The sequence below is a fragment of the Antechinus flavipes genome, chromosome X (assembly GCF_016432865.1).
Source record: "Antechinus flavipes isolate AdamAnt ecotype Samford, QLD, Australia chromosome X, AdamAnt_v2, whole genome shotgun sequence".
Lineage (NCBI taxonomy): Eukaryota > Metazoa > Chordata > Mammalia > Dasyuromorphia > Dasyuridae > Antechinus > Antechinus flavipes.
In genome coordinates this window covers 54,580,220-54,652,308 of record NC_067404.1, presented here as the reverse complement: position 1 = coordinate 54,652,308, position 72,089 = coordinate 54,580,220, and the positions used below count along the sequence as shown (strand labels likewise).

Sequence of the window (72,089 nt, the reverse complement as noted above, 5' to 3'; positions counted from 1 at the left end):
TTGCCCACCTGCATTTTTTATTTCTTTCACAGGCTAATTTTACACTACTTCAGAATCCAATTCTTTTTGTACAGCAAAATAACTGTTTGGACATATATACCTATATTGTATTTAATATATACTTTAACATATATAACATGTATTGGTCAACCTGCCATCTGGGGGAGGGAGTAGGGGAAAGGAGGGGAAAAATTGGAACAAAAGGTTTTTCAATTGTCAGTGCTAAAAAATTACCCATGCACATATCTTGTAAATAAAAAGCTATAATTTAAAAAAAAAAAGGGAAAGGGACCCACATGTGCAAAAATGTTTGTGGCAGCCCTTTTTGTAGTGGCAAGAAAGTGGAAACTGAGTGGATGCCCATCACTTGGAGACTGGCTGAATGAATTGTGATATATGAATGTTATGGAACATTATTGTTCTGTAAGAAATGATCCGCAGGATGATTTCAGAGAAGCCTGGAGAAACTTACATTAACTGATACTAAGTGAAATGAGCAGAACCAGGAGATCATTATACACTTCAACAACAATACTATATAATGATCAGTTCTGATGGATGTGGCCCTTTTCAATAATGAGATGAAGCAAATCAGTTCCATTTGTTCAATAATGAATAGAACCAGCTATACCCAAAGAGAGAACTATGGGAAATGAGTGTGGACCACAATATAGCATTTCCACTCTTTCTGTTATTGTTTGATTGCATTTTTGTTTTCCTTCTCAGGTTTTTTTTAACCTTCTTTATAGATCTGATTTTTCTTGTGTAGCAAGATAAATGCATAAATATGTATACATATATTGTATTTAACATATACTTTAACATACTTAACATGTATTAGACTCCCTGCCATCTAGGGCAGAGGGTGGGGGGAAGGAGGGGAAAAGTTGGAACAAAAGGTTTTGCAAAGGTTAATGTTGAAAAATAACCTATGCTTATGTTTTATAAATAAAAAGCTATAATAAAAAAGAAAAAGAAAACACTATATATACTGTACAAACAAATATTATTCCCTCATTAGTAACAAACTTAAATAAAAATGACTTTCCCATTGATGTAACAAAGTATTCCATAAGTTACATCCCTCTAAGAAAACTTGAGTACACTAAAGTCCTCTTCTCGAAACTATAAAAGAGATATTTCAGCTTTAGTTTCAATAATCAATAAAATAACAGGTCCCAAGACAGTTTTATCAATTGTTTTTTTTTTACATTTACATAAGAACCTTTAAGTTCCTTATTTCATACCGATATATCCATCTAGCAACTAGATGACTAAGCCAAATTACTCATTTACGTAATTATAAGATATAATGACTACATATTTTCACATCAAAAATAGCAAGGTATTACATACTTGAACTGTACTTATGGGTTCTACTGATCACTTACTCTGATTGTAGAAATTTTCTATAAGAGGAAAAAGCAGGTAACTGATTATAATAGTTAACAATCTCTCTCTCCTTATAGCCAATTCAGGAATCCATTTGAGTATCTTAATGATGTTTCTCTTAAATGATGAGTTATAACTTAATTCAAATAATCATTCCCAAATTCAAAATTCAAAACAGTATCAGTTATAATCTGAGAGATTTCATCTCAAAAGCAAATTTCACCAGAGGTTTTAGATTCTAATCCCATGTGCCTATTGAGCACATCCAAAACTAGATGCTTAGACCGTCAGGTTGAAATCCTGCTCTAGGTACTTCAAGAAAGGACATTTGCTGCCATATTCTTTAAATAATGAGATGCACTTAATAAATTAGATAATTTGTTAAGTGGATTTTGAAATAATCATTTTCAAAGAATTTGCAGTTGACCAAAAATCTAACAAATGTTCCTTAGAAGTTCCTTGCATTGCTAAGTAGTAGAATTTTTGGTATAGCATCACAAATGACTTTGCCTTAAAACAACTACAGACTTGAAAAATAAAAATAAACAATCAGTTTAAATTACTGTAAATGTAAGCTATTCCTTTAAACAATAGAAGCAATTAATATTGCTTCTTACAGTAAGCATTGCTTCTTATAAAAAGCGATAATATAATAATAAAGCAATAAAAAAACATTAATTTCATTTAACCAGCTTGGGTGGAAGGGGCAAAGAAGGGCAGGAGGTGAGCTTTAAGGAGTGGGAAGGGTGGACTAAGCCTTCACCTTCCCAAGGGAACAGATATACAAATAACTAGTATGCAATTTTCAATCCTAAATTTCAGTTTATCAAAAATCCCAATCTAAAACCTTCAGAAATATAAAGATGAAAAAACTGGAACTCTACACCCAGAACCAAGCTTTTTTCAAACCCAGAAAGTTCACAAACCAGGGAAATAGATCCCATACCAGGGGCTGAGTCTACCTCCCCTGCCTATCCAATCCCACCTGTCCCTGAAGCAATCCCAGAAGGTACAAATAGAGATCAGTTCAAGTCCATGGTCCCACCCTTTGGGGAGGTGGTCCAATCTGAAATCCAAGTTATGTCAGACTCCTGAGACCCACTGTCTGTAGAGATCTCCAGCAGTCTCATCTTGCCTTGTTCTGTCAACTTAATTCAAATAATCCCAAGTAAAGAATCCCAGTCATTTCCCTGAAGTTAAATTTTCCCTAAAAAATGTATTTACAGGCTCCCCTCCTTTGGGTCAGTTCCCCTCATGGTGTCTTTCCCCTTCCCCTGTGCCATGTGATCTCTCTCCTAACTCCACTCTGCTTCCCAACCCCACTTCTCCTTACAGCTAACTCTTTTAGAGAGCTAAATCCGGGTCAGGATTTAGCCTGCCCCAAGGGCATTCCCCAACCTCAGGGGAATTTCCTTTCTCTAAGTTCCACTCAGGAACTTGCCCTTTCCATCATTAATTATTAAAACCTCTTTCTTTGCTCACCCACTCTATTTCATATTTACCACTCCTGGTATCTACTGAATCCCTCCAGTTTGCCTGCAACTTCTTCCCTAAATAAATCTACATTTTGCCAAACAGAACAGCCGTTGTGAATCCCACCTTTTGGTGTCTGATATCATCTGATGTATACAAAATATTTTTGGGTCCTGGAACCATATCAATTGGTGCCAACCCAACAGCTTCTTTTCTGTACCCAAAATCTTATTCCTCTCTGAAACATTCCATCTCTCTGTCTCTGTCTCTGTCTGTCTGGCTTTCTCTCTCTCTCCCCCACCTCTGTCCCTCTCTCTATTTCTCTCTCTCTCCAACATCCCATCTCTCTGTGCCCAACATTAAAATCTACATCAATAATACTTAACAATTTTAGGTTTCAATATTACAACAATAACCCCAAATAATTAAAGGATCAATCCCACAATTTTCATAAGTGATAGCCAAATAGACTATGTTAATAGCCTATCACAAAAAAAAAATGGATAGGAATCTCATATAATTTATAGTCAAGTTTCCAATTTTAACATACACATCAATTCAAAAAATATTTTAAAAATCAATATGTTAGCTCCATTCTAACTGGATGTTCCATTCAGGCTATCAATTGCTTTTACAAATCAATCTTTCTTGTCCCTTGTTTTTAAAACCATCTTTTTTAAACTTTAAGATTCACAATGTAGGTACTATCTAAATAACTTTAGACCAAATTTCATAGTTTATACATATGTCCAGCAGAGCTGACAAAATTTTAAAAGCATAGCTCATAATTTTACAAATTGCTCAATAAACAATTTAGAAAGTAACATATTTCATCTAATGAGCAGATACAAACATGTGAGCTCTTTTTACCAGAGAACTTTGGTTATTAAAACAAAAAAGTTCTTTAAACTTAAAATCAAATCAAATACAGATTTAAACTTCTAGTGGCAATACTTGAATATTAATGCACACATAATTCTAAAATCTTATTCCCAAGTGCATCAATTGAAAGTAATTCTATCATATACCATTTAAATTTAAGTCCACGGTAATTTTGGCTACATTTTTGAGAGAAAACTCCTCTTCCCCCTCAAAAATTCCACTTTTCTAGACTACCCAAAATCTTTGAAATGGTAGTAACCTATTTGAGACCTGAGATGGAGACTCAAGCCCCTGGGAGAAAAATGGCAATGGCTCCTATCTTCCCTCCTAAATTTTGTACGTATTGGGAAGGGGGAAATTTTTAGTGTAAAATCAATTTCCCTAAGCTACATAGAGATAGATCACACCTTTTTCAGAATCCAGAGTCTACTGAGAAGAGTTTTGGAACTCTGGGGGAGGGGCAGGGGAACATAGAGAAACTGAGGCTGGTTTGGGGGCAATCTATCATACTTTGGAGATGCTTCACTAGACATGGAGTGGCCCTGCTCATTCCCAGTCCCCTCTAGGGAGAGAAGCTTGAAAGTTTAAGGAAAATTCAGGTTAGTTTTCATTCAGATGCCTTACAAGCACTTTTAAATCCTAAAATGGCCACATTGCGAGAAATAGAGAAGCCAAAACACACTCCCATACACCAACACAAACTGCTTTTAAACTCTTTTTTTTCTGCCTAGTTCAGAATTTTTCTTTCTCTACTCCCTGGAAAAGAACCTCTTCTCTTCTGGAACCTCTCTTCTTTTTTAGAGTTTCTTGTAAATTTCTCTTATGCAGATCCTTCCTGCATCCCAGTGTGAAGATTTGCATACTCTGGTGATTCCAGATCATTATTTAATCAACTCTAGATTTCCTGACATTCCCTCTCTTCCAGGACTATATGAGAGGTATGTCCCAGGAGTTCCCACTCCTTGGTGCCATTAAATTCCCCATCTTACTAACCTATCTGACACTTCAGAACCCATAAGATGGCCCCAGACACTGAAGGCAATACTAGACAGTCCCTGTTCTTATCTTTGATCTGTGCACAGATTGCTTGGCTGCTGCAGAACCTACTCTAGTTCTCTTCCTGATTCCTGGATTCATCAGCAACCTTACTTACCAACATGGTCCTGGGATCTTGGACAGTCTATGAGGGGGGAAAGCCTGAACTGAGCCACGAGGCTGTAGAAATAGATGGGGAGTGTCTCTTTGTGCTTCCACAGAACCACTCCAACTCATAAATTCTGGATCCCGGGCAAGCCCCTATTTGTAAGAAACAAAATACCTTACCAAGACCAAGACTACTGACTCACTGATGAATGCAGGACTTAGAAGATGGAGTGGGAGGGGTGAGGTGCAGGGATTTGAACTTTCTGGTCACTCACCTTCCTCAGTGTATCTCTTTCCATCCATTCGTCTTCTTCATGGATCCCTTCCTTCCTCAATGCTTAGTATATCCTGCACACTGCTCTTTTTGATTCTTAAGGGACACACTTCTATTGCTCCATGCTTAAATCAATGATGGCGTATAAGTTGTATATTATTGTCCATAACTAATGGTGAAATGGCAAGTTTCAGAGGCAGTTGGTGTAACCTACCTGCCAACTAAGCTGAGAGGTGAAAGGATCCTCTGTACTCTCTGAAGTCTGGCTTCTGATCAGTTTCAACTGAACTGCTCTGCTCTCTTTAGTTCCCTTAATGGCCTTTTCTCAATCCTCATTCTTCTTGACCTCTCTGCAGCTTTGGACACTGTTGAACACCCTTTTCTCCTGGATCCCCTCTTCTCTCTTGATTTTCATGGCACCATCCTCTCCTGGTTTTCCTCCTATCTATACAACTACTTCTTCTCTAACTCATTTGCTAAATCTTTATCCAAGTCATACCTGCTAATGGTGGACAAACCCCAAGATTCTAGCCTGTGTCCTCTTCTTTGTCTACATATTTTTTCTTGGTGATCTCATCAGTTCCCGTGTATTTCTCTCTAAGCAGATGATTCTCAGATCTACTTATCCATTTTTAACCTGTCTGCCGACCTCCAGTTTCACATCTCCGGCAGCCTACTGAATATGTGGAACTGGATGTTCTGTAGACATCTTTAACTTAACATAATCAAATCTAAGCTCATTTTCCCCCCTAAAATCTCTCCTTCTTTCTAATTTCCCTATTAATATTAGTTAAGTTTAAAATTAAGTTAAATTTAATTAGTTAATTAATTAATATTAATATCAGTGGTACCACTGTCTTCCCAGTTGCCCAGGCTCACAAGACATCATCCCTAACTCCTAACACTCCCTCACCTCCAATATCCAATCTCTTATCAAGCCCTATAGAGTCTATCCTGAAAACATCTCTCCTATATCCATCCTTCTGTCTGACACCACCACCATGCTGGTTAAAGCCTTCAGCACCTCCCACCTGGAACATCTCAGGAGCCCTCTGGCTTTTCTCCCGACATTATTTCTTCCTACTCCATCTTTCCTCCATTCAGTTATCAAATTCATCTTCCTAAAGCACAGATCCAACCGTGTCAACCCTAAATTCACTAAACTCCAGTGGTTCCCTATCACCTCCAGGTTCAAATCCTGTTTGGTTTTTAAAACTTCACCACCTTATATGAATGTTATGGAATATTATTGTTCTGTAAGAAATGACCAGCAGGATGAATACAGAGAGGACTGGCGAGACTTACATGAACTGATGCTAACTGAAATGAGCAGAACCAGGAGATCATTATACACTTCGACAACGATATTGTATGAGGACATATTTTGATGGAAGTGGATATCTTTGACAAAGAGACCTGAGTTTCAATTGATAAATGACGGACAAAAGCAGCTACACCCAAAGAAAGAACACTGGGAAACGAATGTGAACTATCTGCATTTTTGTTTTTCTTCCCGGGTTATTTATACCTACTGAATCCAATTCTCCCTATGCAACAAGAGAACTGTTCGGTTCTGCAAACATATATTGTATCTAGGATATACTGCAACATATCCAACATATAAAAGGACTGCTTGCCATCTAGGGGAGGGGGTGGAGGGAGGGAGGGAAAAAAATCGGAACAGAAACGAGTGTCAATATAAAGTAATTATTAAATAAAAATTTAAAAAAATAAATAAAATAAAAAATAAAATAAAATAATAAAATAAAATAAAATAAATTTCTTATTAAAAAAAATAAAACTTCACCACCTGACATCTTTCAGCCTTTCCAATTTCTTAGACCTTACTTCCCTCCTCCTTCCTTTTAGATCCAGGGACATTAACCACCATGTCCCAATTCCAAGCATTTTCACTAGATTTTCACTTGATTTTCTTCACATCTCAACTAAAATTCCACCATCTTCAAAAAGTCTTTCCCAGCTCCCCATAATGTCACTGTCTTCCCTCTACTATTATTTGCAATTTATCTTCTAGAACTTGTTTGTACATATTTTTGCCCATTGTCTTCCTTACTAGACTCCCCAAAAACAGAAATAGTGTTTTGATCTTTGCATCCCTAATACTCAGCATAGTGCTTGGACTATAGTAAGTGCTTATTGACTACACTTGAACTTAGGGGTCATTATATCACTCCTAGGCTGAAAATGAATGAATTACTATAAAAGGGTGATAATGCTGCTTATAGACAAGAAGCTACTATACACAGTCATGCTACAGGTAGGGACCTATGACTCCTATGACTCCACTTACATATAAAAGGAATGGGAAAAGCCAACAAAGGGAGACATGGGTGAATGCCCTTTTGAACTGGATCTCATAGGCACATCAAACTCAACATGTTCAAAATAGAACTTATCTTTTCCCAAAACCCTACCATTCTACTGAAATTCAAGAACACCCCCATCTTTCCAGTCATCCATGGTTGAAACCTCAAAGTTATCCTCTGATTGGTGTCCTGGAGCAAAATTTCCACCTCTCTTCCTGGTCACCAGTTCTAAGTCATCTCTAGCCCCTTTTCTATGTTCTCTTCCCCCAGGAGAATATAAGCTCATTGAAGGCAGCAGTTGTCTGGCTTATATTTGTATCTTTAAAACATTACACAGTATCTGGGACATAGTAATCTCTTAAGAAATGTTCTGTCTCTGATTCCAGCCAGTTCCAATAGTCTTGTGATGGAGAGAGCATCTACACCCAGAGAGAGGACTGTGGGCACTGAGTGTGGTTCACAACATAGCATTTTCACGCTTTTTGGTTTTTGCTTGCATTTTGTTTTCTTTCTCACTTTCTTTTTGATCTGATTTTTCTTGTGCATGATAATTATAGAAATAGGTATAGAAGAATTGCACATGTTTACCATATATTGAATTACTTGCCATTTAGGGGTGGGGGAAAGAAGGGGAAATTTGGAACACAAGGTTTTGTGTGGGTCACACTGAAAAATTATCCATGCATGTTTTGAAAATAAAAAAGTTTAATAAAAAATATCCTATCTCTATATCTCAGTATGTATGTATGTATACCCATGCTCCTCACTCTCCCTCAGCCTTCATATCCAGTCAGTTCCCAACTCTCATCATTTGCACTTCAAGTCTCTTATTTCCTCCAATCCAGCTTCCATTCGGCTGCCCAAAGGATAATCCTAAAGCATAGCTCTGACTGGTCAATAAACTCTCTGGTCAACCAACTCTGGTGGGTCCCTACTATAGCTAGCATCAGACACAGATTCCACTATTTGACATGCAAGGGTATCTTCCACAACCTGGCTAAATACATGCATTTTTCCCCTTCACATATTCTAAGGTAGACCCAGATTGGCTTTTTTGCTGTTCTTCACTCATGAAACTTCATTTCCCATCTACATGTCTTTGCCCAGGCTCTGCCTCATGTCACGAATATGTTCCATTCTCACCTCTGTCCTTAAGAATCCCTGGTTTCTTAACACTTCCTAGTTGTGTGACCCTGGGCAATTAACTCCAATTAACTCAGGAAAAGGAAAAAAAGGAATCCCTGGTTTCCTTTAAAGCCCCAATCAAATGTCACCTCCTACCCAAAGCCTTTCTGAGCCCACTCTTCCATTGTTTATTGGTGCTTCTTTCCCTCCTCCATTATCTTCCCTACTTACACACATTTTGTATATACATACGTGTTTATACATACAGAGAGAGAGAGAGAGTCTCAACCAATGACATGAAAGCTCTGTAAGAGCAGAAGCTATTCCATTTTTTGTCTTTGTATTCCCAGAACTTAGAAAAAGGTCTGGCACATAGTAGGAGCTTATTCAGTTTGACCATTTTAGTCAATGCTTTGAATGACATCTAGTGTGTAGATGAGCTATTGCCACAAGCTGAGAAGTAAGAGTGCTACTTCTAAATGAGGAGATTAAGCCTTTGGATAGATTGAAAACAGTGTTCATAGGATCCAACATCACTATTGACCTAGAGGATGGGGTGGGAGGGGTGAGGGCAGGGATTTGAACTTTCTGATTACTCACCTTCCTCAGTGGATCTCTTTCCATCCATTGGTCTTCTTCATGGATCTCTTCCTTCCTCAGTGTTTAGTATATACTCCACACCACTCTTTTTGATTCTTGGATTCTTTTGTTTCATGCTTAAATCAATGATGACGTGTAAATTTACATTTGTTATAACAAATGGTGAAATGGCAACTTTTCAGAGCCAACTGGTGTAACTCACCTGCAACTAAGCTGGGAGGTGAAAGGCTGGCCCTATGTGGCTCAGTGACAGTGATTCCGGACCGATGGAGCACAATTGCTTCAGATTGGATTGATGCCCGACAATGGTGTCTGGATGCCTTAAGCCTGTATCGACTGTCTTTGGAACTTGAGAGATCAAGTATCAAGACAGGGAAATCAGGGTGCCAAAGGCCTAATGATGAAGTCTGCTACCCATCTCTTGCCAGACAGTGAACTCAGGAGGCAGAAGGAAATGTCCATTTGGGGTCATAGTCAAGGTCACTGAAGATTCATTTTACTACACTTGGCATACTTTTATAAGTGTTACGTTTTTGTTGTTGTTGTTTTTAACAGTTTAATGGGAATAAGAGGAATTGAAGGGGAATAAGGGAAGGGGAGTAAATGGCTTTTTAAAATAAAATATAAAGATATTTTATTAATATAATATTATTGTATATTATATATAATATAATTAATATAATAAAAATTTTATTAATTGCTTTTCCCCAATGAGTCAACATGACACAGTGGATAATGTTGTAAACTTGAGTCAGGAAGCCCTGAGTTCAAGGATCTTGCCCCTGACCCTTCCTAACTACAATCATTGGCAAATCATACAACCTCTCTGAGCTTCAGTTTCAATTTCTAAATTTTATATTATATATATTTACATATATTCATATATATATTTATGTATATTATATATATATATCAATTTATAAATTGAAAGCAACAATACCTCTAGTACAGAAGTTTTTTTTTGTGTGCTGAACTTCTTTGGCAGTCTGATGTAGCCTAAGATTCCTTTCTCAGAATAAGGTTTTTACATGCGTAAGACACATAGAACCATAAAGGAACCAATCATATATTAGAGAAAATCAAGTTGTAGTTTCTCTTGGACTCAAAGAAAAAAAAAGTACTCTCACCACTCTAGTGATTCAGAACTCCTATCATTATACAAACCCCATTCTCCATCCCTCACTGCCTGCTCTTTTATTAACATTCCCTGGAGCCTCCCTCTTCCCCCAGTGTCCCACTTCAGACCCAACTGCTTTTTCCACTGGGCCCTCTGCAATGCTGCTCCATAATTAACAAATCTCCTCTCATCTGACCATATTCCCCATTCCCTTCTCTTGTTTAATTCCTTCAATCTCTCAAATCTCTCCTCCTCTTCCCCATTAAAAAAAAAAAAACTAAACTGTGATTTCCTTTGTAGAGGGAACTCTAGTTGAGAAAACTGCCTCTGCCAATGCAAGTCTACACCTGTTCAGCAATTCAGTCTTAAAGAGATGGCTGGGACATAAGAGAAGTTAAGTGCCTCCCCTCCACCAGGATCACAATCAACATGTATCAGAGGCAAGATCTGAACTCAAGTTTTCCTGACTCTCAGACCAACTCTTTATTTGAGCCCAAGTTTTCTTATCTCCAGTTGGTGCTCTACTGCACAGCTACCTCTTAGTTTGGCCTTCTGCCACTTACAAATCATGTGATCTCTGTCAAATCACATCCCTCTTTGTGTCTTCATTTTCTCATCTGCAAAATAGGCATCCCAAGCCTGGAGCTACCTGACTTTCAGGAGTGTAAAGAGAAGAGTGCTTTGTAAACCTTAAGGTAACACAGAAATGTTTATAGGGACACGTGGTTCAAAGGGGTAGCTGCCGATCTCTCTTCATCAGCTTTTCCCTAACTTTATGATGGGAAGTATATGGTACCCTGCCCCTCCCCTTACCCCTGCTCAGCAGTGTAACACCTTTGATAATAGTTTTCAGTGTAAGAAGCATATAATGTGTCCTACCTTTACATCAATAAGCATTTATTAGATACCTACTATGTCCCAGGTGCTGCATTAGGCACTTAGGATGTAAAAAAGGTAAAAGCAAGGTCTCTGTCTTGCAGGGGCTTCCATTCTAATTGGAGGGACAGGATGCAAACAACTGTGTACGAAGAAGACACTGAGTGAATGAATGGTGATCATGGAAGGAACAATGGGGGTGGAAAAGGTAGGATTTGAGCTGAATCTTGAAGGAGGCTGGGAAGTGGGAAGACATTCCAGGGATGGGAGATGGCCAGGGCAAAGGTCCTGAGTTGGGAGCTCGGGTATCCCCTGTAAGGAACAGTAAGAAGGCCAGAATTCTGAGATAGAGATAATATGAAAGGGAGTATAATATAAAAAGATGAGGAAAGCAGAAATAGGCAGTGTTGAGAAGGGTTTTAAGAGGCCTGAAATCAACAGGAAGGCACTGGAGTTTGTGGAGTGATCTGGCAAGATCTGCACTTTAGGGAAGCTCACTTTGGTCACTGAGTGCAGAATGGGCTCCGGTGGAGAGAGACGAGGCAGGATATTGTAGACGACTGCAATAGAAGAGTGTGAGGTGATAGGACTCATGTAAGATAGCAGCTTTTTGTGGAGGGAGAGGCAGAAATTGAGACAGAGGAAGAGCGAGAGCAGGAGAAAGGGAGGCAAAGGAAGAAATTAGAGGGATGATGATGAAGAAGGAGGAGAAGGAGGAAAAGAAGGAAGAGAAGGAGGAGGAGAAGGACAAAGACAAGGAGATGGAGAAGAGGAGGAGGAGAAGGAGAAAAAAGAGAAGAAGGAGAAGAAGAAAGAAGAAGAACAAGAAGAACAAGAAGAAAAAGAACAAGAACAAGAGAGAAGGAAGAGGAGGAACAAAAGGAACAGCAGGAGGAGGAAAAGGAAGAGGAGGAGGAGGAGGAGGAGGAGAAAGAGAAGAAAAAGGAGGAGGAGGAGAAGGAGAAAAAGGAGAAGAAGAAGAACAACAAGAACAACAAGAAGAAGAACAAGAACAAGAAGAAAAAAAACAAGAACACGAGAGAAGGAGGAAGTGGAGGAACAAAAGGAACAGCATGAGGAGGAAGAGGAGGAACTTCAATTTCCTCATCAAAAAGTGAGGTTAATCTCTCTGGTACTACAGGAGGTCTTAACATTTTTGTATGATTCAAATTCTTTTGACAGTCTGGAGAAAACTAGGGCTCCCTTCTCAAAGTAATATTTTTAAATGTATAAAACACATGCAATTAAAAAGGAAACAAACAAAAGTTAAAGAAAATAAAGATCTGACCCATCCTTCCCACTACAAATGGACAGAGACAGGGCTAAGGAGAAATAATGTGTTTATTTGGTTGAGTTTACAGAGTTTGGAGCAAAGATGCATCAAAGGCTTAATAAACTGGTCTTTGTGATTAAAGAACTTGTTAGAAAGTTAATATTAATGATTCATTCCCCAAAACCTAGTAATATAGCGCTAAAAGAAAATGGAGAGGGATTAAAGGGATATTTGATTAGTAATCTACCCCTTCCAGGCCTGTGACAGTCTTCAGTACCCAAGACAGGTGGGCACTTACACTATAGTGCTTTAGGAAGGTGACTTGGCCCAAGGCACACAGCTACGATAGAGCAGAAGCAGGTCTTAATCCAGTCATGTCTGCTACTCTGGCTAGTGCTAGCTTCACTGAAATGAAATCCAGCCAGTGAAATTTGGGGGGGGGGGTAAGCTTGGCCTCCAAGAAGATATAAGAAAGCACCTGTCCCCATACTTCCTTTGTAGAAGTAGGAATGTGGATATGGAGCACTGCATATCACGTCAGCCTTTTAGGAAGGGTCGATTTATTTTACTGGACAAATGTCCAGTATCTTTTCCGATTTTTTTTTCTTCATAAGAAAAGGAACTCTGAACCAGGAGATCATTGTACACGGCAACATCAATATTATAGGTCAATCAATTGTGATGCACGTGACTCTTTCCAACAATAATATGATTGATGCCAGTTTCAATGGTCTCGTGATGAAGAGAGTCATATATAGGAGGGGTGTGGGGGAAAGGGCAAAAATTGGAACACAAGGTTTTGCAAAGGTCAATGTTGGATAATCATCTATGCATATGTTTTGTAAATAAAAAGAATTGATTTTAAGATAAAAGAAAAGGAACTCTGAAAGGGGCAGGTATATTGGCAAATGTGGATGATGCAAGAACAAAAAGTATCAATAAAGTTGCAATCAATACATCAATAACAAATGCAATCAATGAAAACAAAATCAAGAAAAATAATTCTACAGGATTACTCAACTGTAATGAGTTTCAAAAGAGAATGGAAATATTGGGTGAGTAGGGAAATGGAAAGGATGTCTTACTTTTTTCTCAGCTGCACTATACTAGGATATAGATGATGAGAGATGGGTAGAATTTCTTATTCACTTTCTTGTTGGTTATATGCCTGGAATTCTCTCTCCCTTTCAACTCTTTCAAAGTGGCTCAAGGGCCACATCCTACTTGAAGTCTTTCCTGATCTGCTCTCCTCCATTAGTTGTATTAATTCAATCTGTTCATATGCTGAATTCATCAAGTAGCCTATAATCTCCTTGAGGTCAGGGACGATTTGGCATTTATCTTTGTATTCCTCACATTCACAGAGCAGTGCTTGGCATGCATAAGGCATTTAATAATTGATTAATTGACTGTTGGCTAAAATGAAGAGGAAAGGGGAGTTCTGATGGTGCAGACTTCCTTCTTAGAATCGGCAAGGTTCCCCTCACAACTCTAGACAGGATGAGCTAAGAGAGGAGAAAGGAAGGAAGAGAAACTTGCCAGAGATGGCTTTTGGCATCTATTGTCAATCAAAGCATAAATGCTCAAAGCAACAAGCTGATAAATAGGTGGCACATTTGGGGGGCACTTTGGGGCAAGAGGCCAAATGGTGATACTAACTACTCTAAGAAATAAGATAATAGCCCAAAAATTAACTGCCATGTTTCACTGCTACCAAGATTGGACTTGGGGAAGAGGGGTGCAAAGTAGGAAGAAAAAGCTCAGACTCATGCAACCGCTGTGAAACTTGGGGGCCTACAATGGGAGAGGAGGGCAGAGTGAGCAGGATTGTGAGAAGGCTTATGGAGGTAGTTTTCTCCATTTTGTTATAGGCCCCAACGTATCCTTTCTCAGAGCCTCTGAACTGGGCTTGCAGGCTAGGATCACTGAGCAGAGCCAAAATTAAAAGGCAATTCAAGAAGGAAAGGGATGCTTTCATATCTTTCCCCAAGGAAATTCTAGAACATGGCTGACTGGGAGGGAAATATATATTGAGTCTGCATTAGTCCAAATAGTCTATTTTTTCTTGAGATTATGCTTGCTAACTTGATGAGTGGCTATGCTGAGGGTTAAGCAGCGCTTGGCGTGCTTGAGTTTCAAATACCTACAAAGCGAGTTCTCATTTCTAAGGCTTTTGGTTTCAATGTATCACAGATCAATGACTTCCCTAAGGTGGGCATGCCCTTCACCAGTGGAGATCAAGGCTCTTCCCTGATGGTCTTTGAGAGATGCTGTTGTTGACTGGTGATACGACTGTGAGCCTCGGAATTTAGCAATAGGCTAGTCTTTGGACAACAGAAACGTAATTCATCATGAGGCTTTTTTACTTTACATACTACTACTATTACTACAATTACTACTATTATTACTACTATTAACAATCCCAAGAATAAGAATAATAAATGGCAAAAAATAAAGAAATCGCTACATGAAATAACTATCAATCTATTGATAATTCCTGCCTCAAAAGGCTTGGCTATGGAATTACTGAACTGTCTACGGTCTCTCACTCTTTGCTTTGGTTTTCTTCTTGGTCAGGGAGAACCAGGGTGGCTGTCTGGGGATTTAACTGAGTAAGTTCAAGAGACTCTTCTTTTTCAGCTTCAGACACCTGAGATGTCTCTTGATCTCCAGCTGGAATCACTGCAAACAACACATGAGTATAAATTAGAAGCTACAGGTGTGATGGGCTCACAGAGCACAACTTTTCCCCCTCCTCGGGTCCCTTTGGATCTCCACGCCTTCTTAGTGTCATCCAAGTTTTTCCCATTGCAGTGGAAGCTCAGTCACTGATGATTTGTTAGGTCTGAGTCTCACTTTCCCCATTTGTAGAATAGGAATAAGAGGAATATCGATCACACTGGCTTCTTGGGAGTTACTAATGAAATATCATATAGAAAGAACTTTTCAAACTTTCAAACACTAGATAAATACTAGGTATTATTATCATTGAGACAGTACATAGTATATAAGAAATCTGATCTCAGAGCCAGAAAGACTTGGCTTCAAGGCCCACCTCTAACATATACTATCTACGTGATTCCAGAATAGTCCATTAAGCTCTCAGTTCTCTCTAGACAACTCCCTAAGGCTCTAAGTTGCAAAAAAAAAAAGAGGCCAAACAGCACCGGTAGAAGGTCTTTCCTTACCTGGGACTTCGCCATTGTAGCAGTTCTCAAAGTGTTATCTGAGGGTCTCCTATGACCCCTTTTGGGTGAGGGAGTCTGCAAGGTCAAGACTATTTTCATAATTACACTAAGATGTTGTTTGTCTATTAAAATATCCCTCCCTTTTCCAACTACATATCTGTGAGGACAGATTTTCTCCATATACTTCAACCAAAACAACATATTGCAGAAGGCAGAAGCAGATAGGAGACTCCAGCTGTCTTCAATTAAGCCAGAAAAAATGAGATTTACATAAATATGTAAAAACAGTACCACTCTTCACTCTCAATGTTTTTATTTTGGAAAATATAGCTATTTCCCCAAAATATGCTATTTATGTTAACATATAATGAATTTATTTGGGGCATTTTAAATGAATTAATAAGCATCATAAAAACTTTTTAGATATAATTTCTAATATGGTAAATATCAATAGTCTAACCCACATAGACAAAAGCTCTTTTGGATCCTCGCTCCTTGTTAAGAGTGAGGAGGAAAAAAAAGGTTGAGAATCACAGCTGCCATATCTCAGGGAAATCAAAGGTCCAGGGGCAGCTAGGTGCCACAGTGATTAGAGCACTGGCCCTGGAATCAGGAGGACCTGAGTTCAAATCCAGCCTCCATCACTATGACCCTGGGCAAGTCACTTAATCCTGATTGTCTCAAAAGAAAAAAAAAATCAAAGGTCCAGTAGCTATCCCCTATTATAATGATGGTAGAGAAAACTTCTAGGGAAAGTTAGCCCAAGGCATGGCACGATGGTGATAACCAACTGAATCAGACTTCCAAGAGCAACGCTTGGGACACAGGAAGTCCAGGAAAGTCATAAGCTCATAGACGGAGCTGGATGGGACCTCAGAGGCCAACTAGTCTAGAGAGTATCAAAATCTGAGTTTGGGCAAAGCCAAATTAAAATGTAATTGGGAAATGTTTAACAAAATAAATAAAAACACAACACCCACATAGAAATATTAGCTTGGGGTTTTCTAAGTCAATATGCTAAAAGCAAGAATGTGTTTCTATTTAAGTTTGACACTACTGCTCTAATCTAACCTTCTCATTTTATTATATTTATTTGATATTTATCATGTATTATGATATTTTCTATTATGTTATATTTATGAGGGCCAGAGAGGTGAAATAATTTGCTGCAGAGCCACACAGGACGGCAGGCCCTCCTCACTCTTTTGCAGCAGTAAATCAGTATTTATTGAAATTTAAATCCCCACTTACTGGCAGTTTTGAACATAGCTTGGGGTGCAAGTAGCAACTTGCCATCTTTATAAGTTCAAATAAAGGAAAATTATTTTTTCTTTTAAGAATTTTACAACTCCTCTAAAGGGAAACACGGGAAGGAAATCCAGAAACAAGTCTGTGCTAGCTAAGGAATACTGGGCCAAGTTGCTCCTTCTCCACTTGAATCTGTGTTTCTTAGCCCCATGGACTCAGAAAAAGAGCTGGCCTTCACTTTCCAGGTTTTTGATTCGGTTCATCATCCATTCTGTGCCTGGCTGGCTCAGTGGTGTTAATGAGATCAGTAACAGATGTTAGTGTGCAGCTGGTTAACTCTGCTGATTCATATGCACAGACAATCCCAAACTCCCCTAGGTTGCTGAATCATATACTTAACCTACGCTGAGGCACAAGGGGATTGGGCAAGAGGATATAGCTCCTGCAGATCCGTTCCTACTATTGGATGAACCATTCCCAGAACATTCCCAGTGCTGCCGGTGAGTACGTCATAGTTACAAAAGACCTTTTTATATAATTTTTTCGGTTTCTCAGACCACTACTCAAGAGACACCAAACACCTTAGATAAACCTCTCAAAAAGTTCATCAAACAAGTAAACTTAGCTCAACTTCAGAAGCCTTTGCAGATGCTCTCTCTCTCAATGGTGAGAGAACAGTGGAGAAGTTACAGCTCGGTACTGATGGAAAAAGTGGGTGCTGTGCATATGTGTAGGCTCAAGAGAGGATGTTATAAGAGTGGTATCAGCAGTTAGGCACAAGCTCTATCAGCCACCAGCAAATAGTCATATTTGCCAAGTCGTTACTTAAGAAAGAGATGCATGAAAATATGGGCGACATATTGGTCTTATCCAAATCTGCAAAGGGTAAATTAGCAATTTCCTATTGTACATCTCAGCCAGCTGAGCCTATATTCCCTTAGTCAGGAGCTCTTACCTGTAGTCTGTTGGTTGGGGATGGAAAGAGTAGGAAGGTCTCACCAAAGTAACAAGGAGGCTTGGATTGGGCCTCTTTATTAGTATATTATAAATATTATATACTAGTATTAGTATATAGGACAAGCTATATACTGTGCATGTAAAGTTCACATTTGGTATCAAAATATAGGACTTGAAATTTATTACTACTTAAGTCCATTTTCTTTGATTTATAAGATTTTTTTGATTTTTGACTTTCTAATCCAATGGGTTAACTATCTTCCTCAGTTATCAAACTGTGTTTGATAAGCCTCCAGATACATAAAGATGGTCCCAGAGATCAGAACAAATAGAACCAATAAGAGTAAGTAAGAGATACAGAGGCAGATCTAGCTCAATATAAGAGGAACTCTTTGATAATCAGAACTGGCCCAAAATGAAATGAATGGGCTGCTTCAGGAATTAAGGCACTCCCCAGAACTGGGGCCATTCAAGAAGAAACCGAACTTCGGACAACTTGTAGGACTTGTGTTCCTTCAAATAAAGGATTGTAATAAATGACTTCTGAGCTCCTTAAAGCTAATTTAGGTGGTAGGGAATATACAACATGTCCTCAAAGTCTTAGTGCAAGTTGAAGCTTGTAAAGCTACACTTAGCTTCAACTTGCACTAAGGCTGTTGGGACACTCCATACGTAGAGATTTTAGTCATGTTTTGCCAAGGATATTTTTTTACCTGTTACGGCAGAAACGACAACCTCCACATGAGGTGCCTCTTCTGGCTTATGGGTGCTAGAAATGTAATTCTTTCTTGGTTGGTTTTCCACTTCGGAATCAGCTTTCTTGAATATACAATGAGGACAGAGAGCATGTCAGTTATTAAAAGCATGAAGCTAGCAAAGATTATCAGGCAATAAATACATATCCAGTGCCCAGAAAGTAGGAAAAATTCTGTTCTAGGCATTGTGAATCCTGTAGTGATAAGAAAGCAAATACATCATTCATTTATACTCAACTCATTTGGAATTAACAATAACTACATGGACCTGGGATGAATTTTGTCATTATCTGATCCTAATGTCTAGCAAAAAATGAAAAATGAATGAAGAGCATTGACAAATGTACAAAAGAACCATCGGACCTAGAGAAAAGAAGACTGGTTTCCAAGTCTTTGACAACATCTAGTTTCATGAAGCCTAAAGGTGGTACAGTGGAGAGAGTGCTGCACTTAGACGCTGGAAGACCTGAGTTTAAATCCTACCCCAGCCATATGACTCTGGGCAAGTTGTATCATCCCTCTAAGCCTCAGTTTCCTTCTCTAAAAAATGAAACCTCTTTGAGAGTAAGGATTGTTTTTATTTTTGTTGTTAATATTAATTACAACAGAATCTCACCTAGGTTTCCAGTTGTCAGGGGAGATGCCTAGAAGGATCCCTATATAACAAATGCTTTTTTTAACAAGCATTTAACATCTAGTCTAAATCACCCTTTGTATTAAAAACTATTCAAAAGGCATTTATTTTTTTAAGTACTCTATTATTCAAAATGTTCCCTGGTTCAAATAGCTTTTGAGAAAGGTCACTGGTGTCATGGAAATATCGAGAAGAGAACTTGAGTGGAAGCTTGACTACTCACTAGCTATGGGACACTGGACATGTCCCTTCCCCTCTCAAACCCGATTCTTTCCTCTATAAAATAAGAGAGTGGGACTGAATAGGCTCTAAGACCCCTTGCAGTTCTATCAGTGGGTGGATTTGATTAGTCCCCCCATTTTGTGAGATCCTGTCCCTCTCCATATTCTGATGAAAAAGAAAACTTGGAAATAAAGGGCTTTTCCTATCCTATCTGCAAACCATGGCTCCTTGATAAAAGGAGTAAGATTATGGTAAACAGATAAATTCAAATAAGTCTCTTAATTAACTGTTCAATTCTGTCTTGGATTGTTGTTGTTCAGTAGTTTCCAACCCTTTCTGACTCCCATTTGAGGTTTTCTTGGCAGATACTGGAGTGGTTTGCCATTTCCCTAGAACACCAGTATGTCTACATTTTAAAGATGAGGAACTCGGGCAAATAGGGTGAAGTGACTTGCCCAGAGTCATACAGATAGGAAGTGTCTGAGGTCAGATCTGAACTCAGGAAGATGAGTGTTCCTAACTCGAGGTCCGGTGTTCTATCCACCACAGTACCACCTAGCTTCCTCCCTGTTAGGGATGAAGACTAATATATAGTGAGATGGGGACCAGGACCAGAGAGCCACACTCTTTACCCATCGTGTTATCAACAAACTCATATCCTCTGTCTCAGTTTCTATAGCTACCAACAGGTGAGTCACTCTTTAAACACATATGATATTTTTAAAAATCTCAACCTACTAAATCACTAATTATGCAGGTGATATACATTTTATATCATAAGTGGTTCAATTGTCCATCTTATGGGATGGATCTTTGGTTTACACATAAGTCAATACAGAGATCAGCAGAATAGGGCAATAGTTAAAGGAGGGGAGGAGGGTCAAGAAACCTGAGTTCAAGGTCTACCCTGACACATATTTGCCTTGAGATCCTAAGCACATTGGGTAACTTCTCAGGGTCCCTCTAACACTACAAGTCACAGAACTGTATTGGTGAAAGGAGTTCCTTTCCAGAAGTCCTCTATACCGGTTAAATTACAAATCTGGACTTTTTTTTAATAAAAAGAATGAATTTAAGGTTCTTTAAAAAACCCTCCTTTCCCAAGTTTGAGGGGAACATGTTTTGTGTGGCAGTGAAACTTATATATATGGTTTGAAATCTACAGAACACATAGAAAATCAATTAGAATGAAATAAAGATTATTTTTTCCCTATAAACCCTGACTTAAGAATCTTTATCCCAGATAGTTGAAGACAGGAGTAGATTTGCCCCAAAAATCCAATATACATACACACTTGGGTAAAATACTTTTCAAGGATGCATTGACTGCACAAAGTAGAGCATTTGCATATTCATGGCAAAAGACAAGCAGCCAGTTCATGGGTCTAGTCCTGTAAATGTCCATGGCCTTTTAGGTATCAACAAGGTGCTTTTATTAAGCACCTACTGAGAGCTGGGGACTGTGCTGGACACACAAAGACATACACATAGGGAAAAATGAAACAATCTCTACTCTAAAAGAGGTTCCATGAATGAGGAAATGAATGAATGAATGAATGAACAAAGAAATGAATGAATAAATTAAATTAATAAATACATAAATGAATGAATTAATAAATAAGTCGATAGATAAACAAATAGATAGATAAATAGATGGGGAAACACTTAAGGGCTGATGATGTGCCAAACTTGTGCTGAAGATAAGAAGATATAAGTTAACTGTCTGTGTATCTTCTAATAGAGGAGAAAGCTATGAACTGAAACATATAAGTCTAGAGCAGATGGAAAACCACTTTTGAGGAAATGGTAGGCAGCGATTTCTTATCCCTGATTTCCAGACCATGTCACCTCTCTCCCCACCAGAATGTTTCCATACCTCCTCAGTATTGATGTCAGCTGCTTCATCTCCATCTTTATTCTCAGAGAAAAGTCCTTTGGCAAGAAGATGCCCCTGGAAGCCCTTCTGCTTCTGCTTGGCCAGCATCACCCATGCAGGTTCTGAGTCGCTTTGGGCAGCGGCAGCCTTTTCTGAGGAAAAAGAATTGAAGGAGCTTAGAAAGAAGATGAGAGATAAAGGCTTCCATCCTCAGAACCTGGTCCTTTGTTAAAAAGCTAACCCTCCAGAGAATGAGTTTAATGCTCCTTTAATGTTCACTCCAACAGAGAGGCTTCTGGGGGGGGGGCGGTAATTATGCCCCTGCATCTGGACAATGTTAGAACTTGGCTAAAAAAAAATTCTTTCAAGTGGCACCATTTCTACAACTCATACATCCCGTCACCAAATCAAGTTGGGGCAACTTGGTCTCCCTAGTGTAAGTTGAAGGCCCTAGACTAGCTGAACTCCCGGGCTCCTTCCAGTCCTAACATTATATGGCTGCTGCCAAGGTGTCAGATCAGTGCCTGGATGTTTCCACTCCCTCCTTCTCTCCTCAGTGGAAAAGGGGACATGACATGATTCTGTCCTAGGCCAGTGGGTTCAAGTGGGGCAGAGACTGAGCAAGAGAGTGCCTGACAGAAGCGAGAACCTAAAAGGCCCCAAACAGCTTTGGTTCCTTCTACTGAAAGGATAAGGATCCACCTGTGGGAGTCTTGGCAGTCAGACCCCACTCAGAAGCAAGGCCAAGCAATGTAAATTGGCAAGTGGAAAGTATAGCTCTTCTATCTCTCTTCTCTACCTGACTATTGCCTTTCATGGCTGATAAATGATGATAATCCTAAGAAATGATGCTACAGTTACACAGTCCTTTACCTATATTGATGGATGTAACCTGTGGTGTAAGACTCTGATGAGGAAGTTTAATGGCCATAAAAGCATTTTAGAAAAAGCACTTTGGGGTTGGGAGAACCAGTTTGATAAAGCAAGCATCCCAAATATTATTGTTCTGTGGGAAATGATGAGCAGGATGTTCTCAGAAAAAACCTGGAAAGTCCCCCATGAACTCAAGCAAAGTGAAATGTACTGTGTACAAAATAGCAATGTTGTGGGGTGACCAGCTGTAAATGACCTTGCTATTCTCAGTCATACAATGATCTAAGACTATTTTGAAGGACTTAGAAAAAATGCTATCCATACAGAGAAAGAACTGATAGTTTCTGAAAACAGATTGAAGAATTCTTTTTTTCACTTTTTTTTTCCTTGTGGATTTTTTTTCGGCGGGGAAGGAAGATCTATGTTTTCTTTCACAACATGACTTTTACAGAAGTGTTTTGCCTAACTTCACGTGTATATTCTTAAAGGAGGGTGGGGCAGGGAAGAAGGAATTGACTCTAGGGAGTCAGAGTTTCCAAAACACATATACTTTTTTTACATGTAACTGAAAAAATTAAATAATAAATATTTTTAAAAATTAAGATAGCAGCAGCTAGATGGCACAGCAGATAAGAGTGTAGGCTGAAGTCAGAAGGACTTGAGTTCAAATCCAACCTCAGACACTTAATACTTCTAGCCGTGGGACCCTGGGCAAGTGACTTACCCCCAATTGCCTCAGCAAAAACAATTAATAATTAATTAACTTAAAAATAAATAAAGCAAGCATCTCATGGCAATGACAAAATGTGGGAATGTTCTGAAAGATAATAGTAGTTAGCATTTATAAAGTTTGCAATGTTATTTACATATATTATCTCATTTGATCAGTGATGTGAAGGTAATGATGAGGGAATTAGGGTGGGAGAAAAAGAGCACTGGATTACAAACAGGAACACCTATATTCTAATCTGAGTTTTGCCACTAGCTTGCTATGTAACCTTGGGCAAGTCCCTTCATATCTCTGAGCCTCAGTCTTGCCACCTGTAAAATGGAAGGGAGCATGTTAAAGCCAGTAGTCTTCCAAAGTCTTTTCCAGGTGTGATCTTTTTGAGAGTTCCTGGGCTATGATTTTCTTTGGATGTCTTTTTCTGACATAGGAAAAAGCTTTGGAGGCAGATGACCTGGATTCAACTTCCACCTCCTGAACACCTGTAAAAGTCCTTAAACCTCAGTCTCTCACCTGTAAAAGGAAGGAGTTGGATGGGATAGCCTCTGAAGTCCTTTCTACCTTTGCAACAATGAGTATAAGAATCACTGAATGACTGATCTCAGTCTCCAACCCTATCACTGAACTCATGCTTCCAAATCCCCTTACCCGGCTCCTAGGTCTACAAAATGGCTCCGCCAAAATAGCAAGTAGAGGGGAGGGATGCTAGAAATGGGTGACTAAGTATGTACGTCTCACTCAGGTTTTTCCAGGTGATTGGCTAAGTCAAGATAAGGTCTCACCTAAAGGCTTGGCAGCACGGGGCTTTCTGTCTTCACTTTCCAACTTGAGCTTGAAAGGAAACTCTTTCAGAGGGATCGCGTTCTTGTCGAAGTCTGAGGGCTCCTGTCCGGGATTCTTGGCCCCTTCGGCTTTGGGATCCTCCTTCGTTATGGAAGACATCTGAAGAGATTCTTGTTTCTTCCGAGTCAACTTCAGGGAAGAGTTGATCCTTTTTAGTCGGACCCCAAATGGGTTCTCGAAGTTGGTAGATTCTTGGAAGCTCGGGTCGCTACCGTTGCTCTCAACAGCGGAGGGTTTCTCTTTGGATGTCTTGTCGGATGCTTCTTGTTTCAGTGGAAGTGAAGAACTGCTACCCAAGGGCTCCTTCTTAGAACCCGAGGCTTCTGCCTTCGACTTTGGCCAGACAGGATTCATAGTGAACCTCACAGACTTGGTGGCTGAAGGGTTTGGGAGATCTGGGCCAGGCTTTGGGGGCAGGTCAGCTTCGGTACCTTCTGATGGTGAGGGGTCAGATATCTGGGCTTCTGAATCACTGTGGGACTGAGATGGGTCCATTTCATCAAAAAACTCGTCATTTAATATATTCTGCCAAGCTGCAAAATGCCCTTTTGGCACCTCATCCTCTTGGACAGAAGGGATCTTCGCAGCTTCTTTAACAACTGGTTTCTTTTTGGGCGCTTGGCCAAACGAAGACTCGATCTTTGACTGCTCCGTTTTGAAGATTCTTTCTGTGCCGAATTGCCTGGTACTGGAAGGCTCAAAAGTGTTGGAGGCAGAGGAGCCCTTGTGGGCGGAAGATTCTCTCTCGCTGCCTTTGCCGCCCAGGGAACCTTTCTTGACATCAGGAAAGAATTTCAGTAATGGTGTCCACTTGCAATCTACAGGCATGGTGTCGCTCCTTCTTCCCAGGCCAAGCAAATAAGAAGGGAAATCCCAAGATGATCTTCGTTCTACGAGCGCAGGTTTGGGCAGCCCGATGATTTTACATCTGGGGTAGCACGATGGGAAGATGGGTTCCCTGGAAAGGTCTTGGAAAGGCCTTGATCCTTTATTTTCTTTGATGAACAAAGAACCAATTTGTTTAGGTGGGACTTTGGGTCTGAAGGCTGCCTTGAGATTAGCATAGGAGGCTTCTGAAGAGTCTTCCTTCTTTTGCCCATCAGTGGGACCAGTTGCTGCAGCAGGCTGGGTATCCTGTCTCTTGGTGCCCCCGAAGCTTGGAACCAGGTCTGGCATGCTCTTATCCCTGTCATCATTGCGCTCTACCACAGAAGGACCTGGACATTTGCAAAGGTGAGAAAGACATGAAGAGTTTGGGTTTTAGCTTCCAGTTAATGAGGCTGCTTTAGACAAAATCCTGGTTCCCTCTGTAGCCGTCTACCATTGAATTCACTAATGTTAAGAGGCTGTTCTTCGGGAGACACAGAACATTGAACTCTATCTCTAGAACTAGAAACCGAGGGTAGTCCAAGTAGAGCTGGCATCAGGATCTAGCCACCCAACCTCCTTGCCAACGTGCACGCTGCCAGGCAGAGCGGTACAGTCGGGAGAAAGCTAAAAACTTCTTCCTGTAGGACAACATGTGGTACAAGTTCAAGGTCTTGGACTAACCCGAACCACTGACCAGATGGAAAACATCTTTTCTCTTTCCTCTTCCCTCTCTAGTCTTTTTTATTGAGATGAGCTGGTTAACACACAGCTCTCAACGCCAAGGACCGATACCACCAAGAGTAGGAATGCTTTGATTGCAGGTTCCAATCCTAATCTTAACCAACCATCTCACAAATGAACATTCACGAGTTACACGTCATAAAGAATGGGGGAAGAAGAGAAAGGAAGGGCAAAATCTAATTGATGCAGCCCAAACTCACTCCTCCCAATTAGAGCACGGTCACGTGTCCTGATAGCAACAAATCAGCCATCTGATCTGCAATATGACAAAGATGTCTCAGGTGAGGGGGAGGATGGACGGGTTCCTGATCATTTCCTTTAAAGGGATTTTGTTCTTAAGGAGTTAAAAGTTGGAGTGCAGAGGTCAAATCCACCACGACATACTCCAAGGAAGTGTCTGGATTCACTGGCTCTGCTTGGATTTTACACGAAATACTGTCCAAAGTAAGAAGGTCACGGGACTTGGAGACCTCCCCCTCACCTTCTTTTACAGTGATTTTTCACTGTGTTTGTATTTCCTATCCTGAGTTCTGCTCTTCATGCCTCCCTGAGATGTCCATCTGCAGCTATACCCAATCCTTCTTTCTTGCCCGGAAGTATCGGAATCAGTCTCACCACTATCAAGGCTATTTCTCTTCTTGGAAAAAGAATTCATCTTACTAGAATACAGTTCTGACTTCTGAGTGTTCTTCTCAACCTTCAGTGGCTCCCTATTGCTTCTAGGATAAAATATAAACTCTTCAAGCCCTGCGTGATGTAGCTGTCACTTACCTTTTCAATCTTACTTCTTACAACCTTATTAGCATTGTCTGTTCCAGTCAAACTAACCTGCTAAGCCTCATATTCCCTATTCCATCCCCAGTCTCCATGCCCTTGCCTCTCCCGATGCCAAAAGCCGCAACTAACATGGGACAAACAGAGGTACGCTTCCTCTCCCCTGCTGTTCCTGCACCTTAACACAAAGGACTATGGAGACACAGGATGCCCCTTTGGCCCTTTCTGAAGAACGGGGCTACCCTCACCGAGAACACATTATCATCTAGTCCAAACTCTCTCATATTACAGAGGAGAAAACTCATTTACAGAGTTAAGTAACTTTGGGAGCCACCTCACGATCAACAACTCCTGAAGAGCCAGCGTGCTATAGGAAGGATGCTAGATTTGCAGTCATTTCACCTGAGTTTAAACCCTGTACCTGCTACCTAATACTTACGTGATCTTCCAGTCCCTTCACCGGCTCCCTGTGCCTTGGTTTCTTCACCTGTAAAATGACAGGAATGAATCGGATGATTTCTTGAGTTCCCGTCCAATTCTCTATCTCTGAACCTGCGAATTTTTCCCAGGTGTCATTTCAGCTAGTGATGGCTTGGCCCATGTACGAAATATATTCCTCTTAGGCCTCTGAATATATGTAGCTCATTTCCTTACATGAATCTATTATGACTTCAATGATTAGTATCTTCTACAGCCCTAGAAATCCCTTCGCATCTGTATTGTACTTACTTTTCTACGTAGGGGAATGGAAACTCCACAAGGGCGGGCACTGCTTAGCGTCTGGCTTACTATACTTAACTACACTTATGGTAACTGTTTGCTACATTGGAATAATCCATCGACAATGGTAGCCAATCGGGTGTTTTTCTGGCCTATGCAAGAGGGCCCGCCGTCTAAGGCAATCACCAGCACAGCTCAGTTCTGAGGCTACCTGCACGGCAGACATTTTGTATCCTGAACTTTAGGCAAGGGATTGGAAACCATCACACTGAAAATTCACATTCAGCAAGACCTGCATCAGTAATCACACCTGAGCTGCATCACACATGTGTGCCCCATCCAATGGGTCTATTTGAATAATAGTAGTAGTGGTGGTGGTGGTGGTGGTGGTGGTGGTAGCAGTGGTAGCACTAGTAGCAGTAGCAGTAGTAGTAGTAGGAGGAGGAGGAGGAGGAGTAAGAATGGTACTGTCTAGCATTTATACATAGCAATTTTAGGTTTATAAAACACTCTAAAGATCTTCTCTCATTTGATCCTTAGAGCAATCCTGGGAAATAGGTAAGTACTATTATTATCTCCACTTCTCAGATGAGGTAAAGTGACTTGCCCAGGGTCATACAGCTAGGAAGTATCTGAAGTCGGATTTGAATGTGAGTCTTCCTGACCCCGGGATGCTGGCAGTGCTACCTAGCAGCCTTGGACTTTGATTGTAAGCTCTTGGGGGAAAGGAATTGAGTCTGAGTGACGCTTTCTTCAAGGCATTTATCACATTCCACGTACAGTCATATACTTAGCAAATGCTTTGGGGCATGAAGAGGAGAAGGTGCAGGGGGTGGAGGAGGAAGAGGAAGGGAAGAAGGAAGAGGAAGGGGAGGAAGAAGAAGAAGGGAAGCAGGAAGAGGAAGGGGAGGAGGAAGAGAAGAATAATAAGAACAAAGATGAGGAAAATGACTACCTTTAGCCTTTTTGTCATCCTGGTTGTCCTTTTCTTGATGGTCATTATTATTCTCTTCTTCAGCCTTTGGCTCACTTGGTTTTGCCTCTTTTTCCACCTGAAACAGAAGAAGAGATTAGATGGGATTGAGTGTTACTCACTCTGCTGTGCCCAAGTGAGAATGAAGATGCAAGTTCAGAGACGTGTCCTTGACAGCCCGCTGTCCTTCTTATACTTCTCACTGATAGCGCGACAGCTTTCTGATATACTTTTAAAACAGATTACCTGGGGCCTGCTCTCTGGGGATCACGGGGCATACCTGTAGCCCCTGAGGCTCCGCCGAAAGGCACGGGGCCGGTGACAGCGTGGACAAGTCTGATAAAAGGCACTTCCCTAGTAAGCAGGAGCTTCTCACATCTAAACATCTGCCAGCTTTAAATCCCACTTGGCTTCATTTAGTGAAAACAAAAGGCATCCCAAAAGGCTTCCTGCAGCCTAAGCTTTAATAGCTATCATAAACAGTAACTTTCCAAGAGAAAACTGATGAGAAAAGAGGATTGGGGCGGGGGGGGGGGGCCGGAGGGGGTTTAGTGGGGAGAGGACATGAAAGGTCCGTCTTGTAGAGAGAGAAGACGGTGAAATTGCTTTGATCCCGGAGATCCAAGCAACGCTGCATGGGAGAATCTCGGTACCTGTTACCCTTAGAAGCCCTTGGCAGCGTGGATGTGAAGATAAATTGGCACCCCCACCAGAATAAATGTACTCACAGAGAAAGCCGGTTATAAAAGAATGCATTAGTATTGAAGGGGAAATGTGCTTCACTACTTCCCTTGGATACTCATGCAGCAAGATTAAAAAAAAAAAAAAAAAAAGTACTTTCATACCCCTAACTTCATTTGGATAGAAATTGTGCTTTTTTCTTACCATTTTTTTTATTCTAGACTTAAGCTTCCCCCAAAAGGGGCACTTCCATACACACAGCAGAACGCACAAAAAAAAGAGCTCTTCATGAAATTGTGAATCAACATTTCACACTTGCTTTTGCTTTAAAAAAAAAAAAAAACAATAACATATAATCAATTCTATCCGGCACTTTCCAAACCACACTGCTTATCTATGCTAAACAGAAATCTTTTTAAAATGGGTTACACAAAACTACTATCTCCTTGAAGGAGAAAAATGGAGGACTAAGGGTAGAAGACTATGAACGAATGCATAAATGAATGAAAAGGCATTTATGAAGTGCTTTCTACGTGCAAAGCACTATGGATCTAAAGAGAACCGTTAGAGATCTGATTCTCAAGGTGCTTTCATTCTAATGGAGAACAACACATAAGAAAAGTTTGGGCTACGAGTCAGATGGAAAAGTCTCTTGGCCATTAAGCCACAACAACAAAGCAGATGGTGATATATATCATATTAGTATGGGTGTGTATGTGTATATCTGGGTATATATATTCACAAACATACAAGGTGTCCCAAAAGTCTTGGTGAAGTTTTATTATTACAAGTTTTTGTTATTATTATTATTTTATTATTACAAGTTTTTGTTATTATTATTATTTTATTATTAAGTTTTTGTTAGCGGTTGAAACTTCATGAAGACTTTGGGGGTAGCTAGTATCTAGTCAAGTGTGATATTTTTACTTGTTTTTCTTTGTCACAAGGAAAACTTCGAGGTGGGAGTGGAGGTAAGGAGGAACTAGTATTTCCAGAAATGAGATAAACATAAAAGGCATCGATAAAACATTTTAATAAATAGATATCTTTCACTATAGACTACATAAACATAATTCATCTTTTCCTTGATACAAGGCAGCTGGGTGTCTCAGTGGCTAGAGAGAGCTCTGGGGCATGGAGTCAGGAAGACCTGAGTTCAAATTCAGTCTCATACACTGTCTGTGTGACCCTGGGTAAGTCACTCTACTTCTGTCAGCTCAATTTCCTCATCTGCAAAATGGGATAACAAAAGCATCGACTTCCCAGGGTTGTGATGAGGATCAAAGGAGATAAGATTTGTAAAAGCACTTAGCACAGTGCCTGCACATGGTAGGTGCTTGATAAACGCATATTCCCTTCCCCTTCCCTTGATACAGGGTTATCATCATGAACATCTGTTATTGTGTTGCTCTCAGAGACTGTAAAAGGAAAACTGGTTGCTTCTAAGATGAATGACTCCCACCACTCTCCTTTCTCACGAGTATTTGCCCTATCTTTACTTTTGTTTCTTCTGGATGGGATCAGTAGGTACTTTGACTTTGCCTTGAAGCCTTATTTCACCCAAGTTAACCAGGCGTGTAAAGTGTATCAGATTTGTGCCAGCCGTTCTCCATGCTAGAAGCCCTCCCCAATTTCTCACAACTTCCCTTTGGGTATCACTTCTGGACTCTCAGTGGTGGCGGTTGCCCCCCATTTGTCCAGTGGCTAAGTGGGGATAAGAAAGGCTCTGCTGCATTTCGTGACGGATGGGATGTACTTTGACAACATAAGCCGAGACATCCTCCACAACAAAGAACGGGCACGTTGCCAGGTGCCGAGCCTGGCCTTTCGAAGGTCAAAAGTATCCAACATGTTTCTAGGGCCTCACAGAAATTCCACTTCCTGTCCTGATCCTAGCTGTAAAAGTCTCCAAGTCCAAGCTACCCCAGCCTAATGAATCAATGCCTTGGGGAGTAGCCGGGTCAAGGCTAAGGCCAGCTCTATCCTCTCATTCCCTGTCCTGCTCACTGGCCCATTTCCTGGGCAATTCCTACCAACCCTACCGGCCTACTCAACGGTGCTTTCTAGAACTCCAGATCTGTTTTTCCTTGTGCATGGCTGTCAACCCCCCTCACCCCCCACAACTCAGTCATGGAGGTTTGCACAACTGAGCACTTACTTTTGCTGCTCTCTGGTTCCGGTTGATTTTTTGCTTCCTTGGATTCAGTGCCATCTTGTGTCGAGCAGCCGAGGTGTCTAAGCACCCCATGGGGCTGGCTGCGGTATCAAAATCAATGGGGAGCTCGGAGATGGCCCGAGAGGCAGTCGTGGATGAGTCCGGTGTCTTAGCAGGTTGGGAGGAGGCAGATGAAGAACTCTAAAGGAGAACAAAACAGAAGCCATGATGTGCTCACCATGTACCATGACTGTTCCCTCAGGATTTCATTTTGTCACGGGCCTGGCCCATTTTAGGCACTTAATAAACACTTGCTTGACTGGTTCTGAACCTGTACAGGACTCATTATGAGATAAAAGACTAGTCTTTCGTCCCCAGACCTGTATATTCTAACATCATTACGAGCATAATCTAGAAAATAATCAGAACTCGGAGGGCCTTCGTCGTCAGCTGATCAATCAACCGACAAGCATTTATTAAGCACTCAGTATGTTCCAGGCACTATATTTATTAGGACTGGTGGTTGTCCTTTGTTCTCAAAGTCCTTTGTTCTTGAATTGGACCGAAATAACGTCACAACGTTGGGGTGAAGGTACAGTGTGTCCGACTGTGGATGATCAGATCAATCTGAGCTTAGAAGGGTCAGGTCCAAATGGTCCAAATGAGCATTTGAGGTGGAACTGGCTCAAATTGAGCATCTCATGTTTCTTTTAAGCTACTGCAATTCTGCTTTGCTCATAGATTACAGTGACTCCTTTGATGTGGGAACATTGGGCTAGATGTTCCCGTGGCCGGCATCTCCCGTGTCTCATAATTGATTCCAAAGTTCTTCGGAGGAGAGGTATGGGTAAATATCAAAGGAGATGGCATTTGGGCAAACTGATGCAAAGGTGACTATCGGTTCCTGTGTTAAGTACAAAACCAGTGGGGCAAATGTCTAATATTCAATCAATAAGCATGTATTAAACACCTACTATAAACCAGACAGCAATAAATAGGTGGGACAGACTGCAGTGTTTTAGAACACTGGACTTGAAATAAAAAAGACTCATCTTCCTGAGTTCAAATCTGACTTCACACACTTACTGGCTAGCTGTGACTCCGGGGAAGTGACTTCACCATGTTTGCCTCTGTTTTCTCATCTGTAAAATGAGCTGGCAAAGGAAAGGTCAAACCATTCCAGAATTGCCAAAAAAAAAAAATACCAGAATTGTGTCCCTAGCATGAAGGGACCTCAATACTTTAGGGAAAATAATGGGGCCTGGCACATAATAGGCACTTAATAAATGCTTGCTGATTGTTTGGTTCTGTAGCAACATACACACAGAAGCACATACAAAATAAACACAAGGTCATTGGAGGGGGGGAGTGGAAAGGCACCAGCAGCTGGGAGTGGGGCAAGATCAGGAAAAGTCTCAAGGAGAAGTTGGCATTTGAGCTGGGGGAGTTTCAGGCACAGGCTACAGTCAATATAAAGGTACGGGGGCAGGAGATGGAATGTCATATGGGAAGAACAAAGAGAAGGCCAGTTTGATTGGACTACTTGTGGGAACACTGTAAACACTTCCAGACTGGCTGATGCTGGGCAAATGGGAGAAACTCTCTAAACCCGTTTTCTTGGCTCTAAAGCGGCCACAATAATAACTGTATTTCTTACCTCGGGGGTTGTTATGAGATTCAAGCGAGATAACATCTGCGTCGTTTTGCAGATCTTAAATCCTGTATCAATATCAGCTGTCATTAGGGTGTTATTTTTAATTGGGCTTGTGATTTCCTTGATATAAAAAGTCCCAGATGGGGAAATTCTTTCTGCTGATAGACATCTTCCTGGCAACTTCTAATCTTAAAAGGCTGCATAGGACATGAGGGAAAACTACCTAGAAGTAGTCACACAGTATGTATCCCAAGTGGGATCTGAACCTGTGTTTTCCTGACTCTGAGGCCAGCTCTCTGTCCACTATACCGCACTGCCTTATTATTGTTATTTGTAATTACCATCTGTAATTATTCATAAGAGCTGTAATAATAATCATTTTAAATAATATTATATTGTTCTATTTAGAATTTATATTATATGGAATAATACATAACAATATAACTTATAATAAATGAATGTAGTAGTTGTTATTCTATAATAACATATTATGAATAAAAGTATATTATTCTATTTAATGATAAGTAATTATTATTAATAATAGAACCATTGGTTCAGGATTATTTCTGAAGTCCTTTCCAATTCTGAAATTCTCTGATTCTAGGAAATTCAGCTAAAGCTCAGATTGCTTATCCCTGAGCAGGGAGTAGAAATGCCTAGTGGTTATTTATGCCCTAACTTCATCCGATACCTGTCCAGAAAGCCTTAGGGCAGTGCTTCTCCAACTTTTGTTTTCAGTATCTTTATCTTATTCAAAATGATTGAGGATCTCTCCAAAGCGTTTTTGTTTATCTGGATTATATTTATAGACATTGACCATATTGGAAATAAAAACTATCTTTGAATTTGTAGACCCTCTAAAAGGGTTTCAGAGATCCCCAGGATTCTCTAGACCATACTTTGAGAACCTTAGGGGATGCCCAGGAGAGTTGACAAAGGGGCAGCCGTGCCCCCAAGCCGAGTCTTCATGCAAACCATGGGACCAAAGCCATTCGCACTCTTCCCAGCTCTCTCCAATTTCCAGGTTCTTCCCCTGCCCCCAGCCACTATGCCTCCCCATTGATATCTCCATGCTCCCTCTCCCCCACTGAGACTCATTCTGAGCTGACAGAGCACAGAAAGGCGGGGTTGCCGGGATCAGCTGAGAATGACCAGCCTCTGTGGTTCTCAATGGACCAGCAAGATTACTCTTATTAAAGATGGAGACACTGGTGTCAGAGTTGACCCAACCAATCCACCTAGAACTGCTGGAAGACTCCACACCCCAGTCCCCACCCCCACCCCTGTCCCTGGTTATCATGTTCCCAGAGCCTCTGCTTTAGCTGGGGAATCAACTGAGCCCCTTTCTGCCTGCCGGTGCCCTCCTTGCCAGTAGGTCATCTCCCAGAAATACCACCAAGAGAAATGGGACCCTGTCAGACATTATTGATCATTTCCAAAAGGCTTCTCTGAGTGGGTCCAACTCTCCCAAAGAGAGACACAGCATAACAGGGCACATCTAGTGAGCAAATCTCAGGCCACAGGAAGTGGGAAAGAGCTGAATAATCTACGGGACATCCTATTGGGGGCTCTTTTTTTTAAATTCCCCACCCAAATAAGAATCACTTCACCAGCCACCAGTTGTATGAACATACCTTTAAGGTCTCAAGTACCTGCAGTATGGGAAAGAAAAAGTGACCGGGTACAATGTGGCTGATGACCAAGTGATCTGTGCTTTACACAAGCTGCTAGAGTATAATGGAGACCCTCAAGGGGGTCTTTCTTAGTGACCAATTTGAAAAACTCACACATATCCTGGAGGTGAATCTGACTACTCTTCAATCCCATGACACTGGCATCTCGGTTGTTCCCTGGACAAAACTGCATCTCTCAGCTCCCATTCTCTCTGGCTGTCCCCCTTATCTGGAACACGTCCCATTCTCTGCTCCAGCTACTGACCAATCTGGTTTCCTTTAAGTCCCAACTAAAATCCCCCCTTCCCCAACCACTCTGAATTCTGGTGCTTTCCCCTCCTCATTATTTTCTATTATTTCTACTGCATCTATTTTATTTATATATTGTCTCCCCCATTACATCGTGAGCTCCTTGAGGGTAAAGGACGATCTTTTACCTTTTTAGGTATGCTTCGAGCTTAGCACAGTGCCTGGCACATAGTAGGCACTTACTAGATATTTCCTGTTTGTTTGATTTATTGGATAAGTGAAACAGTGGACCAGAAAATCCAATAGCCCACCTGATTGCAGATCTGTGAGTAGGCTGAGGAAAATACTGCAATGCGTGAAACTAAGCTCATGGAAGTGCATGATAAGCTCAAGGAGACCATCCACCAGAGGAAACAAGTAATTGGGGTCAAAATTAAAAAGTCCAAGGTGATGAAGCTGAGGAATTTAGCCCAGCAGGCTGTCAATTGCCACCAATCTCTAGAACAGTCAACAGACGTCACCGTCTCTGCGTCAAGCAGAGCACATCCTGCAGGAAAAAACGATCGGGGCACGATTCCTATAATCTGCAAAGAACGTCATGGAGACGGCTGCCATGGCAACCGCATCCTCTCAAGCTCTATTCCCAGACATCAATTTTAACCATGCTTTTGAAAAATTTCCTTTCGATTTTTTTTTCAGAGAAAAGAAAATGTAGGAGGGGGTGTATTACTAAACAACCCCAAACCCACCATCTTTTTCACAAAAAACCTTGCACTGCCTTACATTAAGGAAAGAATGGATAAGTGAATAAGCATTTATTAAGCATTTACTATCTACACAACACTGTGCTAAAGCTCTGGGGATACAAAAAGGAAGAAAGAAAGAAAGAAAATTATTGATTTCAAGAAGCTTACAGTTCAATATGGAAGACAATACATAGAGAAGGATTCACCCTCCCATGGAAGGAGACTTGCTTAACATATCTGAATCTGTAGGTTATCAACCAGAACCCCACTGCCCCCAGCCTAGCAAAGGACCATGTTTTTATTCTATCTGGGAGTGGTCAGGGTCTTTGTTAACCGATGTAACCAGAGAAGAGTTCAGCAGTTAGGATGGTACTATATCCCCTCAAAAGTCAAATGTCTTTTGGCTGTGATTCTAATTCCCTCACCCCCAAAAAAGCGAGCCTGGCTGAGAAATCTGAGCCAACAAGGCTGTGCGGAGGTGTCCTGATGGCTGAGCCAGGCTGGTCTGGAATACACAAGGGTCTTGAGTCTGGGCAGAGAGCCCACTGAGCACACACTTACCGCTTCCTCCACATCTGTCCCAGATAAACTCTTGAAGGTCTGGTCCTGATCAACAGTGGGAACCTGGGGGATTGAAAAAGAAAAAAAAAAGATTAGGCAAAGGAAAAGCAATCAAGCATGGTTTAATTTGAATTAAAAATAAAAACCAACAGCAGCACCAAAACTAAATACAGTCAACACATTGAGGAGCTCAGGGATGTTATGCTGCAATCCGGCAATCTGGAAAATCCACCTAAAATTTTGTGGCCCTCCCTACCAGAGAAGGAGTCTGAATTTTGTCTTTCTTTCATGGGGTGTCGAGAGTACCTCGTTGTGAAATTTGGATTGATGTCACACAACACTATCCCTGTATTTTAGTGTTTTTAAAACTTTTTTTGTGTGTCAGTTGCTGGCTTTAGTGGATCATCTGCAACTTCTGCAAAGATTTCCCCCAAATTCCCAGGAAATTTATTACAAGGATGGGGAATGTCATGATGAGGAAGGGGTAACTGTAGTCTTCCCCTAAGGGGGTGCAGAGGAATCCATTGGGGTGTCAAAGGAAGGCGGGGCTCTCATCGGTAGCCAACCCGCAGATGGGGCTATCATTTGTCACTTGGTAGCAGATTGGGGTAGATGTACATGGTGACCCATAACAAAATACAGAACCGCCTCCAGGGCTGGGTACTGCCCTCCATCCCCCTGGGGGGGGGAGATGACAGAGGGCGGGGGAGACAACTCCTATCTGCCAATAGTCCAAGTGATCCCCCCACCCCTGACAAGGCTCCCAAAGAAGGAAAGGGCGTGGGAATCACAGCCAAAGAAACCGAAACAGGAGGAACCTGTGAGTTTCCTTTGCTTTGTTCCAACCAGGCAATTTGCCCTCTGCTGCCTCCTGGGTCTGAAGTGGAACTCTGCCCCCTACGAGCTCTGTAACCTCCCTAAGTCTTTTCTTCTCCCCAGCCCGTTTCCTCATCTGCAAGATGGTGGAGACAAAGCTAAACAAAAGCCTGCGACATCCCTTCCAGCTCTAAACCTGAGACCGGGCGATCCTTATGCAGGCTAATTAATTCAGGCTGGAGCCTTGCCCACAGACCACTGGTGCACCCCATCAGGTGGTGCATCCCATTCTCCTGGGAACCCAGAAGCAGGAGAGTCATCTTCCTAGGGCCAAACTCATCTGTATTGTAAAATGAAGGGTTTGTCTAGATTTCTAAGGTCTCTTTCAGCTCAAAAACTCTGTGATCTCCTAATCCCTCTGGGCCGCAGCCAGGGAAATCATATAAGCTGGCATCGGGAACAATAAGGAATAAGGAGGATTCAAAAAACTCCAACCTTGATCTCGTGCCTCCTACACGTGAGGCCCCGTGCCTGCAATCCCTGCAGGTCCGAAGCTACCCAGGGCCCCTGTCTGGCACGCATTTTAGCAAACCCCCTCGCCCAGCCTTCCGGCAGCAGCGTTTGCCTGGGTAACAACACTAAATAATGTGGTCAGATAGAGATCAGCTCAACAGCACTGAAGCCCGACTCTGCCCCCCTTCCCGTTCTGCTCGGCTACCTCCCTTCACGGGGGAGGGCCAAACTACAGCCGATCCCAGCCGTGGGAGCTCCGTGCCCACCTTTGGGACCCAGAGATAGGACCCACCCCCGAGAGCCGGATTGCCTGGAGAGAGCAATCAGTTGCTAGATGCTTATAAGCCTCGGGCCCTGCTCCCACTGGATGGCTGACACATCCCCTACTTCTGTGCAGAGGCGAGGGCCTACGGGTATCAATCACTGTAAACACTGTCAGACTTTTTGGATATATTGATTAGCTTTGCTGGGTTTTGTATTTCCACTCTTTATTCTTTGTCATAAGGGCTGACTCTGGAAGGGGAAGAGAAATGTAGCTGATAGAAAAACAAAATCTAGAAATGAAAATGGCTTTTTACAAGTCTGAACGTCTGAAAAAGGAACTGGGCTGGGGGTACTACTGTGCTTACCCCCACTTTGAACCCAGATAGCTTTTTTTTTTTTTTTTTTTTTCCTGAGGCAATTGGGGTTAAGTGAGTTGCCAAGATCACACAGCCAGGAAGTGTTAAGTGTCTGACATCACATTTGAACTCAGGTCCTCCTGACCTCCTGACCTCAGGGCTGGTGCTCTATCCACTGCCCAGGCCAGATAACTTTTAATCTTTCCTGCTGATGAACACACACACACACACACACACACACACACACACACACACACACCTCTTTATTCTGCTAGGCCAGCACCCAAATGGTTAGTGCATCCTAAGTTTAGAACTGGAAGGGCTCTCCCATGGAGTCCAAGTGCCACATTTTACAGAGAAGGCACTGAGGCAGAGATTAAGTGATTTGCTCAAGATCACAGATAGAATCCGAAAGGAACCTCAGAAACCGTCTGATCCAATTCTTGCATTTACAGAGGAGGAAACTGAGGCTCAAGGAAATAAAATCACTTGACTAGCATCAAACAACTAGTGTCTGAAGCTGGATTTGAAAGCCAGCCTTGCTAACGCCACACCCAGTCTTCTACCCACTGAATTACCCAGTGGCTCCCTGCTTTAAAATCACTGACTTGGGATTTGGAAGACCCCTGGGAGGGCTTGGTTTGAAGTCTGCCTTTGCATAATCAGGGAAGAAAAGGGGGTACATATTAAGCATCTGAATCTATTGCAATAGGTTAGGAAGGAGAATATTTTCCTGGGTAAAATCACCTCTTTTCAGGTTGGAGAAAGCCTCCCTGGGATGCAGACAAGAGAGCTCCTCCAGCTGGCTAAAAAATGGTTAAGTGTCTAAAAATGCTGGATTTCGTGTGTTGTTATAAAATGGTAAACATGTCTGGAACAGACAGTCCAAATGGAAAAAAAATGGGCCTGGAATTAGAGCTGAAAAGGGTCATGGGCTGCATTGCTTTCAGATAATTATCAGGCTCCTTTCTTCTCCCCGTTTGCCATGGAAACCAAGGCCAGTCATTTGAATGCAGCCATTCTATAGGGTGCAGCAGGCAGTAAGCCAGCAAGACATGGAACACAACCATCTCCAAGAACAGCAGGTGAGCATCACCCAGGGAGCGCCAGAGAGGTAGCTGGCAGCTGAGAGATGGCGGCAATGTCTACTCAGAGAGCAGCTCCAAAGGAAGAATAAGATATGAATGTGATACAAATGACAAGCAATTGTTAGGCTATTCATGGCCGCGGGCCTCTCCTGGGTGATATTTCACAGAAGCCCAGAATCTCCGAGTTGGAAGGTGGCTCAGGGGGGCAGTCCGTCCACCTGCTGAGTCACCCGTCTCCCTTCTAGCCAGAGAACAATTACAAAGGCTAGAGAGGCTGGGGGAAGGGAGGGAAACTGAGGCCGGGGGAGGGCCCCCCCTAAGAAACACTAGCTTTCTGAAATTCAGTTCCAATAAGCAATTGACTAATTGTCAGCTGTGCTGGGTTTTACAGTGAAAAGCATCCTGGGTCTGAAATCAGTGAACTGAGTCTGTAGGTCTGTCAGGATTTCACTTTGTTTCTTTAAAATGGCCTCAGCCTAGAGGAGCTCTAAGGGAGCCTTACAGCTCTGACCCTCCCTGTGACACCACAAGGATTATTTCATTCGGTCCTCACAACAACCCTGGAGGTACTATTATTAGCCTCATTTTTACAGCTGAGGAAACTGAGGCAGAGGTAAAATGACATGCCCGGGGCCACACAGCTAATCAATGGAGGAGGCCAATTTTGAACTCGAGTCTTCCTGACTCTAGGTGCGGTGTTCTATCCCCTGTGCCATCCTGGATGCTTGACCTTCAGACTCCATTAGAGTAAAACATTTTAATGAATAGACTAAAATGACGTCCAAGATCCTTTCTTGTTCTAAATCTCTGGTCTTATAGGTGACCTCCTCTCTGATAGAACGACTGATAATAAAAACTCGAATTGCTATAGCGTCTATTATGTGCCCGGCTCCGTGCTCCAAGCTTTAATCCTCACTGCAACTCCACGAGACAGTGGGATTCATCTTGCAATCACAACAAATAAGCCGGCTGGCTTTTCCTTCTCAGGAGACCCACTGCATAGTCTAGAAAATGCACTCTCATTGTGAGCTGCAGTGTAAAAGAACACAAATATGAACTGCTTCTTTTCTTTTTTTTTTTAATCATAACATTTTATTTTCAAAATACATGCAAAGAAGGTTTTCAACATTAACCCTTGTAAAGCCTTGTTTCAAAATGTTCTCCCTCCCTTCTCCCTGCCCTCCACCCCCTCCCCTAGATAGCAAGTGATCCAATATTATGTTAAACTTGTGCAATTATATATACATATATGGATGCATATATATATATATATTTCTACAATTATTGTGCTTTAGAAGAAAAATCAGCTCGAAAGGGAAAAAATCAGAAAGAGAAAAAACAGCAAGTAAACAACAGCAAAAAAGGTGAAAATGCTATGTTGTGCTCCAGTCTCCATAGTCCTCTCTCTGCATGCAGATGGCTCTCTCCATCACAGGACTATTGGAATTGCCCTGAATCACCTCACTGTTGAAAAGAGCCACGTCCATCAGAATTGATCATCACATAATCTTGTTGCTGTGCACAATATTCTCCTGGTCCTACTCAATCCACTTAGCATCAGATCCCGTAAGTCTCTCCAGCCCTCTCTGAAATCATCCTGCTGATCATTTCTTACAGAATAATAATATCCCTTAACATGCATACACCATAACTTATCCAGCCCTTCCCCGACCGACGGGCAGCCATTTTCTAATTCATGTGAATCTCTCCAGGCCTCTCTGAAATCATCCTGCTGCTCATTTCTTACAGAACAATAATATCCCTTAACATGCATGCACCATAACTTCTCCAGCCCTTCCCCAACCGATGGGCAGCCATTTTCCAATTCAAGTAAGGCTCTCCAGCCCTCTCTGAAATCATCCTGCTGCTCATTTCTTACAGAACAATAATATCCCTTAACATGCATTTCCATATATATATACCACATATATATATTTCCACATATATACCATAACTTATTCAACCATTTCCCAACCGATGGGCAGCCATTTTTTTTACCAGTTCCTTGCCACCACAAAAAGGGCTGCCACCAAGCTTTTTGCACATGTGAGTCCTTTTCCATTTTTTATCATCTCTTTAGGACACAGACCCAGTAGTCACACAGTCCGATATCCCTTTGGACATAGTTTCAAATTGTTCTCCAGAATGGACGGATCGGGAACCGGTTCTTTTTACATTAATGATAGAAAAAATCTAGGACCCCGTCTTAGATTTTTAACAGAAGACACATTTGTAGGGAAAGGAGGTTTTTTTAAAAACAAAAAGGCTTTCTGCCGGACTAAAAGTCCTTTTTTGTAGGATGGAGAGTAATAAACTCTGACCGAAAAAACAGTAGCTTGACATAAGTGGCCCTGATTGACCTTATGAATGTTCCTAAACTGTGTGTTCAGCAGACTTTGATTTCTCCTGATTCTTGAAGGGAGGGAGGGAGGGAGGAGGAATGCTGAGAAAGGGCTTGAATTCATTGAATTGATACATCCACTAGTTGTTACTAATTTGGAGCATTTATAAACGAGACATGAAGTAAACAGTGTTTGTGGATAAAATTTTTGCATGGATATAGATAAAAATCAGTCCTTCAAATTTTGCTTTATTTTCAAGAAAAAGGGTTTTTCTATTGAAATGGAAGGACACTTCTGCCTATGAATTTATCTTATCAAATAATGGAGAGAAATCGCTAATACCGACAGCCAAACAGAGAACACTCATGTTCTGTAAAAATACAAGTGGTCGTGTCTCGGAGAGAAAGCCTCTGTCCTAATTAGTTTCTTCAATGGACTATTTCATGATTTTGAAAACAATTTTAATTTTTAAACTTGTTTGTCAACCTAAAGCTACTTCTGTATTAAAATAAGAACCCCACAGGGGACGGGATGGTATTATTATCCCAATTTTACAGATGAAAAAACTGAGAAATTAGCCCAAGGTGACACAGCTAGTAAATGTGTAAGGCCCTATTTGAATGCGTTTTCCTGATGCCAGGTCCACCACTCCATGCACTGTGGTGCCCCCTAGGGGCCTTCTGTTTCTAGCTGTAAGATTTTAAAGTTGAATTTTGGGTGGGCCTTGGTTTTCTTATCTGCAAAATGAAGGGACTGAACTGATTAACTGTAAGCTCCCTTCCACCTCAAATTTATGATCCTATAATCACACAAATAGACACGAGTTACAAATACAGACAAAACACACAAATAGAAGGAAGAGCAAAGCTTCCCCTCACCCACTCCCCACCCCCACCCCTATTCCCATTCCCACTCCCATTCCCACTCCCACCCTCAAGGAGGCCACACTCTACTGAGGAGGTAAATCGGTGAGCACATGTGGAGAATTAAAGAAATTTAAATAAATTCAAATCCACACAAGAGTTTGTAAACCTTATTGGGAAGCTCTGTACTTCCAATCCCATTTCTCAGTAAAAATTAATGGCTAGTCTAAAGACTCAGAAGTCCAAAATACCCTTTGGTGACTATCTGTATTTAGGGTCAAACTAAAGAAAAAAATTATGGGGCTGGTTTCTTACCTGGAAGGTCCCAGAATTTTCAGGTGGGCCACGCTGAGATTTATCTGCAGAGTTTTCCTGGGCTGAATCCAGCATAAAGATGCTTTCATCAGACAAGGATTTGGTCGACATGTTGCCTTTGGAACTGGAAATGAAGGAAAAGTTTCTCAGAGCTGTGCTCGAACTTAAGGCAGAGCGAGACTCTCCCAAAAGGCAACTGGAATACTGTCCTAGGGATCTATGGGAAGAGAGTAGTGCCAAATAGCAACAGCACTTCCTGCAAATGCTCCACCATCACATGAGCAGGTTGCCCCTTTTGGCAACAAAGTAAGCGAAATATTCCCAAGCTCCCAGAGAGGCCCCTCCGACTAGGCTTAGGAGATAAGGTATCCATATTTCTGTTTCTCTGAGACTGGCCCTACTTAGGAGAAAGTTATAAAAATGATTCTCCTTCCATATGCAGATCAACTAACACAGACTAGAAAACCATCTCCATGACTCTAGTCTGGGGTCCAGATACCTAGCTGCCATCTTAGAAATGGATAAATCCCAAGGGGATTTCGGCTAGAAAGGGTAGACAGCTCAAAATGCCATTTGACCCCAATGCTGCAACATTGCAACAATCCCAGGGCAAACAACAGATATTTACAGCATCATTTGTTAAGATAAACTATGTGTTCAGCAACTGAAATATGGGGAAAAAACTACAGTACATAAATATAATGGAATATTACTGCACTATAAGAAATGGGGAATCTGAAGAAGTCCCAGAATCATGGGGAGATCTAGAAGAATAAAACAAAAAGCTTTCATCAACAAGAAATACATTAATTACAATTTTTTTATTTTTTTTATTTTTTATTTAAAAAAAACAGGAAAGAGTCATTTAAAATGGCTATACCTCAGTTTCCCCCTCTGTAAAATGAGTGAACTCTAAGGTCCCTTCTAGCATAGGATCCCAGGTATCATCTTGGTAAATGGACTTCCCATTTCTGTGCCTTAGTTTCCTTTTCTATAAAATGAGTTCTGCACAACTGAAGCCTAAAACCTTCCCTGACCCTCACTTCCCACCTCCAACTGAAAATCCTTCCTCCTTCCTCATATTTTCCATGATGTTCTGCCCGGCTCACATCTCCACTATTATTGTACCTAAAAATCCACTAAATTTCCTTGATAAACCAGAGGTCACAACCTTAGAGCTGAAAGGTCTCAGTGGCTAAATTGTCCTACATATTAATTTTACGGGTCACTCACAGGATCCCAGATCAAGAGCTGCAAAGAAACTCAGAGGTCACCTATTCCAATCCCGTCCTTTTAGAGAATAGGAAACTGGGGAGGGGGGAAGGTACTTACTCAAATTTACAGATGAAGCAAGTCCCAGGTTGGGGATTTCAATCCAAAATCAGCACCCTCGTGCTATGCTTTCCCTTAGGTCAACTAAGAAGAAAAGGTCTAATCGTTTCCTAGAGCAGGCAGGTGGTGCTATGTTTGGGGTCAGGAAGACTCCTTCCTGAGTTCAAACCACACCTCTGATACTTCCCGGTTGTGTGAAACCTAGCCAAATTATTTCATTCCGTTTGCCTCAGTTTTCTCATCTGTAAAACCAACTGGAGAATGGAAAACGAAATCCCGTTTGTTTTGTCTCGGTTTGGTTTTTTCCCAAGAAAATCCCAAATGGGATCCCAAAGACTCAATCCTTCCCTACTGGATCCTGGACAAGGTGGTCAGAAAACAAGCGTCTTATATGGGATCCATGGCTACCCGGTGTTTAGCTTGGAACGAATATATGTCTAAGGACACACAATTGGAGCAAGCCTAGGAATTAGATTTGCCTGAGAGGACGGGCCTATCTTCCCAGCTGGCAGGGGATGGATTCAAAAGTCACATCTGAATTACCTCCTCTCGCTTCTGGAGTATTAGTTTCCAACCTTCCTATCAAACCTGCTACAAAAGGTAGCAGGATAAAGTGTGTTGTGCTCTCCCTTGTGTGAGATCTTGCCAATCGAGGCTAGGTAATTGAAATCAGGTCTGAGGCCTAGCTCAATTTTCTAGAAAATTACATTTCCTCCAGTCTCCCCCTCCCCTGTGATCCCCTGATACCTGTAGATGGGCCCACCTTGACACACTGGCTTCTTAGAAGTAGACAATGCTTCAAAGGTCACTTCTTCGGGGAAAAAATAGATGACAAATTACAGATTAAGACCAATGAGGTCTCTTTTAACTCTAGAATAATCATGCTGGGGTTTCTTCTTTTAAAAAAATTCTCCATTCACCACACACCAAACAAAATGGACAATGTCATAATCATACTGCAACAGAGGAGTTCTCCAGCACATCCAGCTTCCTTTTCTTTCAAATACATCATAAATTCAACCTAGCTTTTAAAGCTGTCCTACTTCTTTAGGACTGATTTTATTTTCTGTGCATTTTTATTTTGACGGAGGCAACTGGGGTTAAGTGACTTGCCCAGGATCACCCAGCTAGGAAGTGTTAAGTGTCTAAGACCACATTTGAAGTCAGGTCCTCTGTGGATAGAGCACTGCGCCACCTAGCTTGCCCTTCTGTGTATTTTTTAAAAGAGACTTCAAAGATCCTCTTTTTCTTTTATTTTCTCCTTTTCTTTTTTTTTTTTTTTGGGGGGGGGGGTGGGGGGAGTTGTTTTGTTTGCTCTCCTATCTCTCCCTTCTCCCTCTCACCCACTACAACTAGAAAAAAAGACAAAACAAAGCCTTTGTAACATATGCAGCTGACTGAAAAAATTCCTGTAGTAACCATTGCTGAAAATGCACATCTCAATGATCTTAGGAGGGACCATGGGCAAGCCATTTCCCCTTTGAGCCTCAGTTTCTTTCTACATAAAAAGATGGGGCTAGATTAGAAGATGGCTTCTGAGCTCCCTTCCAGCTCTATGTCTGATCCTTTCTTTTGGGGAAAAGGTTTCTCAATGACCTGATGTTGTTGCTCTGGTACCAAATCCTAAGCCAAGGGTTCTGGTTTCCATCTCCCTGTAGTCACCATTTGATCTTTCTAAAGTTTGGTAAAGTGAGTCAAGCCAAAAGGCACTTCTTCTCAGCATCTGGTTGTTGGAGAAGAAAGGGAAGATATTTTCCCCCTGTTTACACACACACACACACACACACACACACACACATACACACACACACACCACACACATTTTCTCTGCTAGGACTATGGAACCAGAAAGTGGAAAATGTCCTGATTTTGTGAAAAGGGGAATAAATGTATTTAATTTATACTTTAACATACTTAACATGTATTGGTCAATCTGCCATTGCGGGGGGAAGGGGTGGGGGGAAGGAGGGGAAAAACTGGAACAAAAGGTTTGGCAATTGTCAATGCTGAAAAATCACCCATGCATATAACCTGTAAATAAAAAGCTAGAATAATTTTTAAAAAAAGAAAAGAAAAGAAAAGAAAAGAAAAGAAAAGAAAAGAAAAGAAAAGAAAAGAAAAGAAAAGAAAAGAAAAGAAAAGAAAAGAAAAGAAAAGGGGAATAAAAAGTCTGAAAATCCTGGGCCACTGAGCCTGACTGATTCCTGAAGAAATTTTAGAATGGATTATTAAAGGGATTGTCAGTGAACATATAGAAAAGGAAGCTGCAATCACAAGGACCCTGCATGGCTTCATCAAAATACAGGTCACTTGTGATGGAAAGTGCCATCCACATCCAGAGAGAGAACTACAGAGACTGAATGTGGATCACAGCAGAGGATTTTTACCTTTTTGGTTGTTTGTTGTTTACTTTTTCCTCCTTTCTTGTGTTTTTCCCTTTTTTGATCTGATTTTTCTTACACAGCATGATGAATATGAAAATATATTGCAGAAGAACTGAACATATTTAATCTATATCAAGTTGCTTGCTGTCTCAGGGAAGGGGGAAGGAGGGAGGAAAGAGGGAGAAAAATCTGGAACGCAAAATTTTGCAAAAGGGAATGTTGAAAACTATCTTTGCATAGATTTGGAAAGATGAAATACTAGTAAAAATTTAAAAATAACAAAATAGCATTGAGCTAATTAAAATACTTTGTAAAAAAGCAAAAGCAAAAGCACAGGTCATGTTCAACCTAACCCCATTTCCTTTGCTCAAAAGATTACTAAACTGGTAGACAGGGAGATGTTATCCTTATTTTAAAGAGAGAAAACTAAAAGGATTTCTTCACGGTCATCCAATAACTCAGTATCAGAGACCTGGTCACAAACCAGATTGACTTGAGTTCATGTCAAGGACCCCTTTGCAGCACTACCTGTCATCTATGTCTGGTTTTCTCCACACCAGGCCGGGCTAAGCAGCTGAGATGATTCACAAGTAACAGGGAAGGGAGGTACCTGAAATTGGGATCTTGATGGGAGACCCCCAGAAGAGTAAAAGCATCCTCTGCACCTTAGGGAAGCAGACTCGGTCGTGGTATTTAGTCTTCCCTTGACTTACCCTGGCTGAATTAATGGATGAAATACCCCAAGCTCTGAGATGGAGTTCTCACTGCTGGACTGGCTCATTTTCATGTTAGTCTTTCTCAGGGACTTAGTAAATATCTTCTTCTTTTTGGTAAAGAAATCCTTGAAGGCCTGAAGTTTGGATTTCTTCCTTCCTGGAAATGGAATATGAGAGAAGGGAAGAACACCATCCCAGCAGAGATTAGGTGGATGTACACGGGACATCTGCTTCCATGCCCTGTTTGCTAGCTTTGGGGCCTGTCCTGATCATTGGATGATGGAGCCCGAGTTTCTCTGGGAAAAGCGGAGGCCCTGATACCTAGCCTTTGAACTCTAAGATGCTTCTATTCTCTCCACATCTTAGTACCTCATGTACTAAGTTTCCATTATTGATGCTATCTGTTTGAAACAGCAAGCAAAGAGATTTCCTTGTCCTGCTAGTACTATCTGGCCAAGCTGCTTAATTTTCTGCGATGCCCCTCCCCTCCACCCACTCTGAAATTTTTGCTGCTTGGTTAGTCTCACCCTAGGGCCCGACGGCATTAAAATCTAACTAAAAATAAAGAAGGTACATGCGGGAAAAACATTTTCCATGCAAACCACCAATGGAAAGAGACTCTGAGTAGGAAGAGACCTTAAAAAAGAAATGGATCCAACTCATACCTGCTATACTAGCGGCCATGTACATTAGAGAGCTCCCACTTCTCCCCAAACTTTGTTCCTCACCCACAACCCTCTCCTCTGAATGTTAAGCATTTGTCAGCAAAAACTGGCTACTCCTAGAATGTAGGCCTCCTGAGGGCAAAAACACTTCCTTATGTTTCGATCTCCTCAGTACCCCGTACATCCTTGATGTTTAACTGAAGCTCTGCTTCTTAGCTATCCTACCAGGCTGGCTGGGTAGCCACAGGACCGTCTCTGTTCCATTCCCCTTCTGCCACTTGACCATGGCTTACTCCAGGTCAACACATTCCCCACCCAGATCAGATTGGGTCTTGCCGTGACTGGTAGGAGGAAGAAAGGAGGGGTATACACTAAAGGCTACGCCTTCTTTCTCCCATCTCTACTTCTCCCCCAGTCACAATGCTCTTCCCATCTGGCATCACAGCCAAATTCTAACTCAAACCTTTCGCTCCTTTGGTGAATAATACCTCCTAAAGGCTCCTTTACCCTTTATCCCAGAGACCTCTCTTAGCCCCAGTTCACAGATGTCCAATTTCTTCTGAAACAGAAATGTTACTTCAGCCCATTATGTACAAAAAAACTTTGCCATCACCCTACAGACAACTAAGGCAAGGGGGAGGAGGTACCCAACATAGGAAGGAGCCCTTTAACCCTTAGCAGGAGAAAAGGAATCAGAGAGACCCTCTGCAGTAAAGAAAGGATGACCAAAGGGTCAGATGGGACTATAAGATGTCCTTAGGGGTCTGTGTAGGTAAGAAGCTTTTCCGGCACAATGGCCAACACGCACTAGTTTGGAATGGAATTGGTTTATAATTTGGATACTGTTGGTACTAACCCCAAAGTCTCCATGAAATCAGTTTCAAAAGGAAAAAAAAAATGGCTCCTTACCTGAAAAATTGTCACTGGCTTCACCAGCTTCATCACCATCAAACATTTCATAGCTGTATTGGTCATCATTGTCATCCTGAGGCTCACGGGGATCATGGAATCCTCGGGGCTCAGGGATCTCACAGGCCTGTCTGGCCTTTCGGCCTTCTTGAGCTTTTCGGGCCTCGCGGCTTTCTTTGGCCTTATAGGCCTCTTGGGTCTTGGAGGTGCCTTGGGCCTCGAGGCTCAAGCAGGGTTCTTGATACTCACAGACTTCCTCCGTCTTAAGACTCTGGAAGATGTCACTTGACTTCAGAGCCATAACGTAGTCACTAAAAGAGTAGAAAAAAGCCAAGAGTAATTCTGTGACTTCTAAACTGCTTCACGGACAATGAAATAATCCTTTCCTTGGAAAGAACTCTTTTTAACAAGATTAATCAGGAAAATATAGCCCACCATTCTAAACCACAGAAGCCTCCCTAGCTTTGTGGTGGGGCGCTGAGGGCAAAGGGTACCAATCGTTACTATTCAAAAATAATGCCAAAGAACTCGAAACCTTCTCTAGGAAAAAAAACAAAACAAAACCAAAAAAACCCTGCTAACTCTTCTCCGAGCCAAGCTTGGTCATTAGGAGTTTCATGGGTGTGTTCCTTCCTTTTACATTGTTGTACTCATTGAGTATATGGTCTCCTTGGCTGTGTTTCCTTCCCTGTGTAGCATCTCAAAATAGCCTTCCCATGTTTCTCTGATTTTTTGTGGTCATTGTCTCTTATGGCAGAGAAAGATCCATATAACCCAATCAACTGTCTCTTGATTGACGGGCATCTACTTTGTGATCCATTCTTTGCTACAACAAAAAGGGCCACCATAAAGTTTGGTGCTTTAGAGATCTTGTTCCTGTCTTTTGACCTCTTTGAGGTATATGCCTGGCACTGGGGTCCCTGGGTCAAAGGGTAGGAACATTTTAGTCACTTTCAAAAGAATTCCAAAGTGCTTTCCAGAATGTTGGCAGCTTCACCGACAATGTATTAGTGTGCATATGCATTTGTGTGTGTATCTACAGACTCTTCCATGTGGATTCCACCCCTTCAGATATCAACTCAGTTATCAAGTCTTATTGTTTTTATCCCCAAAGTGTCTCTCACATATACCACCACCCCCCCACACTCCAAGCCCTCCCGCATCACCTCTTGCCATTCATCCCAGATGGTATTCTTAAACCCTTGGTCCGACTATAAAACTCATTTTTTTCATCTCCTCCAAAATGACTGGTACAGTGTTGGACAAATAGTATACTCAACACGCCTAATTATAGTGGTGGGTGGGAGAAGCTAGTAGCAATAGCCTCAGGGGCCAGTCAGGGGCATCAGCTGTCTGCCCCAGGCTCATCGATTGTTTGCTTCTATTCTAAGGGAAGGAAGATGACCCGTATGTGTGTGTATATAATGATACAATGAGTGTCATGCACTAGTTCCTTGTGTAGTCACCATGCCCTTGTACCACGGGAGATGATCCCCCTTGGGAAGCTGGGCTACTGGGGAATCTTGCTACTTAGGTGACCAGATCCAGTGGGGTTCCTGAGGAGAGACGGCCTGAGATGCCCACAGCTAAGTCCTCTCTTGAGAACGGTGGAGCTCCCGAACAACTGTCCAGATCCACTGCAACATTTTTAGCATGAATTGTGATTTTGCCTCGAATGTGTTTCTGATATTCTATTAAAAGCTGTGGGGCCGTGTCCGTTGCTCCCAGACGGTTCGTTTGACTGAGGATGGTCGAGTGGGCAAACGGGAGGGAGAGTGGTCATTGTTTCACAGAAGCACAGATCTAGAGCTGGAAGGGACCTCCAAGGCCACCTAATCCAACCCCCTGATTTTACAGTGGGAAATTGAAGCCCAGAAAAGGAAAGAACTTACCCAAAGCCACACAGGCAGAGCTGGGATTGCAGCCTGGGTCGTGACTCCACACATACTACATCATCCTCCCTCCTCTGGGGGTACAGAAAGGAGCCGCCAAGAAGGAAATGGGAGAATCACTGCCTTTTCAGGCCTGCTCTGTAGGAAGGTCAGTCTATCCAAAGGCCAAGCAGGAAATGGAGGCTTTAACTCCCCCCCCCAAAAAAATAACAGGAGAACTTTCACATGGGTTCCAAGGCCTCCAAAAGGTACTGTACCAATGGGTATCAGGAAGTCTGAATCAGTACAGATAGTCCCTTTCATTATCAAGGCACCAGGGAACTATTACTTCCCTCAGTCTGTCTCTTTGGGGCTACTCCAGCAGCTTATCATCCCACGTATCCCCTTTTTCCTGACTGCCTTAGGAGCTGACCAAGCCGGGAAGAAGAAGAAGAAAAACAAGGGACCATCTTTTGAGACGGAGGCTGCAGTGCTTTCCTAACGGCCTGGTTCAGGTTCAAGGATTCCAGGACCTCTCGTGCTCCACTGGGGCCCTACCCCCCAGCACGGGGCCTGCTAATGGGATGCAGCTGGCCTGGGCCCGATCCTCTTAAAGCGATGGGGAGAACCGTTTTTCACTGAGTCCCACAGGCTCCATCTCAAAGTGGGGAGGGAGAAGAGCAAAAGCAAGGACATTTGGACACTGGATGGCAACTATGGTACTGGATAATTGGGGGTTCTCCGAGGCAAGCCTTCTTCTAAGGTGCTAGACGTGGTAGCACGACCCTCATGGGGGTTGACTTCCAGTGTTGCGTGCCTAAGCAGGCTAACTATCGCAGTCATCCCCCTGTGCCCAGACAGCCCAGGCCACCTACCAGAAAAGCTCCCCAGAGTGGGGGGTGGGGGGTAGAGGGGAGGGAGGAGAGGGGGAAACGAGTCCCTGGAGCTTCCAAGATACTAAGCAGAGATTGCCCTTTTAGTCCTGAGGCTAGCTAAGGGTACTGATCAAATGCTGAGTTTTGCCCTCTGGGGAAGTCCCTCCTCGGTGGCCAGCCGGAAGTCTGCCTGGGATTTGATCATCACCCTACCTCCCACAGAGACCGGCAAAGGAGAACAGGCATTCCTATCTCCTCTGCCATCTCTCCCTTTGCCCGGATGGGCCACCTGGATGCCCATTTCAGCCATTACCAGCTAGAGTTATTGTTGGACTTGCTGGTCCTTCAAAGTGGAGATCAAAAAAGGCCTCCAGTGGTTTCCCCCGGGGGGCCTCTCCCAAGTAGCCATTTTGCGGGCAATTTCCCGGTAAGCTCCGAGTCAGAGAACAACAGGAAATGTCCATCCCCTATCTCGATGCTGGGGCAAAAGCAGGCATCTGTCCTCCTTCTCCCCCCCCCAGTCCCAGAGATCTCCCCCACTGGCCTAAAACCCCCAACATCTGTCACACTTTGGGGTCAATAACGGCTGCCGTGGTGTCCTGCTGCAAAGCTTCAGTGGGTCCAAGCAGCAGCTGTGTAAAGTAACCAGGGAGAACAATTAAATCATATTCCCTAAAAACTGGGAGGAACCCGAGAGGAAGCCCGATTCAATTTCCTCATTTGAGAGAGAAGGAAACTGAGACCAAGAGAGATGGGAAAGGACTTGGCCAGGATCATTGCTACCGGCAGAGATCTCAGAAGCCTGGTTCTTCCTCTAAAAGGGAAATAGTGCTATGAGGATCAAATGGGACATTCTATGTCAAGTGCTTTATAAACCTTAAAGTAAGTGCCAGATAGATGCTAGCTAGTACTACTGTGTTTATTATTATTATTATTATTATTATTATTATTATTATTATTATTATTATTATTATTTTCTAGTCCACCCCTACTATGCAGAGAAGGAATCTGAAATCCCCCAAAAGGAAGTGTCTGAGATCACACACAGGATCATAAATATAAAGCTGGGAGGGAACCTCAGAAGCTATCTAGTCCAACCTCTCTTTTTACGGACGAGGAAACTGAGGACCAAGAGATATTATGACCCACCTTAGCTCAGTAAGTGGTAGACCTGAAATTAGAACTCGGGTCCTTAATCTTCAAACCCAGCCTTCTTTCTACTTCAGCCTGCTGCCTCCTATTTTCCAGATGATGAAACCAAGGTTCAGAGAGGCAAAGGGACTGGCCCCCTGATAAACAACAGAGGCCGGATTCATGCCCGGGCCTTGTGGCTCTGGAGGGAGAGGTGGCAGTTCCCTGTATCAGGACTGGTGAGGAGGGTCCTAACCCCAGATCTTCCTGCTTTGGGGCCAAATTAGGAAGCAGCCCTTTATCATGATTTAGAAGTAGGCCTACCTCCACTCAAAAACCTTCCCATGATCCCCTAGTGCCCCTTCCATAAAATATAAACTCAGCCTGACATCAAAGACATCCAACAACCTGGCTTCCTTTCCAATCTTTCATCCCTACGACTTCTCTTTGTGCCCTTTTTGCTTTAGACCCCTAGTCGAAATCCCGTGTCCCACATCCAGCTTCTATGGGTTCACATCGACCGTCGGCACCCCGTGCCCAGAATATATTTCCTCTTCCTTTCTCCATTGCTCTGAATCTTCATCCTCCTTAAAGACTCAGTTAAAATGTTAGCTCCTCTCTGAAGCCTGCTCAACTCAGACTCAGGGAGACCTGGATTCAAACCCTGCTTTAGACACTTAGTACCTGGGTGACCTGAGGTAAATCACTTCTTCTCTCTGGGCCTAGCAGCCTTATTCATAAAATGGAAATAATAGTAGCGCCCATCTCAAATTGTCATCGTGAGACCCAAACGAGATAACGTATATAAAACTTTCTAGAGACCTTGAAGTGTTATAGACGTGTATTGTTTTTGTTATTGTTTCCTGAACATTCCCTTCCTTCACATGTTGGCGCTCTCTGACTCCCCTAATTCCCTTGGATTTTTTTGAGATCTCATCTCGGGCAATTTGGAATTCTATCCAAAAGGCTATAAAACTGTGCAAACCCTTTGATCCAGCAATGCCCCGGCTAGGTCTATATCCTAAAGAGATCAAAGAAAAGGGAAAAGGATCTAGATGTACAAAAATATTTATAGCAGCTCTTTTTGTTGTGGCTAAGAATTGGAAATCAAAGGGATTCCCGTCAACTGGGGACTAATGGAATATTCTTGTGCTGTTAGAAAATACAAGCAGGATGATTTCAGAAAAACCTGCAAAGACTTGCATGAACTAACGCATAGAATAGGGAATAGGACCGGGAGACTCTACACAGGAACAGCCGTCGTATCCTACGGACTACTGGGAATGACTTAGCTATTCTCAGCAATACAACGATCCAAGACAATCCCAAAGGATTAATGATGAAACATATTATTCCCCTCCAGGGAAAGAACTGCTATTGATTGAATACAAGCGGAAACATGCTATTTTTCCCCCTTTCTTTCATTTTTTTTCTTTTATTCAAGCATTTTTAAGCAAAATGACTGATATGGAAATGTTTTACCTAATGGCACGTGGATAACATAGATCTGATTGCCTGCTATCTCAGCGAGGGGAGAGGGGAAGAGAATTTGGAACTCGCAACTTGAAAAAATGTTTAAAAGTTGGAGGGAATAAAAATCCCTGGAAGGTCCAAGGGAATGGAGTTCTCGGTAGAAAGAGGAGGGAGAGGAGCTGGGGAGGGAATTCTGGGGTCAAAATTGACCTACTCATTACAAAACTGATCACTGCCATTTTATGGTTCTCACTTTTCCCCAAAGCTTTTGCGTAAATGGTCTCAGTAGTTGGATGGTCATTATTATCTTCCTTTTGTGGATGAGGAAACTGAGTCAAAGACAGGCTAAGTCATTTGCCCAGGAACATCCCATAGTGAACCAGTGTCTTAAGTGTGCAGTATGAACCCAGCTGTTCCTGACTCCTGACCTTCCCATGATGCCTCTCAAAAACTGTCTCAAAAAGATGAAATAACACGTGCTTCCCAAAAACTGAGTCTCAGAGAGATTAAATAACTTGTTTGCAGTCACACAGCTTCTAAGTGACGCTTATCAGGGAGGGACGTGGACCCCCGTCTTCCTAACTCCAAATCCATCCCTCTATCTGCTTTGCCACACCCCTACTCAATGATATAACAGTATTGACTGACAGCAATCTACCTTCTTGGAAACTTAAGTTGGAAAGTAGCCAGCAACCGAGAAGCAGCTTCTATGACAGAGCCAGGTCCCTTAAATCCACCCAAGGTGTGATGGGGGAATAGATTCCCCAGGGCCTAGGTTTGGAAGAACAGTCATGAGGAGCCTCAGCCGGGAGCCTTCCCAGAGACCATCAGTCATTCGCAAAGGTACTCAAACGACATCCCCAACAGATGCTTTGAGACTCTGAAGGCAAATCCCCTCGTTACCTTTGATATCAGAAACATAAATAAAAATAACTTGACTCGGACAACATATCATCGCTCCTTTCCTCCGGGCAAGAGTGTGCCGATGGCAATTCCGATGGAAGAGCTGATTGTTAAATGTTCAGTGGGAACGTTTACACCTTGGGAATTGGCAAACATGACAGAAATACCAATTTGTCGCTCGTTGAGGCTTTCGAAAGGGATGGAGAAAATGTTCACGATGCAAATTAAACCGAAAAGTATGTTTCGTGTACAGTTCTCCCGTCAAAGCCGGTTGTTAAACATTTATTGCCACATCTCTATCTCCGGGCTTGGAAATGGTTCTCCCCCATCTCAGAAATCACTTCTACTGATAGGGTCACCTCAGAGCTGACTCAGTGCTAGTAACATAGTGCTACCTATACTCCCAGGGGAAAAATGATTAATTCATTGAATGGATTTCTATCTACACTTCTCTCAAAGAGCCCCTCTCAGATTCCACAAACAACACGAGAATCCCTAGTCAAACTCACTTAGGAAAGGAGGGAGGGACGTGAAGTGGTGTCCATAGTTCATCTATCTCAAGCCTGTGGCCAGAGGAGGTGCCCGAGAGTCCTCCGAGATCTTGAACTTGAGCCACTGCTCACCACTGCCTCCTTCTGGCCTTACCGTCAGCTTGGCAAAATGTCGCCCAGGTGCCTATCTCAGACAAAGAAAGGAGAAGCTCCCCCATTCCCCGTAGTGAGAGGCACTCGTCTCGGATTCTTTGCCAACAGAGTCCGTCTAGCCGCCGGGCAGGGCCCGCTGACCTGGCCCGGCTGGGTATTGCTCGGGACACCCAGACACCGGGCCCGTCCGATCTTCCGACATCCCTGCCCCAGAGCTGGGCCACCAGCGGAGTGTCCTAATCAGAGTTTAGCCTTCCTGGAGAAGGAGGGGGGCTCTGCCGGCTCTTGGAGTCTCCTGGGATCACTCCCTGCGCCAGCCGCTCAGCACACACATACCTTGTCAAGAGGAAGAAGAACCTTATTTTTGCCAAAGCCCAGATGCTTCGCAACCAAAGGAGTCTCTTCAGAGCCAAAGATATGCCAGGGAGGCCAAAAGGTCTTATTGTTCCCACAAGAGCGACCACACAGGGGGCCTCACTGGCCAGAGATGGAGAGACCCAACCTATTTCTAGTCCTCGGACAGAGCTAAGTGGGAGCCAACTAGCGCGGTCTCCATTCGCCTGAACCCTTCCCGCACGCCACATGAAGGAAAGAGATGGAAACATGGCAAGAGAACAAGCTTGGGTCAGTAAAAAATAAAACAAGCCTCAACTTCCCGGGTTCATTCTGTGTTCGGGCCCATCTCCCACCCTCGCTTCCTCCTCAGTGACAGCAGGGAACTGAATATACAAGCCACGTGCAGCAGAAGCCAAAAGCAACCCCAGCAAGCTGGACCCCAAAGTCAACCAAACACCAGACTCCAAATCCCATGCCCTTTCCCCCGCCCTTCGATAGGTTGTGTGTTCTTATAGGAACCATTTGATTTCAAAAGGTTTTCTCTGTTGTTGTTCGGTCACGTCTGACTTCACGCCCCCATTTGGGGTTTTCTTGGCAGAGACACTGAGATGGTTGGCCATTTCCTTCTCCGGCTCATTTGACAGATGAGAAAACTGAGGCAAATGGGGGAAAGTGACTTGCTCCTAATGACAGGGTCACATAGCTCATAAGTGGCAGCATTTTAACTCAGGAAGATGAGTCTTCCTGATTCCCAGTCCGGCACTCTAAGATTCATCTCCCTGACTGTAAATACTTCCTAGCTGTGTGATCCCGGCCAGGTCACTTAATCCTGTCTGCCTCAGTTTCCTCATCTGTCAAATGAGCCGGAGAAGGAAATGGCAAGCTACGGCGGTCCCTTTGCCAAGAAAATCCCAAATGGGCTCGTGGAGAGTTGGACACGACTGAACGGTGCGGTACACCAGCAATGGCATCCTTAGGAAATAGATAAGGCAGGGGTAATTATTTCTACTTTGTAGATGGAAAGACTGAGAACAAGAGAGAAGCGATTGGCTCGATGTGTTCTTGACGAGGCTGGGACCCGAACCTGGATCTCCTGCCTCCCAACCCCGTGCTCTGACCGACAGATCCTCCCGCTTAAAAGAAGAGACCGATTTGGACACCGGTCTCCGTGGCCTGTATCGGGAGTCATCGAGTTCACTTACTGACCTCATGCTACGTGTACGTCCCTGAATTCAGAGGGAAAGAGACAAAAGCCGTCACAGATGTGGTTCTGGGACTTCGGACGCGGCCCAGATAGCCCGGGATTCAACACTAACACCTAGGAAATTAATTAGGAGCAATCTCTAAGCTTGTCAAAAAGCTGATGCCCTCTTTGAGCTTATCTACAAGAGTGATGATGATAATAATAACCATGTATGTAGTCCTTCCAAGTTTACAAAGCATTCACATGAGTTACTATTAATAATAAATGAATCAACATTAATTAGGAAATTAAATCTCATCTAAATGATTAATATTAATTAGTTATTTAATTATTAAATTTATTGATTAATAAATTAATTAAATAATTTTTATTAATTAAATCCCATTTTCTTGGGGTTATTAAAATTAAATTTTAATAAATATGAATAGCAATGTAACCTCTCAGTTGAGTCTCACCACAGCCTTGGGAAGTAAGGTATTATTGTCCCCACTTTATAGATGGGGCAACTGAGGCAAAGAGTGACTTGCTCAGAGTCACCCAGCTACTAAGTGTCTGAGCTTCGATTTGAATTCGGGTCTCCCTGATTCCAGGTCCATTGCCCTTACCCACTCCCTCCATTGGCTGCCAGTCCCTCCATCTGGTAACAGATAATCTCTGAGAGGAGTAGATCCCAGAATGACTCATTAGCCCGGGACCATCTTCTTGGGCAAGATGTGAGATGGGCAGAGAGAGGCTAACGTATTTGAAGAGGGACTCTTCACCACGACATCCATTCGCTCCCGCCCCGTGAACAAGTGTCCTCTCAAAAACTCCATTCCCTCATGGATAAAAGAGGGCTAACAAGATTTGGAGCTTAGGAAAGGAGGGAAGGACGTGAAGTGGTATCCCGAGTTCATCTGTCTCAAGACTGTGGCCTCCTCCCTCACCTGGGAATTGTGGGATAATCATCGTGGGGATGTGGGCATCATTAAATATGCCGGTAATTGTCCCTATGGTGGAAATCGGGAGCTCCTTTGGCCTAAGTCTCCCCCGCCTCTTCCCTTCCCCTGCTATCTCTGCACACTCTCTACTGAACAACAACCCTAGTGAACAAGGAAGTGGAGCATAATATAAAATAGATCAGACCCAGAATCAGAAAGTCTAGCATTCAGATCCTGCTTCTGATACTGAATACATGTGGCACTCTGGGCAAGTCACTGCCCCTCCCGGAGCCTTTGCCAAATGAGGAGGTGGGAGAGGATGAAGGCTACTGGAGCGGGTAGATACTGGCAGAGAGGAACTTACATATGTGGCCAGGATAAAATGGGAGAAAACCCATGCCAGAGCAGTGCTGTTAGAATTCTCGAAATTTCAGCACCCTTGGGGTGGCTAGTAGGCACCATGAATAGAACACCCAGCCCTAGAATCAGGGGAATCTGAGTTCAAATCCAGCCTCAGACACTTACACTTCCTAGCTGTGTGACCCTGGGCAAGTCACTTAACCACAACTGCCTCAGCAAAAAAAAAAAAAAAAGTAAATTTCAGCACCCTGGTGCTAAGCCCCGATCACTCTGTCTTAGTTACACGTTCTGCTTGTCTCGCACAGGGGAAGAGTGCGTATTTCTATTATCACCCAAGTACAGATGTCTCTGGTCTGGAGCACATGTGCCGAGTTCTTTCCCTAAGACTAGTAGCGGGCTTGTGCTAAGTCAGCGTCCCATACTTGGCCTCCCTGAGGTACTACCCATTTGGGATATGGGACAATGGAAGGCCAAGCAGCCTGTCCAGAGCCCAAAATTGTGGCTCTCACATCCTAAGCAGCCCAGAAATATGGTGACAGTTATATGGGATGTTGTCCTTTGCTACGGGCAGTGAAGGACTAAGGGTGGTGGGAGGTGTGATGGAGGGGGGTTTGCAAAAGGCTGATGTGATTCCTTTCACACTAAGAGCTTGGGAGGGTGGGCCTCATGCTCATAAAAACCAAATCTTACAGGCCAGGCTAGTCTTTGTGTGGAGGAACTAAAGCCTAGATTTAGAGCAGGAAGGGAGTTCAGAAGCTCAGAAGCCACTGAATCCAATCTCCCCCATTTTACAAAGGAAGAAACTGAGGCCCAGGGAAATTAAGGAACGTAGCTCAGCCACTGAAGCCACTGAATCCAATCTCCCCCATTTTACAAAAAAGGAAACTGAGGCCCAAGGAAATTAAGGAACTTGGCTCAGCCACTGAAGCCATTGAATCCAATCTCCCCCATTTTACAAAGGAGGAAACCGAGGCCCAAGGAAATTAAAGAACTTTGCTCAGGGACATGCAGGGGAATAAGAATAAGAGACAGGAGTCCCAAATCAGCAGCTAAGGGTGCATGATCAGACTTATAGAAACAACATGGCAGAGAAGAAAAAGGAGGAGGCGAGGAGGAACAAGTTCAAAGACTGTGAGCAAGTCATTTAACCTCTTTTGCACTCACTTTCCCCATTCATAGTCACTGCTTCTGAAATCCCTTATAGCTCTGCATCACATCCACATGTGCCTTTGGCCAATCCCTTTCATCTCCCCAGGTCTCAGTCTCCTCTTCTGTAAAATGAGGCAGCTGTTCTGAGGGCCCTCCCAACCCTAGACCTAGCAGCCTATAATATCCTTGCTTCTAAGAGCCTGGCAGAGAGCTCACTACTCAACAGAAGGGAGGAATTCTGGTGCTATCAGACCAGCCAGAGGGGTACGGGGGGGCCAAACTCCAAGGAGACCCCCATAATTTCTATGGCTCCCAGAGAGTATCTTTGCTTTTTCAGGATTTATGAAAAGTATCCCAGGACAAGATCACTAGTCATTTGGATTTCATCTGCATAAATTCACAATGGAAGCCTCACAATCATACATCTATCGGTGCTGGCACGTGCAGTATTTGTAGAGGGCTAACGTTATCTCCATATTTTACAGGGTAGAAAAAAGACCTTGGGCATTAAGAGATTAGGCTGGAGTCTCGCTATATATTAGGATATAGTCTAGATAGATAGATAGATGATAGATAGATGAAAAGAAAGAAAGAAAGAAAGAAAGAAAGAAAGAAAGAAAGAAAGAAAGAAAGAAAAGAAAGAAAGAAAGATAGAAAGATAGATAATAGAAAGAAAAAAAGAAAGAAAGAAAGATAGATAGACAGAAAGATAAATAAATAGAAAAATAGATAAATAGAAAGAAAGATAGATAGATAAATAGATAGATAGATAGATAGAAAGATAGATAAATAGATAGAAAGAAAGATAAGTAGAAAGAAAAATAGATAAAGATAGAAAGAAAGAAAGATAAATAGAAAGAAAGATAGATACATAGATAAAGAAAGATAGATACATAGATAGATAGAAAGAAAAATAGATAAATAGATAGAAGTAAAGATAGATAGATAGAAAGATAGATAAATAGATAGAAAGAAAGATAGAGATAGAAAGATACATAGATAAATAGAAAGATAGATAAATAGATAGAAAGAAAGAAACATAGAAAGAAGGAAAGATAGACAAATAGAAAGAAAGAAAAATAGACAGACAGATAGAAAGATAGGTAGATAGAAAGAAAGATAGATAAATAGATAGATAGATAGATAGATAGATAGATAGAAAGAGAGAGAGAGAAAGTTAGATAGATGATAGAAAGATAGATAGAAAGAAAGATAGACAAATAGAAAGAATAATAGATAGAAAGAAAGAAAGAAAGATAGATAGACAGATAGAAAGATAGGTAGATAGAAAGAGAGATACATAGATAGATAGACAGAAAGATAAATAAATAGAAAAATAGATAAATAGAAAGAAAGATAGAAAGATAGATAGATAAATAGAAAGATAGATAGATAGAAAGAGAGAGAAAGTTAGATAGATAGTAGAGATAGAAAGAAAGAAAGACAAATAGAAAGATAGAGATAAAAAGAAACATAGATAAATAGATAGAAAGATAGATAAATAGATATATAGACAGAAAGATAGAAGAATAGATGGATAGATAGATCATAAGTATAAGTATAGATACGTGGATAGATAGCTTATAGATGTGAGAAAGAGACAGAGACAGAAAGAGAGGAGGAGAAGAGATGGGGAGAAGAGAGACAGAGAAAGAAGAGACAATGACAGAGAAACAGAGACAGAGACTAATAAAGTCAGAAACAGAGAGACCGAGACAGAGAAACAGAGAGAGACAGAGAGAAAAAGAAACCGTGACAGAGAGACCCAGACAGACAGAGACACATAGACACAGAGAGACAGGGAGAGAGACAGAGAGCCAGAAACAGAGACAGAGACAGAGACAGAGAGACAGAGAGAGGGAGAGAATTTCTTGAACGTTATGTGCCAAATATTATGCTAAGGACTAAAGCTACCTATAAAGGGGAGGAGATTGTCCACTGTCCGCAGTTCCCGGGGTCATACTGACAAATGGAAACAAGACCAGAGCCACAGAGTCAGGAGTGTAGCTTAGCAGAACGAAATAACTCAGGCTGGGCCCTCTGCCAAAGAATCTGCACTAACCCCTCTTTTCTGAACTAGGAAGGGGAAGGGAGGAGGAGAAGTGCCAGGGGGGTCTCTAATGAACGCATTAGATACACTTAATTCCACAGTTGTGTCTGAGCAAGAACTATAATTTGGAAGCAGGAGCTCTTCCCAGGGCTGGTGCTCTAACCACTGCACTATCTAGCTGCCCCACTGGGACTTTGCTTTTCGTCCACGTCCCCATCACCTAGGGCAGAGGCTAGCATTCGGTGGGTGTTTAACAAATCTTAGCTCGACTCCTTTGGGGGAGACTCAGACTATTAATCACAAGTGAATATGGGAGATTCCTGCCAAGGAAACCCCTTCTCCCAACACAAATCAACAGCTGTTCTACCACTTAGTCTTAAAGCAGGAGCTCTTAACCTTCGGGTATCCCTTGAACAGCATCTGGGAAAGCCTAGGGCTCCTCCTCAAATCGTGTTCTTAAATGCATAAAATAAAATTCAGAGGATTACAAAGGAAACCGATTATACCGAAAAGAAATCACCAAGTTGTTGTTTTATTTGAAAGTCGAAGACTTCGGGTCTCAATGAGATGCACAAGGCAATGAGTCAGTGATTCAGTTACTGATCGAGGGTTATAAAATCGGTTTGTACCCAAGTCGGGACTTGGAGGCCGGCTCTCGATCAAATTAGGCCGCGGCCATAACTCAGGGGGACTTTGCGTTGTTGAAAACACAGATACAGAGTCTCCCCCCAAGAAACACTCCCAAGAAATAGGGCCCCAAGTCTGCAGAATGCTCCACGCATGACCAGATGTGTTCACTCTGCTGACTAGTTGAGTTTGGCTGTTTTTCTTTGTTCTAAAGAAGGGTTCATTTGGGGAGTGCAGAAAAGGGAAGTCATGTTTTACAGTGCAAAAAGCACTAACTGCTGAGTCCCAGGACTCCGATTTAAGTTTTAGCTCTGATACTCAACCATTTGCACCTCCTTTTATAAGTTATGTAAGCTCCCTAGATCTCAGTTTCCTCATCTGTAAAATGGTAGAGGGATTGGACTCAGTGGCCTCTGAGGTTCCTTCTAGCTCTAGGTCTGTAAGAGTCCTGGAAGGAGGATGGTGGGGAAGGTGGTGGAGGAAAGAGGATTTACTCTGTTACCCATAATTTTTCTAAAGGGACACTGGGAAAAATACAAACAAAAAACAAACAAAAAAACAAACAAAAAAAATACAAACTCTACTAGACTTAAAACTATATTATAAAGCAGAGGTCATCAAAACCATTTGGTGCAGATTAGGAACAGTGGAATAGGTCAGGTTCACAAGATCCGATAGTCAATGACTATAGTAATTTAGCGTTTGACAGTCAGACCCAAAGACCCCGGGAGGTTCTGGGATAAGAACTCACTGTTTGACAAAATCTGCTGGGAAAATTGGAAACTAGTACGGCAGAAACTAGGCATTCAACCAACACCTAACACCCCATACCAAAATAATGTTGAAATGAGTTCATGATTTAAACATGAAGGGTGATACTATAAGCAAATTAGAAAAACAAGGGATAATTTACCTCTCAGCTCTGTAAAGAAAAGAATTTATGGCTAAAGAAGAACTAGAGAACATTATGAAAGGCCAAAAAAATCATTTTATATTCTATTCGCTGCAATACATCATGAATGATTATATTAAATTAAAAAGTGTTTATACAAAACAAAGCCAATGGAGCCAAGATTAGAAGGGAAGCAGAAAGCTGGGGGAAATTATTTTTACACCCAAGGGCTCTGATAGAGATCTCATTTCTAAAATATATGGAGAATGGATTCAAAGTTCCAAGAATCCAAGTCTTTCTCCAATTGAGAAATGGTCAAAGGAGATGAACAGACCATTTTCAGATGAAGAAATTAAAACCATTTCTAGTCATATGAAAAAAATGCTTAAATCACTATTGATTAGAAAAATGCAAATGAAGACAACTCTGAGGGACCACTTCATGCCTCTCAGATTGGCTGAAATGACAGGAAAAGATAATGATCGATGTTATAGGGGATGTGGGAATACTAGGATACTAATACACTGTTGGTGGAGTTGTGAACTGATCTGACCGTTCTGGAGAGCAATCTGGATCTATGTCCAAAAGGCTCTCAAACTGTGCATACCCTTTGATCCAGCAGTGTCTCTATTGGGCCAGTATCCCAAAGAGACCATAAAAAAGGGGAAAGGACCCACAGGTACTGGAGTGGTTTGTAATTTCCTTCTCCACCTTATTTTTCAGATGAGGAAACTGAGGCAAACGGGATTAAGTGAGTTGCACAGGATCAACCAGATATTAAATGTCTGACGCCAGATTTGAATCCATGAAGATGAGTCTTTTTATTCCAAGCCCAGTGCAAGCCCATACCCACTGCCATGCTCCCCAGCTTCTCAGCCACTTACCTAATGCTGGGGAGGGGTAGAACCTTCCATCTTTAAATATCTCTCCCCCTCTGTGAAATAAATTAAGTTTGTGTCTCCTGAAGGTCCCTGAGCTCGGAAAAGTCACCTCATCTCCCAAAACCTCACCACAGACCAGTTTATTGATGTAGTCGTCCAAAATGTAGACAAACATTAGGTGGCTGGACCACAGAACAGATCGTTTTTCAAAGAGGGGCACTGTGATACATGTGCGGGGGATACAAAGGCAGATACCCCGGGTGGGATGGGAGGGACTAAAAAGGAAAGAAGCCAATAGAAGAGACTAACTCACCTGCCCCGGGTCACCCTTCAATACAGCAGGGTTGCAGTTTGGGTTGCTTCGGTTCTCAGATTCATGAGGATACATTCACGGTTAGTAGATAGGACACTGGACTTTAGAAACAGACCCGGGTTCTCCTTCTGCCCCAGATTCTAGTTGTGGGCTCCTGGGCAAGCCACCCATCATTCCTCTGCCTCTCTTAGCTGACCTCTAAAGTCCCTCCCAGCTGCCAATCAATAATCGGATGATTTCTAATTCCCACAATTCCCGGTTTGGGCCCAACCTGATATCTCTAAAAATCAGTTCCCCACATCCCTAGTTCTGATCTCCTTTCAAATTTTGGCCCTGCTGCAGGCCAACTCCGTGCTTCAGGGGGGAGTTACAGCATCTAACCACTTCCTGTGTGTAAAATAAAGCTGATACTCCCCAACCTCTAAAGGACAAGTGTCATTTGCAGAGTCCACTTATTAATGGTATGACCTTGGGCAAGTCAGCTGCTCTGTGCAGGGATTTCTCCTCAATTAAAATAGTAATAGTAACGCCGGTGCAACCTGCCAAATGGAAACGTTGTGCAAATTAAACGAATCTTTTGGTACAAAACCTAAGTTACTAACACTCGAGCACAATCTTCTTAGATTAAGTGACGTTTTTACACGACCTCACAAATCCTTGAACTACATGGAGCTACGTGAATCCAAGGCCGTACTCTCCTCAAAAAAGGCTATCTGTGCACTCACCGGTCAGCGTGGAGTGAGGCCATGTTTTCTGATGTCATGATCTTTTAACAGTGAATCGAGAGGCTCTTAGTTTAGAACAGAAACACAACAAGTAACAGCCAGTGCTAATTAGTCTGTGGCCAGGGCCCAGGTGGAAGGAACATGCGTGCCCTTTGGTGAGAGGGAGAGCAGAAGAAAGAGAGTATACTTGGAGTAGTTCAGAGAGACCTGTCACAACTATTGGACAAATGACTCAGAATGGGTGTCCTATGGATGATAATGGCTCATTAGTGTCAACTAATTTCGTGGAAAATGCAAATTGGAGATTATACTGAAAGACAGAGGCAGACAGAGGAGGAGGAGAGAAGAGGGAAGAGAAGGGGAGGGAAAGAGAGGAAGGGAAGAGAAGGGGAGGGAAAGAGAGGAAGGAAAGAGACAGAAAGAAGAAAGAGAGGGGGAGGGAGGGATGAAGGGAAATAGAGAGACAAACAGAAAAGGAGGGAAAAGGGGAAGGGGAGAGAGAAAAAGGGGAATGGAAAGAAAAAGAGGAGAAAGGAGAGAGAGCCAGAAAGGGTGGGAAAGAGGGAGGGAGGAAAAGGGGGAGAGACAGAGACAGAGATACAGGAAAAGACAGAGAGGGGAAAAGGGAGGGAGAAAAGGAGAGAGAAAAAGAGGGGGGAAGGAGACAGGAAGAGAGAGAGGGAGAGAGAAAGAGAGAGAGAGAGAGAGAGAGAGAGAGAGAAACAGAAACAGAGAGAGATAAACAGAAGAGAAAGAGAAACAGAGACAGAGAAACAGAGAGAGACAGAGAAACAGAGAGAGAGAGAAACAGAAGAGAGAAACAGAGAAAGAGAAACAGAGAGAGAGAAACCCAGAGAGAGAAACAGAGAGAGAGATAAACAGAGACAGAAACAGAGAGAGAGAGAAACAGGAGAGAGAGACAGATAAACAGAGAGAGAGAGAGAAACAGAAGAGAGAGACAGAGATAAACAGAGAGAGAGAGAGAAACAGAAGAGAGAAAGAGAGAGAGAGAAACAGAGAGAGATAGAAACAGAGAGAGAGAGAAACAGAAAGAGAGAAACAAAGAGAAATAAATAGAGAGAAACAGGGAGGGAGAGAGAAACACAGAAAGAGAGAGAGAAAGAGAATCAGAGATAGAAACAGAAAAGGAGGAGGAAGGGTTAGAGAGAAAAAAAATAGAAGGGGAGAGAGAGAGAAAGGGGATTGGAAAGAAAAAGAGGAAAAATGAGAGAAACAGAAAGGGGAGGAGGAAAAGGGGGAGAAAGGGAGAGACAGAGATACAGGAAAAGACAGAGAGGGGAGGAAGGAGGGAGAAAGGGAGAGAGAGAGAAAAAGAGGGGGGAAGGAGACAAGAAAGGGAGGAGAGAGAGAAAGAGAGAAAGAGAGAGAGAGAGAGAGAGAGAGAAACAGAGAGAAAAAAAAAACAGAGAGAAACAGAGAGAAAAAAAACAGAGAGAGAAACAGAGAGAAAAAAAACAGAGAGAGAAAGACCGAGACAGAGAGACAGACAGAGAGAAACAGAGAGAGACAAAGAAACTGAGAGAGAGATAAACAGAAGAGAGAGAGAAACAGAGACAGAGAAACATAGAGAGAGATAAAGAGAGACAGAGAAACAGAGAGAGAGAGAAACAGAAGAGAGAGAGAAACAGAGAGAGAAACCCAGAGAGAGAAACAGAGACAAAGAAACAGAGAGAGAGAGAGATAAAGAGAGAGAGACAGAGAAAAAGAGAGAGAGAGAAACAGAGAGAGAAACCCAGAGAGAGAAACAGAGAGAGAGAGAGACAGAGAAAAAGAGAGAGAGAGAGAGAGAGAGAGAGAGAGAGAGAGAGAGAGAGAGAGAGAGAAACACAGAGACAGAGAGAGAGACAGAGAGAGACAGAGAGACAGAGACAGAGAGACAGAGAGACAGAGACAGAGAGAGACAGAGAGAGACAGAGAGACAGAGACAGAAAGAGACAGAGAGAGGAGCTGAGACTCAAACCTGTACTTCAGTCCCAATGTCTGCTTCTAGGGAACTTTCACTAAGATTCCTGGTTTCCCAGGTCAGCTCTAACCAATGGACAACTGCAGAATGACTAGAAGCAGTTTTGAACAGGGATTCTCCCCTGTAAAGAATTGAGAAGAAGGTTGAGAGATGTATTAACTCCACAAGTGAAAACAAAATAATCATGTGTGTCCAGACACACCAACACGTCTCCAAATCCTCCCAGGAAAGCAGAGTAGATGCCGCCTCCTACAGGAGGGCCCCCCTGATAGCCCCACTTGGGAGCTATCTGCCTCCCTCTCGGGAAAGGATCGGGGACTTACCTGCACAGCGGTTCTTTCACCCAGGGAGAAAGCTGCTTTGCTTCAACCCTATTTACATCACCTGTACAGCTAGAAAATAAGAACTATATACAGATGTGAACAAACTCTTACAAGGAAATTTCTTCGGGTGGTTTTCTCTCTCAAAGCTCCTCCCTTTCCTCCTCCTACTCCCCCCCCCCTCCCACGCCACCGTGACTGCATTTGGATCATAGAACTGGAACAAAAAAGGCTAAAATTGGAAAGGACTTCGCATTTTACTTTTTGTTCCCCAGGGATTTTGCTAATTTTTTTTCAATATATCGATTCAATTTGCACACAACCGACATTTCCCAATGAAACAGCCAAACAAGCCCTTACACAAAATACCTTTCCAGAAAAAATGAAAAAAAGGAGCAATCTCCTCCTTTTGCAGATGAGGAAACTGAGGCCCGAGGAAGTTTGGTTTTTTTTTTGGGGGGGGGTGTTTTTTTTTTTTTAACATTGACATGAAAGAGCACTAGAATCGGAAGCAGACGTCCTGAGTTCCAATTCTGCCAACTCCTACTTGTGTGACTCAGGGTCACACAGGACCTCTGCATTTTGTTTTCTCCTTTCTCCTTTGGAGAAATAGGTCCTTTCCAGCTCTAGATCTAGGCTCTTAGGATCCCCTGAGTGACTTTAGGCAAGTCATACTCCCTCCCTGAGCCTCAGTTTCCTCGTCTGTAAAAGGAATGGGCTGGACTAGGTGGCCTCTGAGATCCCTGCCCTTGACGTGCACGGCCACGTTCCTCATCGGCCATCTGAGCCGCTAACAGACACGCGTGACAAAAATTTAACATTTGACTAACGACCAGGGGACGGCCCTCAGAAGACTGTTCCTCACGGGGTGGACGATCGGGATACGTCTGAGGAGTTGATGGTTGAAGGGACGGCTCGTTCTCTACGCAATTCTTAACCAAAGCCCCTCGGAACGTGTGCCCCCCCCATCTCCCTCGTTGCTCAGTCTCACCGGGCACACGTGTTTCTCGAGGGGATTCCCCCTTCGGGTCCCTTTTAGAGACTTCTCCCCGTCCCGGAGCACTGGCGCCCGACAAGAGCACCGACTCGAGACGGGTGACCGCCTCCCCGTCGAGGGCAGCGGGACAAGGGAAGGGTTGCTCACGCCGGGATGGAAGGAAAGTGGAAGGCCCGTCTTCCTCAGTTCCGGGGACCCCCTATCCCGCTCCCACCGACGCGCGGACGCCTAAGCGCATGTGAGTGACGACGGCACCGGGCTCCCCGGCACTCCGGGATCTCCCCGAGGGGCCGGTTAAGGAGGGGCACGGAAGGCGCCCCGAGCCGGGCTACTCACCTCTTGCTTTTCCAGCACCTGTAGGAATTGCTCATGGTTCTGGTCCGGTTCTTCTGGAAGGCCCGCGGGACGGTCGAGCTGCTAGCCTTCTGTGGAAGTGCACTCTCTCTCTGCGCGCGCCACCGTGCGCACGCACGCATACACATAAAAGTCCCAGGCGCGCACGGAGAGTCACCTACACGGGCGCTCACACTGACGAGCAGAACGGCCGCGGGACGGGCGGGCGGGCTAGATAGGCAGGCCGGGATATGGGCGGGCGCGCCGAGCCAGCCGGACGGACGGACGGACGGACAGGCAGCCGCGCGCCCGGCGCTCCTCTCCCTCCTTCTGCGCTCCCGTCGGACTCCTGCTCCAACTGAGCTGTCCCAGCAGCTGCGCTCGCGCCTAAAAAGGCTGCTGTCAGCCGGGCCAGATAAGGCTCTCGCTGCCCAAGCCTCCCGCTCACGCCTGGACGGCTGCCAAAGGAGGAAGGGCCGGCCCGTTCCCTCCGTCGGGAAGTACCTCGGTTCACTCCTCCTTTTCTCCACTTCCCCTCTCCTCCCTCCCCTCCCCTCCCCGAGGCCACCTCAGCCCACAGGCGACGGGGCACGTGGCCGTCCTCCCCGGCCGGCCTCCCCCAGGGCTGCGCAGAAGAAGGGGGGCGGGGGGAGAAGGGGGCGTGGAGGCGCCTGGTCCAAGGTCACAGTCCCTAGTCGTGGTCGTCCTCCCCCGGAGAAGTTTTAACTAAGATTATAGTAAATAAGGGGGGGGGGGGAGCACTGGCAGCGGCCCAAGCCCCACAAGCACTTATTCGGTCGGATTCAGAACGTGCAGGACCAGCAGAAGATGTAAAAACAATAAATAGCAATAAAAGCTTTTCAAAGAAGTGCTGCGGGGCCGCTAAGAGCGGCGACTCCCGTTTAGGCAGAACTTTCCTCGAGGGTGGCAAAGGCATAAACAAACTCCCCAAAGCAAACTACGGGCTCTTAACGAGCCCTTGAAAGACCGGGCCACAGCCCTAATAAGAAGAGAGACGCACATCAAAGCGGCTCTGAGGTTTCGCCTCCCACCCGGGACAGGCCAAAAGCCCGAGCTGGGCAGTGGTGGAGGGGCCGGGGGCGGGCTGGGGAGTGGGCCACGCTGTCTGGGCAGCGACTCGCTATTAGGCTGGGCGAGTAAGCGACACGTCCAGAGCCCGGGAGGCCGCTCACTGCCAGGCGCTTGGCCCGAGGGGCTCCCACACCCAGAGGTCCCACCGCCGGGGAATGGGCATTTCAACACTGGGGGGAGTGGGGGGGGGACGGGGAAGGTACGGAGATCCGGGAGCAAAATACGAGTCCATTCATCGAGGGGACGACCTGCAGAAATTGTAGTTCAGCTTAAAATGGGGGCCCGGAGGAACCCCAGAGAACATCTAGAGGAGGAAACTGGGCCCCAGGGAAGGGAAGCGAAGCCCAGGCTCCCATGGGTAGTAAACACAGGCAGAATTTGAACCCACATCCTCTAAACTGAGTGAAGAGGGAGGGAGGAAGGGAGGGAGGGAGAGAAGAAAGGAAAGGAGGTAAAGAGGGAGGGAGGGAGGGAAGGAGGGAAGGAAGGGAAAAAGAAAGGAAAGGACGAAGGAAAAAAGGGAGGGGGGAGAGGGGGAGGAGGAGAGGGAAGGAAAAACTTGGATGTACCTGGACAATTACAGAGGTGTATGGATGTGGAATCTTGTACATATACTGTTATACATAATGTGTGTGTGTGTGTGTTTATGTGTGTGCACAATAACCAACAACCAAAAGTATACACACACACTATTAGTGGACAGCTATATGCTGTTGGTGGGTGTTGATTAGTTTTGCTTAACTGCTTGTTTCCTCTCTTTCATTTCTAATCTTTGTTCCAAGGGGAGGGGCAGGGAAAGGAGTCTGGAAGTAAAAGTGAAGTGAAAACAAAAGCTATCCAAAAAATTCAAAACAGGGATTTAAAAAAAAAAAAAAAAGCCAAGAACTATCTCCATCACATCTCTGTGAGAGACTTCACTGTACAGAGGAGGAAACAGAAGTTCAGAAAGGGCCAGGGTCGTGCAGCTGAGAAGTGCCAAGATAGGAACCCTGAAATCCTGAGGCTAAAAAGAGACAGAGAAAGAGAGAGAAGATCCAGTCGGTGCGTCTGTAGGGAACTCGATCCATTTTAGATCCCAAATACGTGGCTCAATTCACCACCCAATTCAGCAAGCATCTATTAGATGCCTGGAGATACAAAGACAAACAGGAAACGGCTATCTATCTCCCACAAAAAAAATAAAGTTTACATTGGACTGCAGGGGAGGGGAGGGCTAGGGAATCCAGCTCAGGCACGGATAAATCCATCTATTCAAAGTAATTTTGCCAAGGGTGGACAGCAGCAAGGTGTGGGGCAGAGATCCTTTGCGTAGGAGGCAGCGTTTTGAGTTAAGATCTGAAGGGAGCTGGGGCTTTGGGGAGAGGGGGAAGTGCATTCTAGGAAGGGGGGGGGGGGGTCAGCCAGTGCAGAGGTGCGGAGATGGGAGGCGGAGGGTCAGGTAGAGAGAACAATGAGTCAATCAGTTTGGCTGGAACGGAGGGGGTGAGCGAGGCAGTAATTTGCTTGGTGGGTATAACCTTGGTGGAGAACAAAAGACAAAGGGAATTTTGGTTTGGGTACTAATTCTCAGTTACCATGGTTCCCTTCCCGGGCCTCGAGCCCCATTGGTGAGCTAAGGAGGTGGACTAGATAAGCTCGAAACTTTCTTCCCACTCAGTGGGTCAGAGAAATGAGCAATGAGGAGAAACCAAGTCTGCTTACATCCCGACCCTAAGGAAAAAGGGGCAGAATAATCCTGGCTAGAATTTTTTTTTCCGCACCTACTGTGTGCGCTTTACAAATATCTTAGCTGATCCTCACAACGTTTCTGGGATCCTCACAACAGATCCCCATTTGACAGATGAGGAAACTGAGGTTAACTGACTGAAATAATTTGGACTCCGGTTTTCCTGATTCCAGGACTAGCGCTCTATCCACTGCACCATCAGGCCTCCAGATAGAAGCCCCAACCATAATGGCTTCATGTTTAAAGAGGCAAGCGGGCCCAACACATAGATGGAGATAATGCAGTTGAAACTGTGTTTGCCAAAATATAACGGCTTCTACCTCCAGCCTTGGAAGGAGGAACTCCGGCCCTTCAGAGGAAGCAAAGTAGCCGCCGGTGGGACTTGTCTGTCCCATCCCTGCCTTAGCTCCTCCACATAACCTTAACCCTCCCTCCCCAACTAGGAGCCAGCGAGTGAGTTATGAGAACTGAGTGTAGAGGAGAAGGAGGGGACGTCGGGGATGAGAGAGGTCAGAGTTTTACGTGGACTTGCTGCATGTGACCTCGGCATGGTCACGGCGAGCTATATGGAGCGACATCTCAAGGAGACAGGAGAATGAGATAAGGGGTTGTACAGAGCCACCCGGTAGAGGATCTCAAAGAACTTTCAGAGGGAGGCGGTGGACTATAACAAATGGAAAGCTCTCTGGCCTCTTGCTGGACCCCTGGGGGGGGGGCAGGTTGGGGGGGGGGAGAGTTGCATGGGAGGACAAGCATTGTTCAAGGATAGACCTTCAGAAGGCCAAAGTCCCATTGAATAACATCTGAGTCCAGAAAAACCAAAATGGAATAATGACTGGGCCCATGGGAGGGCAGTCCGAGAGGTGCTTCGGGGTAGCGACAGGGATGTTGTTCCTCTGAGTTCTTATGTTCTGTGATGACTTCTAAAGCAGGGCTTAGCCACAGAAGTTTTTAAATCGTTAAATAAATTGCTACTGGGGTTTTTAAAAATAGAAATCCCACCTGGAATATGACCCATAGGTCCTGGAGTAACTCCTTCTCCTCCCCGGGCCTCAGTTTTCTCCTCTGTAAAAGGAGGGAACTGGACTAGATCTAGGCCCGTTCTAGAGCTATTATTG

General features: G+C 43.2%; 1 protein-coding gene across 1 annotated transcript; it reads right to left on the bottom strand.

The window, feature by feature from the left end:
* Positions 1–12,532: 12,532 nt before the first annotated feature.
* KIAA1210 (KIAA1210 ortholog) lies at positions 12,533–68,680 on the bottom strand. The gene is made up of 12 exons (XM_051968336.1): positions 68,157–68,680; positions 48,166–48,476; positions 46,589–46,748; positions 42,160–42,283; positions 35,603–35,665; positions 30,723–30,920; positions 27,866–27,962; positions 26,630–26,677; positions 23,745–25,022; positions 21,363–21,514; positions 18,589–18,694; positions 12,533–15,164 (listed from the first exon to the last, which is right to left on the bottom strand). Exons 1-12 carry the CDS (start codon positions 68,300–68,302, stop codon positions 15,028–15,030), a joined length of 2,820 nt encoding a protein of 939 aa, XP_051824296.1. The 5' UTR covers positions 68,303–68,680; the 3' UTR covers positions 12,533–15,027.
* Between the last annotated feature and the right edge of the window lie 3,409 nt (positions 68,681–72,089).

Bases quoted from the DNA above. Each gene is read 5' to 3' on its own strand.
- KIAA1210 (XM_051968336.1), bottom strand. From the start codon at position 68,302: ATGTGTATGCGTGCGTGCGCACGGTGGCGCGCGCAGAGAGAGAGTGCA. The intron at 35,666-42,159 runs GTAAGAAACCAG...TCAATCCCCCAG, and splicing joins AAAATTCTGGGACCTTCCAG to GTTCCCACTGTTGATCAGGA. The intron at 18,695-21,362 runs GTATGGAAACAT...TGTATATTCAAG, and splicing joins CTGACATCAATACTGAGGAG to AAAGCTGATTCCGAAGTGGA.